The 53912-nt window shown below is 36.8% G+C and overlaps 5 protein-coding genes across 6 annotated transcripts; 4 read left to right on the top strand and 1 right to left on the bottom strand.

Moving 5' to 3' along the window:
* Positions 1–893: 893 nt before the first annotated feature.
* On the top strand, positions 894–24434 carry ghrb (growth hormone receptor b). Its single transcript, XM_022675925.2, has 9 exons — positions 894–1281; positions 6603–6694; positions 13491–13626; positions 15576–15757; positions 17905–18089; positions 19325–19466; positions 19549–19642; positions 19857–19926; positions 21966–24434. Exons 2-9 carry the CDS (start codon positions 6613–6615, stop codon positions 22851–22853), a joined length of 1779 nt encoding a protein of 592 aa, XP_022531646.2. The 5' UTR covers positions 894–1281; positions 6603–6612; the 3' UTR covers positions 22854–24434.
* A 250-nt stretch (positions 24435–24684) lies between these two features.
* LOC103028488 (coiled-coil domain-containing protein 152) lies at positions 24685–31419 on the top strand. 2 transcript variants are annotated; one of them, XM_015607721.3, is made up of 8 exons: positions 24685–24848; positions 26071–26176; positions 27038–27106; positions 27218–27282; positions 28181–28283; positions 28395–28522; positions 29234–29329; positions 30475–31419. In XM_015607721.3, exons 1-8 carry the CDS (start codon positions 24789–24791, stop codon positions 30598–30600), a joined length of 753 nt encoding a protein of 250 aa, XP_015463207.3. In that variant the 5' UTR covers positions 24685–24788; the 3' UTR covers positions 30601–31419. The 2 variants fall into 2 exon arrangements, with proteins under 2 accessions (XP_015463207.3, XP_022531648.2); XM_022675927.2 differs by lacking the exon at positions 24685–24848 and adding an exon at positions 25315–25928.
* Positions 31420–33653: 2234 nt separating this feature from the next.
* Positions 33654–39726, top strand: nim1kb (NIM1 serine/threonine protein kinase). Its single transcript, XM_007256763.4, has 4 exons — positions 33654–34023; positions 34610–34894; positions 36143–36411; positions 38047–39726. Exons 2-4 carry the CDS (start codon positions 34627–34629, stop codon positions 38800–38802), a joined length of 1293 nt encoding a protein of 430 aa, XP_007256825.3. The 5' UTR covers positions 33654–34023; positions 34610–34626; the 3' UTR covers positions 38803–39726.
* A 749-nt stretch (positions 39727–40475) lies between these two features.
* On the bottom strand, positions 40476–42414 carry LOC125782414 (growth arrest and DNA damage-inducible protein GADD45 gamma-like). The gene is made up of 3 exons (XM_049466384.1): positions 42156–42414; positions 41835–42042; positions 40476–41678 (listed from the first exon to the last, which is right to left on the bottom strand). Exons 1-3 carry the CDS (start codon positions 42302–42304, stop codon positions 41565–41567), a joined length of 471 nt encoding a protein of 156 aa, XP_049322341.1. The 5' UTR covers positions 42305–42414; the 3' UTR covers positions 40476–41564.
* A 6432-nt stretch (positions 42415–48846) lies between these two features.
* On the top strand, positions 48847–51420 carry LOC103039224 (growth arrest and DNA damage-inducible protein GADD45 gamma). Its single transcript, XM_022675924.2, has 3 exons — positions 48847–49061; positions 50261–50468; positions 50689–51420. Exons 1-3 carry the CDS (start codon positions 48961–48963, stop codon positions 50800–50802), a joined length of 423 nt encoding a protein of 140 aa, XP_022531645.2. The 5' UTR covers positions 48847–48960; the 3' UTR covers positions 50803–51420.
* Positions 51421–53912: the final 2492 nt, after the last annotated feature.

The raw sequence follows: 53912 nt of genomic DNA, 5'->3' as shown, positions 1-53912 counted from the left end.
TTTTCATTTGAAATTTGAGAGAAATGTTTACCGTAGTTTAAAGAATAAAACAACAATGTTAGTTTTATTCAAACATAAACCTATAAATGGCAAAAACCAGAGAAACTGATTCAGTTCTCCAAGTTTTTTTCAGAGCTGTATAGTACGGTGGCCGAGAAAGCCCAGCGCAGTGCAAATTGAAAAGCGCTGCAAAAGCACAAAACACATCCATCAAAATTACAACACAGGCGCAGCAAATAGAAAAACGCGCTGCAAATAGAACCACAACACAACGGAAGTGAGTCACAACACAACAGAATTTTCCCGGGGACCTTAAAAGATGCTGTACCAGTTGTATACAAAGGACAATAAGTGGCAAACAAGCTTCTGAAAACATGCTTCACAAAACGCCTTGTTTGCCACTTATTGTCCTTTGTACACATAGTGAAGTCCGAGACGTTACTGAAGACACAGATTAGCTGGTACAGCATCTTTTAAGGTCCCCCGGGAAAATTCCGTTGTGTTGTGACTCACTTCCGTTGTGTTGTGGTTGTATTTGCAGCGCGTTTTTCTATTTGCAGCGTGTTTTTCTATTTGCTGCGCGTTTTTCTATTTGCTGCGCCTGTGTTGTAATTTTGATGGATGTGTTTTGTGCTTTTGCAGCGCTTTTCAATTTGCACTGCGTTGGGCTTTCTCGGCCACCGTAGTATAGGAATAAATGGACATGAATCACGTGGAACAGCAGCAAACACGACTTTGCAATCCAAGTGGAGGCTTGGAAAAACAAGGAGCAGCAGCAGCAGTGCTGCAATAGGAGAGGTGGAGACTCCTCCCACACCTCCTCCTCCTTCTGGTTCTGTGTATTGTGTGTGTGTGTGTGTGTGTGTGTGTGTGTTGGGGGGGGGGGGGGGAAATGCCTGGCTCTGCCTTTTTGAAGCACGTTTGGACGTGTCGCCTCTGCTGGAGAGAGAGACCTGCTGTTTATCTGAGGAGCTTCTGAAGCTCTCAGGCTCTCAGTGCTGCTGCTGCTGTTTGTTACTGGTGTTGTTTGTTACAGTGTTGCTCCTCGTCGATCTGCTGCTTTGATCGTCGTATGGAGAGTCTGTCGAGGAATCAGAGCTTCCTGCAGAACCTACCGAGGAACATGCTGCTGCTGTGAATTCCTAGAAACACCCTTCCCTCAGGAACAGACGTCCAGAAGTTCAGAAGCTGAGAGGAGCTTAAACTAGACCACTAGAGTGTTTACATACATCAGTAGAGTCTTGCATCAGGTGTTTTGAAGAATACTCTTTCATCAGAGAGGTGAGTGCTCAAATGATACACATATACTTTTAGCATTGAAAGAACGTTGAGTAAACGTTTGAACAACATTTAAACAACCTAACTTAACCTAACATTGCCTCAGTGTGGCATCATTGTGGTTTGATGTGCTGAAATGATTCTTACACTGATTCTAGGTTAATTTATTTTTGTGTGTGTTTTTCCCACAAATAATAGTAATTGTTATTATTTATAGTAAATATTATTATTTAAATGTCCATTTCTGCTAAAGGTAGGACTGTCACGATAATCACATTATCAATTTATTGCTCGGACATGGACATGACCTTAATAATAATTGATATTGGTGATATTATTATTGATATGGCTGAACTGGTTGTATGTAATTTGTATGTTTGTCCACATATATAAAACCGTGAACATTATTTTAGCCAGTCATGCTAAATGACCAATCAGTGATTTAGTAACTGTAACAATATCATTTATCGCAATAATTTGTGACGATATATCTTCCACCTATCTAGATCTTTCAAATTATCAATATATTATCAATATTATATTGGAATATTCTGTTTTGCAACTAGGCCTGTCATAATATATATTTTTTTGTGGGCGATATATTGTCCCAGAAATAATTGCAATACAAGATATTTTGGTGGTGTACATTTCTACACATTTCTGGTGTATTGCTATCTTGGCAACAGAAAACACGGGTGCACCACTGACTGAAAACAACCTAGAAAGACAACAGTCAACAGTCAGATGTTCATTGCTATCTTAGCAGTGAATTGCATGCGCAACGTGCATACAGCCCCTTTTGTTAGGTACACATGCACAAGCAGCAGTGCACAAACCCATAGCACATGCCAGAATGATAAAAAAATAACATAAAATAAAAGAACATTATTTAGCATCGACAGAAAATATAGGTCATTGTTATATTACTTTTGTTAGTGTCAAATGAGCTGATGGCGCTCCTTCACAGCGTAAACAAGCAGGTCAGTTTTCTCTGCTGAGAAGTATTGGGCACGTCCAGGTAGCTGCGCCGATAAAATAGCAATCCGCCAAAGTCAGAGCACTTCTGGCTCTTAAAGGGAATGTCAAGTGATTGGTTTATTTCATGATACACCCAAAAAAAACCCATGATTAATTAAGAAAATTAGTACATGCCTTTTGTGTGTAAGGTGTACTTTTCCCGTCGTTACGATAGCAACAATACACTGAGACATCCTAAATCAAGCTGCACGGTGCACAGTTGACTGCTCGTCATAGAACAATAAAATTGGACTCTATGTATTTGTGTGTGTTCTCAATAAATAATAGTAATTATTATTATTTATAGTAAGTATTATTATTTAAATGTCCATTTCTTGTAAAGGTTGGCCTGTCACAATAAACATATTATCGATTTATCGCTCAATAAATGGACATGACCTCAAAAATATTTGATTTTGGTGATATTATTATCAATATGTCAAGTGACATGCTGATTGGTTTATTTCATGATACACCCAAAACACAACCATGATTAATTAAGATTAAGAGAATTAGTACATGCCTTTTGTGTGTATGGTGTACTTTTCCCGTGGTTACGATAGCAACAATACACTGAGACGCCCTAAATCAAGCTGCACGGTGCACAGTTGACTTATCGTCATAGAACGATAAAATAGGACCTTATATATGTCAGTATAGTCTCTCAACATCAGGAAAAAAAAATAGTTTTATAACTAGATCGGCTCAACACGACATTTTGTACTGTATATTTGTATGCTATGACTAAATAATATTGCAATACCAATGCTGTGGCCTGTGCAAATTCCCTACAAATACTCAATACAGATACAAATAGGTCTAAATTAGTAAATTTATGCAATATTTAAGAAGCTTATGTTTTATTTTTTGAGCTACTAACCTCAACACAGTGCATAAACTCTAAATACACCAAGTATTGAAGGACTCGGTGGCATTGAGGCCATTAAGGCCATTGAGTTAGCCTACAGATTAGTAGCTATTGCACAATCTTACTCTAAGATAACATGCCTGTTTGGGCAGAGCTTACTCAGAACTGGAGAGAACACTAAAAGGAAATATTTATTATGGCTGAAACAGACTAATCCAAGCCTTTATGGTGGGAACATTAGGACTGTGTGTTTCTGTAGGACTGTGTAATATTGGTTTACAGCTCTCAGCTAAACTGGTCATGCGTGAGCTCCCACTCTTATAATGGGTTGAATGTTCAAGTGCCTTGTTTGTGGAGCTGTAATATTCTGTGATTAACTGTGATTAATCGCACTTGTTCTTTTTAAGATGCAAGTTTTTTGTAGGGGATATTTAAATAAAAATAAAATAATTATTGTAGTTATATTTATATTAGTGGTGTTAATTAAAATACTAGTTTATAGTTGTATGTTTTGCTATAATGAACCCCGCCTACACGATGCGGGGAGGGGAACTGTGATGTTGTTACTTGGGGTACAGTTCAGAACAGCTTGAGACGGTTCTCAAGCTAGGTGCCCCCCCGCAGCTAGGTGAGTGATAAAGATGAGGGTGGTGATGGGGTGGAGGTGGGTGCGAGGACGAAAGTCACGAAGGTGAGGAGCACCTGGGAGGTATATATATAAGACCAGGGGGAGGAGCTTGGGAACTTGAGGCGTGGTTCATATCCCAAAAGTTAGTTAATCCTTAACAATACTTAAGGGGAGTTAAAGCCGTAACGTGAGGCGCTGGAGTAAAGAATGCATTATAAATTTAATAGAGGAAACTTATTTTTACTTTATTATAAATAAATTAGCTTGGTTGTAAGGATTTCTGAATTAGAACTTTTAGAATTTGCTGAGTATAAAAGAGGGTTTCACACCTGTAGTTTTTAGGTTTCTATTGTCCGAAACAGTTGATGAGTTTGTTTATTTGGTGCGTTTCTCCTTTTGTTTGGTTTGTTTTCACACAGGCATAAATAAACCTAAACGCCCCAAAATGCGCACCAATAAACCATGTGAGCACAAAGTCTCCTCTGATTGGTCAGAGCTGTCTGGGGCGGGAGCAAGAAAGTAAATATAGTGAGGAGATTCTGTTTTCCAGCGCGTATATCTGTATGTCTGTGCAGTGTGGATCTGCTTTAATACACAGCGCTGCCCATTTTTAAATACAGTGTTTTTAATGAGATGTGCAGCACAGATGTACATGTAGTAAATGAAGTCACGCGGCTGAGAGCAGTGAACGCTGCACATACTGCATGCTCAGTGTGTAAACAGCATGGAGCAGCAGAGACAGCATTTGCTCATAGCCATATATTATCTGACTAATATATCAGATTTAACTGCACCTTACAAGCAATTTAGCTCAATTAAAAAGAACTGTATTTGATATCTGGGTCAGATCAAGGCCAGATCACGTTCTCACCACAAGCAAACGGCTCAAAAATAATGCGTTACTGATTTTAAATTAATTGCGTGCATTAACGCTTTAACATTGACAGCCCTATTTGTGATACATTATGTTATATTTTTCTGAGCGTATGGTGAATATTGTCCGTGCTTAAAGATCACTGATCAGCTGATCACTAATCATTTCATTGCGAACAGTGTATTAAAAGTCCTGTAATAAATGCTACAGTAGTTCAGGTGAATGATGAAACGTTTTATTTTGATCCGTAAAAGGCTGGATATGAAGATAATTGAAATGTAAGTGTTGTAATCTGTGTTTCTGAGAACGGCTGGCGTGTGAGAGGCGGTTGTTCTTGCCTTATTAGTGCAGAGGGAATAGATGCAGCTCTGAGATGCTGTTTCTAAGAACGCAGTTTCCAGAAGCTGGGAACTGGAGTAAGGCCAGGAAACAGATGGGATATATTTCACTGCTCTGGGCAACACTCAGCTATTTTACTTAAAATGAAGCCAGTGGTTTACTGTTTTCATATTATCATGATTTCTTTCATGTTATAAATGCAAATGCAGAGGATTTGCACATAATTTAAAAGCAGCACAGCGTTGCTCTTGTTATTTGATGATTTTTACTTTACAAAAATATGATGGCAGCAACAACAGCAGCCAAGAAATCAATCTTGAAATGATGGTTTAAACCCAGTCTATCTTTATCATACCTGTGGTGCGGATATTTGTTGGACATTCTCATTTTGGATTGGGCCACAGCTAAATTTCATGGCGCTAGGTCGACAAAGATTCATTTTTGAACTGATGTCATGAATTTGGTTAGGACTTTGTAGTGTTGATGTATATGTGTTTTTATATGCTATCTGTTTTCTCAAACATTTATGTGTAATTGACCCCACCAACCTTTGTAATAAAACAAAAAATAATAATAAAAACATAATAACTTAAAGCAGAAAACATGGAAGATATGTTAGAACATATATCTCAGAGGTGTTTAAGTCCATTCTCGGCTTGTGGAATCAATATTCTTTTATATTTAATAGAAACATTCACAAGAAAGTGTAATTTAAGCCAAAAATGTGGCCCGACTGAGACCGACTGCTTATGTAGTTGCATGCTGGGGTTTATAAACTCAGGGTTTTGGTAAGATACTGTTTAATGAAACACGAAAATATTTATATTTTGTTAGTTTCTACTATATATGTTTTGTGGTACCTCCAAAAAGATCACTTTTGCAAAATTGAACTGAAACTGAAATATCATGATATTAACATATTACAGGCATTATCGTCTACCTGTAATTGTGATAATAGCGATTTTTAATTTATTTGGAACATTTTCCATTGATATATTTTGTTGTATCAACTCAATTGTTTGTTTTTGCACATGCAATAAATTATTATTAATTCAGTATTTATTATTTTAGTTATATTTTTTTTACCTTATTATCATTTTGTCATTTTTTTATAGACCAAGGTTTATTAGATTTTTTTTTTAAGATAAATTCAAGATTTTTTTTTTGTTGCAGTATTATATCCTTAAAAATATATATATATATTTTAAAATATATATATTTTTCTGAGTTTTGTCAAATCTCTAAGAATATTGTCAGTGCATTTTATTTTAGAGCCATATTATCCATCGCTAGTCTGCAGCATAAAAGGCAGCTTAAAGAAAAAAAAACTGTGGGGAAAATGCAATATATTGTATCTTTAACAAACAACTACAACAGAAAACCAGTTAATCCAGTTAAATTAGAATAAACCCTGACTCTTTACTCCTTTCTATGATGAATGCATGTATAATAAAGTTATGTTTGTATTGTTTCTTAGTAATAGAAGATGTTTATAGCCTGTAATTAGAGTGTATAACAGTGATAGCAGTGATATAAATGTGTTCAGAGTGAGATTTTCCTGGTAGCTGCATATTAACCTGTTAACCTTGTGTTCTCAGGGCCTGTGCCATGGGGACGTTCCAGTCCTTCTGCATCTGCCTCTTCCTTATTGTTGCTGTCGCAACTGAAGAACCGCAACCCACAGTGCAAGGTATTATTTATATTATTATTATAATTAGTTCCCTGTACGGGGAGACGGTCTGGTGCTTGAATCTGGCAGCACTACAGCTTTTCACACTTATATCTCAGTACGTGGGGAGTGTGTTGTTCTCTGAGCGTGAACATAAGAAACAGGATGTTTGTATTGGGAAACTCCTTCTGATGTTGGGGGAGCTGGTCATTACTGGCCGTGGGAGCATCTACAGGAGATTACATACTTATACAAGAACCACTCAGCATAGCCTGTTCTGAACATACCACAATATATACAGCTCTGGGAAAGAAAAAAAAAAACACTTCAGTTTCTCAATCAATTTCTCTGATTTTGCTATTTATAGGTTTATGTTTGAGTAAAAAAACACTGTGGTTTTATTCTTTAAACTAAGGACAACATTTCTCCCAAATCCCTAATAAAAATATTGTCATTTAGAGCAGAAAATTTTTATTTGCAGAAAATAAGAAATGGTAGAAATAACAAAAAAGACACAAAGCTTTCAGACCTCAAATAATGCAAAGAAAACATGTTCATATTCATAAAGTTTTAAGAGTTCAGAAATCAATATTTGGTGGAAAAAACCTTGGTGGTTTTTAATCACAGTTTTTTTTTTAAGCATCTTAGCATCACGTTCTCCTCCACCAGTCTTACACACTGCTTTTGAGTAACTTTATGCTGCTTCACTCCTGGTGCAAAAATTCAAGCAGTTCAGTTTGGTTTGATGGCTTGTGATCATCCATCTTCCTCTTGATCTTCCTCTTGATTATATTCCAGAGGTTTTCAATTTGGTAAAATCAAAGAAACTCGTCATTTTTAAGTGATTTCTTTTATTTTTTAATCCAGAGCAGTATGTAATGCGACATCTGGCTGCAATTGTTAGTGCATACAGACAAAGGACTTTAATTATTTAATATTAATTTACATTGTAGTACAAATAATGCAAATGAAGAACAAATATTAAAATGAGAATTAAAAAATTAACTTTTGACTAGTAATTTATTTATTTAACATATAAATATGTAGTAATTATGTATAAATATATACTGCTCTTGCACATTTAAGAATACATTACATTGTTTGTACCTCAATAATAGAAATCTATATGGTATGTACCTTATTCTCACAGTTACCGTGTTTGTTAAGATAATTCAGAACAGTGTTCCAGCAGAACAGGATAAGAAACGGGTCTATTGTCAGAAGACCTGATGCTTTTCACTGATTTAGTGGCTGTATAAAAGAGAGCCAATCAGAATGCAGCTGCCACAATGCTGATAGCTGGGATCAGCAGAATGCTCAGTAGATATGAACCCCTCGGTTTAGTGGTGGGTGGAGTGACTGAAACTGACACTAGTCAGAAACACAACGGTAACGGTGACTATGATGATGTTTAGCTCAGCTGGATTAAAGAATTAATCTCAGTCCTTAACTATACTGCATTCTATGTGGAGATTCTCCTCTTAAAAATAGAGAAGTCAATGTAAAAATAATTTATTTCAGGTCATTTTAGAGGATTTCTTTTGGTCCAGTCATCAAGAAATTTGGGAACACTACAATAAGGGTAAATTAATTAACAGTACATACAGTAGAATATCTCAGCTAACTATTAATGAACACTAGATAAGACCTTATTAATCATTTCATAGGTGTGAAAAGCATCTCCATTCATTACTCTGTAGGTAGAAGTATAGATACTAGGGTTTACAATACTTCTGTAGAAGCTGAAGTATCAACTCAAGCGTTTTACTCTTTAAGTAGTTTTGAAACCCACATTTTTACTTAAAGTATAAAAGTAAAAGTAATGTAAGGAGAAAAATAAAGCCATTAAGAACAAAAGCTTGGGCCACGCCCACAGAGTCCTACAGTGCACCAAACACATATTTCTAAAAGCCATAATGACGGAACGTGTGCGTGACGTCTGCAGGTATGATGGATCACAGTATAAACCAATAGGGAGTCAGAATGGTATATGTTTATACTTCTCTACATCCAATCACAATCAGATTCACTCTATCTGGATGGAGAGATTTATCTGGATAGGGGTTTTATTGAACGGTGAGAAGCCGGAATGAAAATGAGCTGAAATGAAACAGGAGTAACAAAACTATTTTTATTAAAATGTAAGGAGGAAATTTAAGGAGTAGAAGTAAAAAGTCATTTTATTTAGATTTTATACATATGATGTGTGTAGAGTATGTGTTTTTTTATACTATGACATAGAGCTGGGCAATATGATAATATTTTATTGTATTGTGATACATTTTCTTTTTTTAATCGACAATGTGTTTTAGTAAGAATATCAAGGATGTTATTAGTGCTTGAACATTTAGTTACAGAGAGTATCCAGTTAAATATATATGAAAAAGTAGCAGTTTAAATAGCAGTTTTTAAGATTTTGATACTGCTAATGTATTTTGTCTTTGTGTCTAAATACTACAATAAATAATGTGTATGTTCAAAATGTCTTTAGATTAGCTATACCATATTGCCCATTAAGAAACATATCCTGAAAAAATGTTTTGCCTGTATCATCCAGCATAAAAAAACAACAACAATTGAAATATATCGCCTTGCGGATTCAGTAAACTGAATATATTGGATGCTGTTGAACAGAAGCATTCAGAAGATGCAGTCGTTGAAATACAGCATCAGTTCTGCTGCCGTTGCTTAGATATCTCTGTAAGCTGCTTCATTCTGTAAACTGGATGTTATTTCTGGATTTAAAATAACATTTCTATAGCATCTCTATATGTGAATCACTGTGTCCAATAAAAAAACATATATCTCTAAAACAGCAGCCTTACAGGAAATAGAGCAATCCTCCTTTCTCCAAAATAACCTGAAACATTAAAAGTCAGTGTAAATTGTTTTATCTCTCTCCTGTAAAGTTGCTTTTTCGGAGATGCATGATTTCATTGGACGGCGACAATATAAAATGTATGTAATGCAAATTAATCATTCACAAAAAGGCGGCACAAGGACTTAGTGGTTAGCACATTTGCCTCCCAGCACTGGGGTCTTGGGTTCAAGTCCATATCTGGGTGGAGTTTCCATGTTCTCCCTGTGTCTGCGTGGGGACTCCGGTTTCCTCCCACAGTACAAAAAAAAAACATGGAGATTAGGTAAATTAGTTATTCTAAATTGCATAGAAACATTTAAGTTTGTGTGTAAATGACTGTGCCCAGATATGGATGGGTTCTGGGAAAATGCTGTAGTGCTTGATGCACTGTAGTCCTCCAGGTGGACGGTCTTTTCCGGTTGAGAGTATGCTGTACGCTATTGGCTGCCGCTTCTCACCAATGTGTGGATGAGTGCTCAATATTTGAATGACTTCATTCATTCAAAAAATAATTGTGGAAAATCCATTAAACAGTAAAAAAAAAAGGCATGTAAACAATTATGTAATTAAATTGAAAATAGATTATCTAATTTTTAAAGGTTTTTAGGAAACACAAAAACCAAAAACCAACCAGAAACAATCCTAATTCATAATTTTAGAAAAATATTGTTTGAAAAGTGTAAAAACAGTTAATATTTTAACAATATTTTAACACATTTTAACAGCCACTAATTATAGAGCATTTCTAGTTTAGCTTTATGGGCTTAGCTATTTTACTGACTAAAATGCAGACTAAAAAAAAGCAAACAAAAAACTCCTATTAACCTATCAACCTATTAATGTTAATAAAATGGTGCAACACATTGTTGTAATCCAGTGATCTTATAGTAGTCTTATTAATTAAAATTCAATTATTTTTTTAAGTAATGTGCATATGTGTTACTATGGTATTACGTTATCATTATATAAGACGGTTAAAATGGTCTTACAGTAAAATTACAGTCATTTTTTTATTTATTGACCAAAAAGGCTTTTTTGACGATCAGGGATTGATACAGTCTAACTGTGTATTATTTTTAGTTAAAGATAAAAAAACAGGCTGTCCTCACTGGTTCTCACATTTCTGGCACATTATTAACAAATCTTAGTTATGCAGTAGTACAGCATATCTCAATATCTCATCAGTATTTACTCAATCTGTCCCCTGCAGGCCTCACCGAGAAACTTCAGCTTCTGCAGTTGATAAACAGGATATTAATATTTTGACTCCCAGCCAGAATCAGGCCTGCGTGCTGCATGTGTACGCCCTGCGCTCGCCTCCTCAGTTTTACAGCCCTGAACTTTAATGTGGAACAGATTAAATAGTTTATTCTACAGCTGCTGTCATCTTTAATTCTGGGTTATTAACTCATAATAGCTTTGTAAATCAGTGCTGTTATATAAAAAGACTGTTTCAAATTAGTTAGTGAACTTGTGAACTTGGAGCCCTTAGTTTAGTTTGGTTTCACACAAGAAAAACTACAACTGTGGGGAAAAAATGTCAGCACATTCTCTTTTCTTATTGGTCAGAGCTCTATGGGGGCAGAGCAAGAAAGTAAAAAGTAGACTAGCACATATTTTACTTTAGTTTAGCATGAATCAGCAGTGGATATGGCATTAGTCAATTAATAGCTGCAGTGATTATTTGGGTAATAAATCAGATTAAACTGCACCTGAACAGCCATTTAGCTTACCATTGTGTTTTTAGTGTTTTGTGTATATACATAACTATAAACAGGAAGCTGAAGTTTATACAAGTTAATACAGATGTTAAGCAGTGTGTAATTGAAAAACCATATCAAATTTGCAGTAAATTGAGGGTTGACTCAAAACATGTACTGATCAATCTCAGGCAGCTTTAAATATATATATATATATTTTTACAAAGTTGTAGATTGTCACATTTTTCTCAGTCCTGTTTCCAAAACGTATGTAACATTTAAAAAACATGTTTAAGAGCAAGTCGACTAATTCCTTTGATTTTCTCTCAAGAAAGTGTTTATTTAAAATAAATAGTTGACTGCATGTTTAAATAATTGATATTTATGACAAAAAATCAGATGCAAAGCTCGTTTTATCTCATCATGAAGACTGAAACCTGAAATAGATCAAATTTATTATCATGCAATTTATTAAATCAAAGGATAAATTATATAAATATATATATATATATATATATATATATATATATAGTTTTAATTATTATATTTCATGGTTTATAGTTAGAGAGTGGGGAGGGGTAACAAATGCTATTTTTTCAGTGTAGTTCTAAGTAGTTTTTATTATTTTTTTAAATAACATATTTTAGTTATTTTGTGTTTATTTTTGCATTATTTACTTATTGTTAGTTATTTTGTGTGCACATTTATACATGTAATTTCTTGGGGATATAAATGGTACCAATTCGGCAGAATATGCCACATATAAAAAAGCTTTATTAAATATCTATATTAATATTAGCTCCGTATTTAAAAGGATTCCTTTAGGGCGTGTGTTTTGGGGGAGGGGTTTTCTGAGAATGCTTTGGCAGGAACTCCATGCTGCCACTCGAATGCTCCTCTTCCCTGTGAAACATACCAGCAAGCCCTTCTAGGAAAGCACAGCCGATGGCCTCACAGGCTGAGCAACAACTGGGCTTTATGTTACCTCCTGTTAATCCTACAGTGGAAAGAGGAGCAGGGGACGTCTTCTGCTTTCTGAAAACTCAGTTGTTATCGTGCCAGTCGTGCCTGCAAACAGAATAGTGTACAGTTTCTCCTCAGCATTTTAAAAAACAGTTAATCTGTCATATGTCAGCTTTCAGTAAAACAAAAAGAGAGCTATTACTTCATATATACATAGTACCAGTCAAAAGTTTGGGCAAGTTTGGAGGAGGACGAAACCTTGGGAGGACCAAGGCTCATAAATGTAAGAGGGGACCATCCTTCCACTGGTCAAACAGCTTTTAAATGAATGTAAAAAAGTCATTATACATCCACACAGGTCTAATATATACAGGTGTGTAGCAACACCACTAATGGAAGCAGTTAAATTCCATAGAAATTTTTAATGCTAATTTATATATTTTTATGATTTTCTGCATTGTAAATTTTATATTGTAGGCATTAAAGCTATACAAAAACACATATTTATACATTTCAGATTGTGAGTGACAGAAATGAATAACTTAAACATTGGGAAAATGATTGAAAAATTTGCAATATCAAATTAAATTAAATTTAATAATAAATGCTACCCCCATTTTTGTTATTTTCAACATACATTTATAAACATATTTATATTGTATATAAATCTTCAAGTTAATATTGAAGATGTTAAAGCTATACAATTCTATGCAGAATTATTTTACTCATTTTTTTTACTCCCCATTTTCTTTAGTAACTCATGTACATTAGATTATACCACTAGATTTATGTTTATCCATTTCAGATAGTGAGTGGCAGAAATTAGTAACTTAAAAATTTAAATAATATTTAAAAAATACTTTTTTTTCTTTACTATATCAAATGGAAACACTTAATTAATGTAAGCTCTATTTTATTATTTATAATATACATATTTATATACATTACACATATACAGTACCAGACAAAAGTTTGGACACATCTCGTTTAATGTTTTCTTTCTTTTAAATAAAGAAATGGGTAAAGAAAAACCTGAGAAGTTATGAAAAAATAAGAAGGTGTGTCCAAACGCTTTACTGGTAGGCCTACTGTATATATAATAAGTCTAATAAATAAATCATATTAATTAGGAGTGTAATGGTACAGAAAGACACATTAGAAAGCTCTGACCAATAAGCAGAGAGAATTTGATCACATTTTTGCCCACTTGTGTGAAACCAAACCAAACTAAGCGCTCCAAATTAACAGGTTTATTAACTAATTCGAAACACTCTTTGATTGTGTGTTTTTACAGGCCGGAGCTCATCAGGCCCTCGTCTTACTGGCTGCTTTTCCCGGGAGCTGATGACGTTTCGTTGCCACTGGGATGCCGGTTCTTTCCAAAACCTCACAGAGCCGGGGGATCTGAGACTTTTCTACATGCTGAAGATGTAAGTTTATTCCTGCAATGCTTATTCCTGCACTAATCACCACACAGCTGATATTAGCCATCAGATAACTGTTTACCCCATTCACTTTATGCACTGTTGTCATGTTTATTCAAATGTGTTTTTTGCTTTTAGGTTAATGCATGTTTCTTTACCATGCTTTGATTTAGGGTTTGGCAATATAGCCCTAAAATAATATCACAATATTTCATTGTATCATTATTTTTGCATATTTTTGCAATAACAATATTCCTGGCAATACTATTTGTAACTTATAGTATGCAAAAATGTTAATAATGTACATGTAATGTTATGTACATTATGCTGCAAACTCATGCCTACACTCCACTGATATCTCCAGACTACGATACCCAGAATGCATTTCAATCTGACATTACACACTCACACGATCACATGACCCTGCACACAGCACTTCCAGTAAGCAATTCACTGGAACGTTGATTTCACCTGTGCACCTCAGTATATATATATATATACTTTCACTACACACACACACACACACACACACACGCGTCACCGCTTTACAAAGCGATATTTTCCTTGCTCTTGATTTGCCTGTTTGTTACAACCTTTTTTGCTGTTTCCTCAACTCTGATTTTTTTTTTATTGTTTGCTTGAGTATGAACACTGGACTGTTACCCATTTATGCTATGGTATGGTGTTTTTTCTCTTTTGCTCCTGGTTACTGGGATTGACCCTGCTTGCTCTGACTACTCTTTGTATAATGTCACAAACATAAACATACATGTACAAAAATACACTTGGAGTCCAATTTTAGCAATCTTTAGAGGAGCCGTCAACCATGCAGCTTGATTTAGGTTGTGTCAGTGTGTTTGCTATTGTAATGACTGGAAAAGTATGCATTGTGCAGCTCGAAATGCGCAAAAGACTTTTACTAACTCTCTTAACTAATCATGGGGGTGTTTTTTTTTTTTTTTTTTTGCAACATGAAATAATAATGTGTTAACAATTCACTGCCAAGATAGCAATGAACATCTGACTTATGACTTCTATCTAGGTTGTATTCAGTCAGTTTTCCGGATCACCACGACCATCAGCGTAGATATATAATTCACAAGCGCCTTAGCTATTTAAACCACACAGACAGAAGGTGTGATAATAGACTGTTGGAGGGGTGTAAGATATCAATGAGCATTGTGACTCGCCTTGCAAAGGGTGTAAGATTGGGCATTAAAAGCTTCATAGTAAAAAATGTACGGCTTTCACTATAATGGAGTATTGCTATTATGACCCTATGGATTTTCAGAATCATGATATTATGTGTCATGTGTACATGTACACGATTTTTCTCATTTTCTCTTTCTCTTTTTGCACTATTGCCGTGTTTTATTAACCCTTGTGTGGTGTTCATATTTTTGTTACTCGTTTACTTTGTTACTTGTATTTAATTCAGCAAAATTAAGCAATTTTACATTAAAATGCTTTACACATGCTTGCTTCACCTAAATTGCAAGCAATATAAACAGCTTACATGGTTAATATTTGCCCTTTACCTTTCTTATGTTACATTTCTTTAAAAAAGTGCTACTGTTTTTTTATTAGTTTTTTAATAAAATGTAAAAGAAAATGAATTTAACTCAAGATATGAATAGAAAATTTGTTTAGTTTCAAATTTACAAATGAAGCCATGTTTATTAGCCCTTGGCCAAACATACTGTATGTAATATAAATGTGTGTGTAGGGGGGGGGGGGGGTGTACAGTGTGTGTTTATCGAAAATGTGTTTTGATTTATGTTTTTCACAAAAAATGAGCCAATGCCAATGAGTTTGAGTTAGAAAAAATATTTTTTTAGTATCACCACAGACCCGAACACCACACAAGGGTTAAATGTATGTATATATATATATTTTTTTGCTTTTTCTTTAATGGATGTTTATTTACCAATCTTTAACTCTTTCCCCTGATGCAGGGATTCAAAGACAGGTGACGACAATTGGAAAGAGTGCCCGAGTTACAATTCCACACTGAGGGACAATGAGTGCTTCTTTGACTCCCACCACACCTTTATCTGGTTCTCCTATGTCATTCAGCTACGCTCACGAGCCCAAGATGTGGTTTATGATCAAGTGCTCTTCAACGTGGAAGATATCGGTAAGACAGGGCAGGATCAAGTGCAGATATATTTATCTGTTTTGGCAAGATGTCCCAGCTGACAGCCAAGCATCTTAAAATTTACTCCACAGCAGTTGATGGATGACAGATGACCGGATTACTTTACCCCTGGATTCATGTCAGGAAGATCTGTCTCACTGAGAGTGTTTACGTCCACTTCATAATCCAATTACATCCAAGAACATCAGAGTTCACCAGAAATCAAATCAATGCTTTTATGTGAATTTGGGAAATCAAATAACTCAGAGTATACATGAGTCAGGGAAGTGTCTTATTTTGCTTTGCAACTAGGCCTGTCACGATAGCAAAAACATTTCAGGACGACATATTGTCCCAGAAATTATTGAGATAAATGATAATATTGTCATTTTAAAGTGCAACTATAGAAAATGCTTTTACTGCTTCTGGGCTTCCAAAGGAGCTTTAAGACAATGTGCCACCGTAATAAAATACTAGCATAATACTATTACACCATTTTACAGTTAAACAAAACTTACAACATATAGTTTAAAGTAACATTTACATTAATTCAACTTTTTTTTAATTCACAGACACAGATGGCTCAGCAGCCCATAGCTCTTACTATAAATGTACACCCAATAATAGCAGCCAGTAATCTAACAGGATAAGACATGACATAAGCATCTTGTACCCAAATCCCAAACTTTGAGCCCCAGCATGATCATTCATCAGCTAGAAGTCTCACTGTGATGGTGCAGCACTGGGTCCTGAAACTCTAATTCCCAGAATCCCTGGCGGTGATCAGTGCCAGCCAGCCACACCTGGCACATGTTATAAAAACACAGCCAAAAGCCTCAGATTTTTTTTGTACCTTTGTAGAGGGATGTAGAGGGTATAGACAAGACACGACTCAAAAATTCACTTTTAGCTGGTTAAGCTTTTATTCTGTGAAGGTTCTTTTTTTGACCTCCTTGATGAGTTGTCCATACCCTTTTGGAGTAATTCAGTTTCATTAGGCCGGTCACTCCTGGGAAGGTTCAGCAGTGTTCCATGTGTTCTCACTGTGTTTCTCAGGAGTCTTAAAGCTTAAGAAATGACTTTGTAACCTTTTCCAGACTGACAGATGATCATTGACTTTTGAATTTCTACAGATTGAGGCATAATGTGCTGCTTTTTGAGATCTTTTATCTGCTTCATGTTGTCAGACAGATTCTATTTAAGTGATTTCTTGATTCTGCAGTAGAGGTTAGATCGGGCCCAAAAAACCCGACCCGACCCAGCCCGAGCCCGTGCACGTTCTGCCCGAGCCCGACCTGAACCATGAACTGTCATTATGAGCCCGAGCCCCACCCGCCACATAAACTGTCTGTTTTCGGGCTGTTTAAATGAGCGAAATATGATCAGAATTATGCTAATTAACACTGTAATATAGACGCATAGAACTATTGTTTAAATACAATGATGTTTAAGAACAGCTACACACAGTGCTGCAAATCAAACGCGGAAGAGTTCACATGCGAGAGAGAGAGACAGAGAGAGAGAGACAGAGAGAAAGAGAGAGAGAGAGAGAGAGAGATTTGCGTGTTCTGGTGTATGAGCTACTCACAGGTAAATGTTCTCTCATACTGTATCTCCTGTTTCTCTTTTATCTCCTCGTGCTCATATTCTAGTCCCACACATAATTCTGCAGCTCCCTCAGTGTTTTCTGTCGTATTTTGCGGCGCGAGCGCTTACAACTAACACCACGGACTGTGAGGTGCCGCCGCGCTGTTATGCCGAATCCGACTTCCTGCTGAATCAGACTTCCGCTTCGCGGACAGAATTGGCACAACACCCCCCTCTGTAGAACTGCAAGAGTGAAAACAGCGCTTATAAATAAATTATTTTTTTCACTGTCAGTTTTCGTTATTTGATTCGTTTTCGTTAACAATTGGTTACTGAGCAACGTTGTGATTATCACACCAGAGCTTTATTTAAAAATAAAAATATAATTAAAAAACAGATGCCTACGTCTCAGACTATTAGCCTCGGCTCAGATCGGGTTCGGGCAGACAATCTAAACTCTATTCTGCAGGTCTGGTTGGGGTTAGTCATGAAATTGAACTCAACTTTCCATAAAACATAGTTAATCAGAAATACTGAAAAAATTATTCTTGTTTTTCCAGTATTTCCAGACCCTCCTGAAGCCCTGAACTGGACTTTACTGAGTGTCGCTCCAACTGGCCTGATTTATGATGCGGTGGTGAGCTGGGAACCTCCAACCTCAGCAGCAGACAACGTGAGGACAGGATGGATGTCACTTTGGTATGAGACGCAGTTCAGAGAGAAGGGTTCAGAGCAGTGGAAATCTGTGAGTATATAAACATAATATTAACAAAATATAATTTTATGTTTGTTTTATCAAAATGAATCAGCCGGCACTTTTTTATTGGAAGCTGTGTAATATTAGCATTGTTATACATGTTTAAAAACACTGTATTATGATCTGTAAGTTAGGGTGTTTTCACACCAGCACTTGGTTGTGTCTCCAAAAGTGCCCAAACACAACAGATTACATATATACCCACTAAATACCAGAACCACTGGGCATTTAAATGGCATTTAAAACCCAATTTTAGCTGTTTCTTTCGTGTTAAGGACATGGCATACATAAATAATTTGTTGTCTGATCTATTTACAGACTAATTGACAACTAATCGCACTATAAGGTGCACTTAAGATCCTTTATTTTCCCAAAAATCGTCAGTGTGCTTTATAATCCAGTGATTCTTATGTATGAATTCTAAGGAGCAGTAAAGCCACTCCACTGAAGTACAGAGTTTCACCAAGACTGAAGCAGTATTAGCATTATTCGCTAACTGCACTAAGTGCTAGCTTTTTCGCCTTGAGAGGTATGTATTATTGGCCTGTAGCCTGCTGCTAACCCCGGCTAGCACTGCTGGAGCAGCATTAGCATTAAGCACACTAATCGCTAGCTTCTTCGCTTTTTAGAGGTATGTATTGGAAATTGGAAATGTAAGCTTACTGTAAATAAATCGAAGTGCTTTGCTCACCCTAATAAACAGTTTTCAGGAGAGAAATCTGTGTATTATTATATCCAGCACTCGTTTGAAAAAAAAAAAAAAGAATTACTTCAAAATTTAGTTTACTTAGCTTAACTTTACAGGTCTCGCCTAGGGAAAACATGGCAACACCCCTATTCCTTACTAGTGTTGCATAATGTTCCTTATAATCTGGTGCACCGTATGTATGAAAATAGACCAAAAGTAGACGTTCATTGATAGTGCCTCTTAAAATCTGGTGCACCTTTTAGTATGAAAAATATGGTAATAAAAAAATTATCATCAGATTAGTTGACAACCAAAATAATCATTAGATACAGCCCTAGCAACTTCTCACAGGTGCAGACTGTATGGACTGAACTGCAGTAAAAAATTGACGTGAATGAATTTGTCAAAAAGTGCCTTCTTAAGCTCTGATGTATTTCGATATATGATGTAATAAAAGTCTGTAGCCATTCTTCTTCAGCAGATTGATTTACTCACCTCATATCTCACTATTCTGGCTTTGTTTCTCCTCTTTCAGCTGGACAATGGGAAGGACACCCAAGCTTACATCTATGGTCTTAACACCAGCACTGAATACGAGGTCAGGGTCCGGTCCAAAATGCGAGGCTACAACTTTGGGGAATTCAGTGATTCCATCTTTATACAGGTTTACAGAAAAGGTAAAGTCGAGGCTACGTTTTATTCTAAAATATTGTATTTACAAAAATGTACTGATCAAAACCTTTATTTGTTTTATATTAGAGTCACGGGTCCCCATACCCCATGCAGTGCTGATCTTTGCTGTTGTTGGAATCGGAATGATCTTGATGCTGATCGTGATTTCACGCCAACAGAAGTGAGTGTTGACTGTTCTTATATATTTGTTCAGCACTTTACAAGGTTTACAGGTGTTTAGAATTATCATATATATAATCATGAAAAATCACATCACATTCATGAATTCTAATACAATTTTAAAGAAAGTCACTGTATTCAGATTTTGATCAACCAGAAGAAAACCTGTAAACATCTATATTTGTAATTTATATTTTCTATGTTTATCGTTTTAGGCTTATGGTGATTTTCTTGCCTCCCGTTCCTGGACCGAAAATCAAAGGAATTGACCCAGTTCTCCTGCAGGTATTAATTCTAAAGCTGCAACCATCATTGCAACTATGTGCTGTAAAATAAATATTTGTAAATAAAGTATCTTCAATATCTTCTAAATCATATTTGCACTCAAAAAAAAAAGAACAAAAAAAGTATTCTCATAGTTATAGGCTGTTTCTACAAGAGTTTTTTACTATCCATTTATATATAACCTATTATGTGTAATGATTATAAAACAATTAAATGAAATAGTGTGATTGGTAGGGGTGTGCCATATTGTATCCTAAAAACAATAGTTAATCATAATTTTGGAAGCGATAAAAAAAATGCATATATTGCTTGTAGTCTAATTTGTTTTTATTTGTTATTCTTATTTTTTTATTTTATTGTATTGGCGAGTGGTACTGTTTGACAAAAATCTACAGATTTTTGTTTCTTCTTATAATAAAATAAATTGGCCTTTTGCTATATTGCCATGAATATACAGTAGGCAAAAATAATTGTGATATTTTTTGGGCCAAATTGTGGTGGGAATCATAGGGCGATACGATCTCAATACAATATTATCATGATGCATTGCTCACAATAACAAGAAATATCACAATATCGATATATATATACATATATATATATATATATATATATATATATTTTTTTTTTTATTTATAACACGCCTTTTGTGCATTCCGAGATGAGTACTTTTCCCACTGTTACGATAGCAAAGACACACTGACACACACTAAATCAAGCTGCACGGTTGACGGCTCACCTATAGAACGCTAAAACAAGACCACAAGAAATCAAACCTGGCAAAAAAAAACATGTTCATCGGCCACGTTGGTCAGAAGCACACAGTCCTAAATCTGTTTAACAAAGTAACAGAGCAGTTTTAGGAAACCCTAACACCCTAGGGAGCATTTAAAAAGCTCTGTTTTCAGTGTGAAGAAAGGCTATTTTTTGTGGGTTGGGAGAAAATTTGAGAGAAACAGTTTTCAGCAAATGTGGGTAAAAAACGGCCAAAAAAACAACATTCTGGATTAGTTTCTACGGGAGGACCCCCTGCCCTGCATATTTTAGCAGTTTCCTGCTTTTATCCACCACCTTCAACTCAGGAAGGGCCTGTTAATGACCTGATTAGCTGGGATCAGATGTACTGGGAAGAGGGTAAACACTCAAATGTGCAGTGCTAGTGGTTTTCCCAGGACCAGGGTCAGGAACAATTGCTCTAGATCAGGGCTTCCTATTTCAACCTCTCCCTTAACAAGTTTTGCAAGTTTACTCATGTAAAGTCTGGGCCTCTGCTGAGGCACAAATATGGAATAGTAGGGCTCAGGATCAGCAGCAAATCACCTTCTATTTGTGATTGTTCTTCAGATACGTAAGTGTAGAAGAGTCAGATTCACAGATAAAAGCTTTATCCTTAATAAATGTGTAAAATAACTAGTTTTAAAGTAATATAAAGATAAAAAATATATTTTATTAATATGGCAGAGCTGTTAAGTAACAGAGACTTTTTTTATTTTCTACTCCTTACATTTTAAAAATAGCCTCGTTACTCCTATTTCATTTCAGCTCGTTTTTATTCCGGCTTCTCATCGTTCAACAAAACCCCTATCCAGATAAATCTCTCCATCCAGATAGAGTGAATCTAATTGTGATTGGATGTAGAAAAGTATAAACCTATACCTTTCCAACTCCCTATTGGTTTATACTGTGATCCATCACACCTGCACATGTCATGCCTACACTTTAGTAAGAACGTAGTTTTATAATGGAATTATTTTTTCCCTTTACATTACTTTTACTTTTATACTTTTAAGTAGTTTTGAAACCACTACTTTTACACTTTTACCTAAAGAGTAAAAAGCTTGAGTTGATGGTTGATTCAATTTCTACAGAAGTATTTTATTAAACCCTAGTATCTATACTTCTACCTACTGAGTATATTTATTTCAATAGTTTTTTGCAGTGCTAATTGATTGCATGTAGTTTATTAAGCTTCTATTCACATGCAAAGATAATGATTTGTCTGACATTTTCCATTTTCTTTCTCGTTTTGTATTTTAAAGAAGGGTCAGCTGACCGAGTTCACCTCCATCCTCGGCACTCACCCAGCCCTGCGCCCGGATCTGTACAGCAACGACCCATGGGTGGAGTTTATAGAGGTGGACATTGATGAACCAATTGAAACGCTGGAATGCTTTGAGACGCCGCTTCTCATTGGCGACTCCCCCGTCTCTGACTCTCCGCCCATGTCCAGCAGTTTCCGTGACGACGACTCGGGCCGAGCCAGTTGCTGCGACCCGGACCTTTCCGATCACGATCATACAGAGGTTCATCAGCCTTCGACTAGCGGCCATGACGGTTTTCACACCTTGTCTCCTGCTAATTCAGGGCCTCCTCAAGAACCTGCTTGGCCGGCGAGCATGTACTCTCAAGTGAGCGACGTCACACCTCGTGGAGAACCAGTGCTATCGCCTGAGAAACACAGTCTGAGTGACAGCTGCAGTAACCCAGATAAAGATAAAGCTCATAAGAACGAAGAGAATGAAAAGGGGAAGAAGCCCCTGATGATGATGATCGTGTCCCCTGATGAAAGAGGATACACTTCAGAGTTAAACACGGGTAAAACAGGCGCACAGCTTTCTGATAGAGGACAGAGCAAGCCAGACGATGAAGATACGCGCCCTTCTGCAGAGCAAAGACTGCAGAATCCTTTACATGAGTATCAGAAATCCATCGCCGATTCAGAAACAACACCCTCTGCCTCGCCTTTCCCCATCCTTACCATACCATCACCTCCAGAATATACCATGGTTGACGGAGTCGACTGGAAAAACAGCCTTCTTTTGAAACCAAACAGCCCAGCATCCAATTCTCTCAATGTTGTGAAATCTCTCCCAAATCCTGGGGGATATCTAACACCAGACCTGCTGCACAGCATTTCGCCAAAATAAAAACACATTCTGTGCCAAGAATGTCCCAAGATAGGTTTTAAGAGCGGGAATGTGTTTTTTGTTAGGGTTGCAGGACACTATTAGCCAACACCAAACAAAAAAACAGAAAACAAGAAAAATAAATGACTGGGCCAATAAAGATTAAAAGCAGAGTTTTAATCAGGAATGGGCCGACTCAAACATCTTGGCGAGCTGTGGCTTAAAATGTGAAGCTGCTGTTTAGGGGGGATTCCTATACAATTACCCTATTTTTATTTTCTTTGGGTTGTATTAAATATGCATTGCTAGGGCAGGACAATAAATGAATATCGATTTTTATCATGATAAAAAAATGTTTCAGCAACAGTGAAACCATTTTTAAACACATTTTTTTGTGATATTTCAGTATCACTCAGAACCCATCCGAGAGCAGCATTAAGCCGATAACTACATGCCGGTATTCTGACCTTCATAACTGAAGACCAGAGTATCTTACAGACATCATATACACATAATATCAGACAGCAGTACAGTTTGGCTGGGCAATATTGTAAAAAGATAAAATCTCGATATTCTGTACATATATGAGCAATTCTCAATTGATTTTTTTGTTATAACAGGGCATTTGTTATAACCCACATTATAGTCATTAAATACAATAAATAAAATTAAACAGCTCTGCATTTTCCTTATCCCCTAATAAACCATTTTACAGCCCATTCAAAAAAAGCTGCTTTAATTGTATTAGCTTACATAAAAATGACCCATATGATGATGTATTACTCTGCTTTATGACAGCTGAAGTTTCATATTTTGCCAGCTGCAGGAATGACTAACCTTAGCGGCATCGCCAATTATCCATTAATTTGTCATAGTGCGAGCCTTGGGTTCTAAAATATATATTTACAGTATTTACAGCATCTGTTACTGACTGATGTTAATTACAAGGCGCTGCCTTCACTTAACTGCATTCAAGCTGAGCACAAAGGGCAGAAATATGAATATGAATATTGAGATTATAATGATAATATATCATAATATAAAATGTTGCCTTATTGTCCAGCCCTATGCATTGCTTTTTATTATTATTATTATTATTATTATTATTATTATTATTATTATTATTATTGGTTACCTGTTATTGTCCTCAACATAACAGTTGATGCCTTACTCGAACGAGAAATTTTGTGTCTTAAAGAAGAACCTTTAATTCTGTGTCCAATTCCTAATTCAATTTTTAATTGAATGTTATATTTTTTATGCAATATATTATATATTTTGCATCTGTGTTAATTTTTTTTCTTCATTTTGTTAACACAGCATTGTTTCCTTTAGTAAGCTTAACCAGTTTGCAGGGACGTATATAGATATTGAGTTAATCTTATGCATTGCATTGTTTATATAGCAAAACTTTGGGATATAAATATAAATGTCCCCTTTGACTTATTGTTTGGATAACTTTTCTGCTAGGTGCCTTTCAGCAGTGGCAAGCAGACTTGTACAAAACGAGGAAAGTGTTAACAGGTTTACTCTGTATGTGATTTGATGCTATGTATATAAATATATCTATATTTTTAATAATAAAACATCAGCAAATAATAATGCCTATATATTTTTATCTTATTCTTTTTGTCAACAGAACTGTGCTTCCTTCAGGTATTGAGCCACCTCAAACTTGTATTTACGAGAATTTGAGTGGGAATTTCCAAGATGGGATAGTTTTAATAAAAAAGCCAAAATGCATTTTAAATTATGCTGCATTTAAGTGCTAGACAGAAGGTTGTCCATGTCATAAAGCACTCCCAGACTGTAAGACTACCACCACTATGTTTGACAGTATGCTAATCTTTTTCTGAATTCTGAACTCATCACAGTCAGTGTCTCCAAACCTGGTGGAGAGCTAATCCAGTGATTTTAGCTAACCTAACTCAGACAAGCTGAGAAAACAGTCAAAAAATGAAGAAAACCTCTGTAAATCTGGATAAACTTGTTCAGGATTTTAGTCTTCTGGAGCAAGTATATCACCTATAAACTAAATTACAGTATTTATATTAACAGATACCAGCTAGCTAGTCAGTTAGCTAGTTAGTTAGCTATTCAGTTAGGTGGTAACTTAGCTAGCAAATTAGCTAGTCCGTGAGCAAGCGAATTAGCCAATTAATAGTTAGTTAGCTAGAATTATTACAGTAAAGCTAAAATTATTACAGTAGACTGTGTAGCCAGCTATCATAAACTCTAGCAAAATAATATGCCAGTCAGTTAGCTAGTCTTCTGGAGAAAGTATATCACCAATAAAGTAAATTAGTTATAGTATTTATTACAGTAAGATAGCTAGCCAGTAAGCTAGTCAGTTAGCTACATAGTTAGCTGCTTAGTTAACTAGCAAATTAGCAATGTATTTAGCTACTCAGTTAGCTAGCAAATTAGCCAGTTCGTTAGTTGGTTAGTCAGTTAGCTAGCTATTTAGCTATTTAGTTAGCTAGTCAGTTATCTTGTTTCTTAGCTAGTTAGTTAGCCAGTCAGGTAGTTAGCTGGTTAGCTAGTCGGTTAGCTATCTAGCTAATAAAGCTAAAATAAATACCACAGTCTGTGTAACCGGCTATCATTAACTAACCCTAGCAAAATCATACGCTAGTCAGCTAATCTTCTGGAGCAAATATATCACCTATAAAGTAAATTAGTTACAGTATTTATATTAACAGACACCAGCAGGTTAACAAGATAGCTAGCTAGCTTTTTAGATAGTTAGCGAGTCAATCAACTAGGAAGTTAGCAAGTCAGTTAGTTAGCAAATTAGCTAGTTAGTTAGCTAGCCAATTAGCTAGTTAGCTAGATAGCCAATTGACTTGTTAGTTAGCTAGTTTGTTAGCTGGTAAGCTAGTCAGTTAGCTAGCTAGCTAATAAAGCTAATAGCCTTGTCTATTATTCAAGAGATGAGCACACATTTAATACACCACAAAATACTTATTTAGCTAGCTAATTAGATTAATATTGAGCTTGAATTTTAGCTAAACTGGTTGTGTTTCATGTATTTAGGCATTGCCTCCCACACCCCAAAAACAGATAAGGTTAGCTAAGATGATCCAATTTCAAGTGGTCAGTAATAGGGCTCACCAGTTATAATTTCTATTTTAATGCTGATTATTATTTTATCGTTCAGCTCTACTATAAAGCTAATTAGGAGCTTTTGAGAGGGATTTGGTGTTAGCATTAAGAATTGTTTATTTGTGTTTACTAGAAAATAACGGAGTTAAAGGGGAAAAATAACATCTTTGAAATAAAATTGGATGAAATCAACAGGCTTTTAAAGTTTTCCCAAAACAAGGAAAAGCATTTAACTGAAGGTGAGAACAACAGTTTAGTAGCTCAAATATAGCAGTTACCAGTTACTAAGTATGCTTTCCTGATGCATAAAATTTCTCCTTATTTAATTTCAGCTTTTTCTAATAGATTCTTCTTAAATATATACAGTTTTTTATTGTTAATGTCATTTATTTGCTATGTGGGTTTGCTGGCTAGAATACAAACAATAGACAAATCAAATAAAACATCCTTTTCATTGTTGGACTTTTGATATTTCACAAAACTCTGTGTAACTCTGCTGTTAACTATAGCTTTACCAGTGTTTTCTCTGCCCACAAATCCAAAAGACAATAGAAAAAGTAGCTTTAATAATAAAATGTTTGATGTGCAACCAAAAAGTAAATGTTGTTCTTTATTAGGAATACCAAAATTCAACTTCATTTAATTAAAAACATGACCTTTGAGTTAATGCTTTAAAGTCTTTGTCAGATTACTGTCAGTATATATAATATGATTTTTATGTTATTTACTTTATATTTAATTAACAAAAATACAGAATCTTGTATTTGAGTTCATTACAGACAAAACAACAGTATTCTTATATTTAATTTAATCACCGAAAAATAATTCGGGTCTAAAAGGATTACAGAAAAGGTATAAATTGCTGCAGGAATAAATGTGGAATAAGCTGTGGAATAAATCTTACTAAAGCTCATGGTCTTTGTCCCCCTCTAGTGTTTAAGTGATGCCTATAATGCTGGAGTGCCAAGTCTTATCTACAGAGAGCTGCCTCTTTAATCCTGTACAGATAAGACTAGGCACCCTGCTATAGTGATATATATAATTTAACATTAATTATTCCCATACTTACTTAAAATAACATCAGTATTTTTTATGGGTAGAAAGAGACGGCCTGATGGGGTCCATTCAAAGCCTCCAGCAGAACCTACAGCAGCAGTGTGATCTTCGAGGTGAGATTTATTGCTATTCTTTTTCAGCAAAGTGCATGTATGTGTATGTATGTGTTTATCCAGTATGTGTTAGTAGCAAAGTTATGTGTGTGTTTTATTCTCTTTAACTAGTTGAAAATGACAATCTGAAAAGTGCTGTGGTTGATATGAAGAAACAAATTGAAGCCCAAGTGCAGGTAAGTTGAAATATTATAACCCACAAAGAAATTCAATATGACATATTGTGTTTAGTGTTTTTTCTTATATATTATATATGAAGTGATACAGCTCTGGAGAAATATAAGAGACCACTTCAGTTTCTCAATCAGTTTCTCTGATTTTGCTGTTTATAGGTTTATGTTTGAGTAAAATTAACATGGTTGTTTTTTTCTATAAACTACGGACAACATTTCACCCAAATTCCAAATAACAGTATTGTCATTAAGAGCATTTATATGCAGAAAAATGAGGAATAGCTGAAATAACAAAAAAAAAAATGCAGAGCTTTCAGAGCTCAAAAAATGCAAAGAAAACAAGTTCATATTCATAACGGTTTACGAGTTCAGAAATCAGTATTTGGTGGAATAAAAATAAGAGACCACTTATAAATGATGAGTTTCTTTGATTTTACCAAATTAAAAACCTCTGGAATATAATCAAGAGGAAGATGGATGATCACAAGCCATCAAACCAAACTGAACTGCTTGAATTTTTGCACCAGGAGTGGCATAAAGTTATCCAAAAGCAGTGTGTAAGACTGGTGGAGGTCAACATGCCAAGATGCATGAAAACTGTGATTAAAAACCAGCAAATATTGATTTCTGAACTGTTAATCCGTTATGAATATGAACTTTTTCTTTGCATTATTTGAGGTATGTTTTTGAGGTTCATTTTACTCAAACATATACATATAAATAGCAAAATCAGAGAAACTGATTTAGCTACTGAAGTGGCCTTTATTTTCTCCAGAGCTGTACATTGTATATTTCATATATGACAGTCTCATATATTTACATATTAAATTTGCATCAGGAAAAATGTTTTGAGTTAAAAGTTTATATGATTTTTAAAAGATTTGTCTCATTTCACGTGTAGGAAAGGAAAGCTTGTGTTCAGCGGCTGGAGGCAGAGATGAAAGCTCTGCAGGAGAAACACCAAAAGATGATGGATGACTGTGCTAATGAGACACAGAGGAGATGTGAGTGCAAACAGGAAATGAATTTCACATATTCTCAACAAAAATAGTATAATTACAATATACTTGTAGGTAGGTAGATGTTTTTTTTAAAATGTCACTTTTCTTTGAAAGTGGAGTCTAAAGATGTTGAACTGAAAGAAGCTCTGGAAAGAAAGGAAAGTGCCCTGGAAGAGATGAGAAGAAATATGAAGGACCAGGAAAAAGAAGGGAAAAGTGAGATCATTAAGCTGCAAATGGAGGTACGTTCTAAATAATTTACTAACCCTTAATTTAAAAACTAATTTTTAACGCTTGACTCTAACTCTAATTTGTCATTGAGAGCCCTATTTTCTCTATAATCTATAGGTAAGCCATGCACTGTGCAGCTTGGTTTAGGGCAGGTCATTGTGTCTTTGCTCTCATAATGACGTGAAAAGTATGCCTTGTGCATCTAAAATGCGCAAAAGGCATGTACTTTTTATCCTAATTAATCATGGGTGAAATTTGGCTGTAATGTGAAATAAACCAATCAGTGTGTCACTTGCCATTCTGTTTAAGAGCCAGGGGTGCTCTGACTTTGGCAGATTGCTATTTTAATAGTTAATAGCTCCCTGAACGTGTCCAATGTTTCTCAGAAGAGAAAACTGACCTGCTTGTTCACACATTTTGTACAATGTTGCATAGCTGCCAACTGGCACACGCTATAGGTTTGTGCACTGATATGTGTCCATTTGCCAAGATAGCAGTGAATGTCTGACTGTCCATGTCTGTCTAGGTTGTATTTAGTTAGTGGAGCACCTGTGTTTTCCATTGCCAAGATAGCAATATGCCAGAAATTTACCTGAACACACTTAATTTCCCAATCACCACACCCTAATTAAACTTAAGCAAGCAATAGAGACCTAAACTTGCTTTACAAACTGAAACAAATGTTGTAATTCCTTCTTAGTGCTGATTATTATTCTTTACAGTTCAGTGCTAAGCTTGCCAAGGCTCAACGTGCATTGGCCACCAACCAGCAGCAGCCACAAGGCTCTGGGATCCTCCCTCAGAACATCTTTAAAAGGGTGAGTTGCACTTTATCTAAGCTTTTGTCCTTAATGGGATTGTTTTTCTCTTACATTTATTTTACTTTTATACTTTAAGTAGTTTTAAAACCAGTACTTTTACACTTTTAAAGAGTAAAAAGCTTGAGTTGATATTTCAATTTCTACAGAAGTATTTTAAACACTAGTGTATATACTTCCATCTACAGAGTAATGAATAGAGATACTTGTCACAGCATCTGTGTTATTGAAGAGGATATAATATGCAATATCCTAAATATGCAAATATCAGGAACTATTGGTGTTTCACAAAATTTAACTACCAATATTTTTCACCGCAGGTTTATTAACCCTATTCATTTGATTATAGCACCACCATGTGGAGTAATGAAGCAGTAACTTTAGTAAGTCACATTGGATGGCACGTTTTAGAGGAGTTTAGAGCACCTATGTTTCAATAAAATTATCCATATTTGATGGCACATATCGCTTAACGTATTTTTCGCACTACAAGGTGCACTTAAAACCCTTTAATTTTCCCAAAAACAATCAGTGCACCTTATAATCCAGTGCACTTTATGTATGAATATTACCAGTCAGGTGTTAAGGATCAGTAAAGCCACTCCGATGAAGTACAGAGTTATACAGGAGTTTCAGTTTAGTTCTTCAGCACTGACACTCAAGACTGGAGCAGTGTTAGCATTAGCTGCTAAGCGCGCTAAGCACTAGCTCTTTTGCCGTTCAGAGGTGACTATTATTGGCATGTAGCCTCTGCTACACTCAGGGTTCCTCAGTGTAGCGCTGTTTGGCTAGCCCCAGTGACAATCTGAAAATCAAAGCTTACTGTAGATAAATGAAAGGGTTTTACTCACCCAAATTTTCAGGAGACCTTACAAAATAATGCATTACAAAATGTGACCTTATAATCCGGCGTATGTAACGCAAGCAAAATCAATACAATATATCGCAATATCAATATTTTGTCCCATCTCTAATCCTCGTTACTTTTTTCTCTTTTCCACAAGTCAACATATCTAGTAAGCTAGTCAATTAATCTATGCATCATCTTCTATATAATTATTTGAATGAATATGTGAATGAGTTGCTGTTTCGCTTATTTTTATATAAGTGATTGTGCGACTGTCTGTCTTTCTGTTGGTCTTCAGAAGCTGCAGTTTCTGCAGGAGGAGAAGAACAAGGAAATCGAGGCTCTGCGTCAGAGAGTGAAAGAGCTGGAGCAGCAGAATCTGCACAGTCTGTCTGAGTCACGTCTAAAGAGGAGGAAGATTTAATTGGTTTTCCTGTTTCCTTGCTTGTTCCATTGATATATTGATATGTTGTACGTATACACTACAGGTCAAAAGTTTTAGAACACCCCTGTTGTTTAGTAGTCCAGTAGCAGTACTTTATCTTAGCATGTTAGCAACAATTTGTATTACTGCACTTCACCTGTGTAAAGCTAAGCTAAAGGCTAAAGCTGTTTCCATGTGGGTCAGCCAAATGTCTTCCTGTTGCAGTTTCTCCACTTTGTAAAAGTCTTTTGAAGGTGTAGGAAACAGTACTCACCGCTTAGACTTCTGTGCTTCTGTGTCTTTTTCTGGTTATTACGATGAAAATGTGAATGTGCTGTGAGTAAAAATGAGTAATTGCTGCAGTATAGAGTGCAGTAACGCTTTCAAAATCTATTTCCAAATCTCAGTTTATTCCCATTGTTTCTAAAAATCAGCACCGTTTTTTTTTTATAACAGTATGATTTTTTCATATCTTTTTTTTTTATATATATTTCTTTACAATATACAATTTTTTTGTATAATGGATTTTTTTTTTTTTTTTTTTTTTACCATTTTTGGTTATTGACTAGACCTGAAGAGCTTAAATGGCAAAAATAAAGGAAAACAAATAGGGGTATTCTAAAACATTTGACCGGTAGTGTATGATACAATATATTTTATTGAATTAATATATAAACTTATATACAGTTTATCTTGTAGTAAAACATTTCTGTTTTCTGGTTTCTCTTACACATTACAAAATGTGATTTGCTGTGTATGCACAGAGGTCAGTGGAGAGCACTGAAGGACTGTGGAGCTTGAGTTCATCGCAAATAAACAGCCACTGAAAGCCTGTAATCTCATCATTAGAAACACCTTGGCATTTATCAACGCCTCCACACACACGGACACACACAACAACAACTATGTGGTGAATGGTATTAGGTATTAGTTTCAGGGATTCCAGCTACAAATCAAGGGGTTTCCTTGTCTTGCCTTGACTTTCTGTTAAAAAAAAAAAATAATTTTACAATTTTAATGTAATACACATTTCTGAACAAAAACCTTAAAAACATTAAAAAACCTTAACACATGTTCACACTCAAGTTAAGTTTGAAGAATTATGCTCATATCATTTGGATATCATGCCCACGTGCCCTAAACGTGCTGGAATGTGCATCCCACATGCCTCTCTCCAGAGATTATGAAGCTACCTGTAAGTATAATCACATTATCTGCTGATTTATTTTCTGTGTCAAAGAGGGACTGCCATAATCTTGTTTAGCTGTTGCATAATGTCTGATCTTTCCCCGCACCTGGAGTACACACGTTCAGAGATCAATCCCATTAAGGACACAAGTGTCTTCAGAGTCCACAGGACTGACTGGCTAATTCAAAAGGCATTGTGTTGTTAACAGGCAATATGACAATATATAGCCTTTAAAATGTAAAGTGCCAATTCAAAATAACTGACTTTTTCATAAATGCATTTAATGCTTTATAAATAGTTTATCAAGGGTAAGAGAAACTGTGGTTCCACATTCATTTACACTGTTAAACTTCAGATTTTTCTGGATGTGTATCTTTGTTTGCATTTTCCATCAGTCAGCATTAACATATGTAATAGAATAATATAAAAAGTCAGTTTAGCAATTTAACATGTTACCATACACCACATTTAGATTACTGGATAAATAAATAATCTGGGCAATTAAATAAATAAAGTTATTAACAGAAACACTATATTGGCAAAAGTATTTACTTTTGCCCAACCATGCAAATCATTCAGAATTCAGGTGTTCCAATCTCTTCCATATCTACAGGTGTATAAAAGCAGCAGCTAGGCAGGCTGGCACTGCTTCTACAAACTTCTGCTTCTGAAAGAATGCATCTCAGGCTCTCAGGAGCTCAGTGAACTCCAGCAGTGTGGTACAGTGATCGGATGCAGCACCTGTACAGCAACAAGTCCAGTCGTGAAATTTCTCTATTCACTTTTAAATATTCCACAGCCAACTGTCAGTGATATTATAACACAGTGGAAGCGACTGGAAGAGACAGCAATGCTGAGGAGCAGAGTGCACAGAGGAACCAACCTTCTGCAGAGTCATACCTCACTACAAACCTCCAAACTTCATGTAGCTTCAGATTAGCTCAAGAACAGTAGAGTATAGAGCTTTGTGGAATGGGTTTCCATGGACAAGCAGCTCCAACCAAAAACAATACAAAGTGTCGGACATAGTGGTGTAAAGCATGCCGCCACTGGAGTCCAGAGCAGTAGAAACATGTGCTTTGCAGTAAGAAATCAAGCTTCTCCATCTGACAATCCGCTGGACAAGTATGGTTGTGGCATTTGCCAGGAGAACAGTACTTATCTGACTACTTTGTGACAACTGTAAAGTTTGGTGGAGGGGGATCATTATGATTATGGTGTCTTGTTATTCAGAAGTTGAGATCGACCCCTGGTTCCAGTGAAAGGAACTCTTAATGCTTTAGCAAAACCAAGAGATTTTGAACAATTTCATGCTTCCAACTTTGGACAGTTTGGGACCATGACTGTGGACCAGTGTACAAAGCAAGATCCATAAAGATGTGAATAAGCAAGTTTCATGGAAGAACTTGACAGATTCCTGACAGATTCCTGACAGATTCCTGCACAGATTCCTGACCTCAACCTGATATGACAGAACAGCTTTGGGATGAATTAGAGTGGAGAATGTGGACCAGGCCAACATTCTCATCCAACATCATTGTTTGAACTCACAAATGCTCTTTTGGAAGAATAGAGTTCAATATTTCCCATAAACACGCTCCTAAACCTTGTGGAAAGCCTTCCCAGAAGCCTCAAAGCTGTTAGAGCTGTAAAGGATGGGCCGACATCATATGAAACAATATTAAAATGGGATGTCACTAATTCTCATGTGTGTGAAGGCATAGTATATGATAATGCTGACTGATGGAAGCACTATTTGACCTATGGCAGGCCACTGTTGCCTGTTTATTTAGTGGTTTTTATTTGGCTAGTAGTTAGAAGCTAATTAATGACCATTAAGAAACTCCTTTATAGACTATTTATTAGCTCTTTATTAAGGAGCCTTATTAAAAATGGTACAAAATGTAATCAGTGACGCATATCATGGGTTTTTCCTCTTATTTCACCTAATTTCTTGTCTTTTCTGATTCAGACACCTCACTCTGGTTGGGGATTGGTTGGGGAGGATTAAGGTACGCCTAAATAAAGCTGTGAGATTAAGATACATGACACCAGCATAATCCCTCCTTCGATACAGAGGGAGGGAACTGTGTGGGATGGACGCATGTGTAGGATCTACTCAGTAATTCAGTGAGGGACGCCTTACATGCCAACAGAATGAAAGAAAGGACAACATGGAAGACGTTGTTTGGCAGAGCCTGCTAGGACTGGACCTTACCGCCGATGCGTAACAGGTGAGAACACTGAAGATGCATCAACTTCAAATTCATAAATTCATTTTTTGTGTGATGATTCTGTTACAAAGTAGCAAATACTGATGTTTTGCAAACTTATCTTAGTGATCTTTGCTACTGTAATGGATAAAATACTCCTAAATAATAAGCAAATACCAGGAATTATTGATTTATTGGTGTTACTGGTGTTATGTTTTCATTAAAGGGGTCATTACATCGTTTTTTATTCATTTTAAAATGTCTACTTGTGGTCTCTAGTAGGAATGAATGCTATGTGAGCTGTTTTTTGTGAAAAAAGTGCTCCAGTGATCTAGTATAACCCTGCTTTAGTCCAGTGGAGAAGCGAAAGGGAAGGAACGATAGGATGCAAGGATAGCATGCAAACATATCACCTCTAATTGGCTAACAGCACTGCAACATACAGTGCAGCATACAGAAAATACATAAAAAATAATGTATATTATAGAAAAGATGGTTTGTTGCCATGCTATAAGGGGTTAAAGCCATTTCTTCAGTTGTATTTTCTAATTTATATTAGTCTAATCTTTCCTGGTCCTCAATAACAATCCCCAATCTTCAATTTTAGCCCTAAAAGCCAACACAATGCCTGCAGGCGCCTCTCCACGGATGCCACGGCACAGCTTGTACAGCTTGACGGAGAGCTCTGACTGTGGGCCAGAGAAAGAGGAGGAAGAGGATCCACCTAAACGCCTCACACCCCTGGAGAAACTGACACGGGATATGTGCCACGATGAGAAAACCATCAAAGACCTCATTGTGGGAAGAAGGGTGGGTTTCTACAAAGTCCGGGGGGAGATCGGATGTGGGAACTTCTCAAAAGTCAAGTTGGCCTTCCATGCCCTCACTAAAGGTAGGATACAGAGGTATCAAGTAACAAAGTACAAATACTTAAGTAGAAATGTTGGTTATCTATACTTTACTGGAGTAATTGTTAATTTTATCAGACGAATTTTACTTCTACTTTTTACATTTTCACTCAATTATCTGAACTTTCTACTCCTTACAGTTTAAAAATAGCCTCGTTTCTCCTGTTTCATTTCAGCTCGTTTTCATTCCGGCTTCTCATTGTTCAATAAAACCCCTAGCCAGATAAATCTCTTCATCCAGATAGAGTGAATCTGATTGTGATTGGATGTAGAGAAGTATTCTGACTCCCTCACACCTGCACACATCCCGCCAACTCCAGTCCAACTAAGCTTCTTTAATATATTCATATTTTACTAAAATACATTAATTTACAATGGGGTATATATGCAGCTAAAACAGGGAACAGCCTAGTGCATCCCAAATTATATTATCAACATTGACATTTTAATATAACATTATAGTCCTTAGAGATCTTTCTTTACAGCACGCAACATTTTCTGTCATCAACTGCTGTGGTTTTTCTAGGTCTACCTGTTCAACATCTGTTACTTAGTACACCAGTGATGACTTTCTTCTTCAGGACATTCCAAATGGTTGTACTGGCTATGGCCAATATTTGTGCTCTAACGGCTTTGATTGATTTATCAATGCTAAGTGGCTCTTTTGCCATTGAGAAGTGAGTGTCAGCCTGTAGCCTGCTCCTAACCCAGACTAGCACTGCTGGAGCAGCATTAGCATTACCTGCTAAACACACTGAGTGCTAGTTAGCTCTTTCGCCGTTCAGAGGTGAGTAAATCTGAGTGGAGCCTACGCATTTACCGTGTTAAAACAAGCTATGTGGGATAAACCGCTAGCTAATGTTTCTCTAGCTTAACGGAAAACTCAGAGTTCCTCAGTGTAGGGTTGTCTAGCTAACCTTAGCGGAAATCTGGAAATCTAAGCTTACTGTAGATAAACGGAAGCGCTTTACTCACCCAAAACAACAGTTTTCAGGAGATCTGTGTAAATTAACATCCAGTGCTCGTTTGACTTTAAAAGTAAGTAGAGCCTTAAAATCTGATGTGCCTTATAGTGCAAAAAATATGGTACAAAATTAATTTAACAGACAACACGTGTTTCTTGCAAGGATTCTGTGAAGAACTTCACTGCTGGAGGTCAGGATAAGAGGATAACAGGATTAATGTCTACTGACCTCATTGTTTCTCCACTTTGCATTGCACATTCTCTGTAGACAAGGTTGCCATCAAAGTCATGGAAAAGATGAGGCTGGACCTGCAGACGCAGAGGATGCTGTCCAGAGAGATTTCCAACATGGAGAGCCTGTATCATCCAAACGTGCTGCGTCTGTACGAGGTGGTGGAGACACCCTGTCGACTGTACCTGGTTCTGGAGTATGCTGGAGGAGGAGACCTCCACAGCAGGCTCACATCTGAGGGAAAACTTACTGATCCAGAGAGCAAGATTGTGTTCGCACAGATACTGTCTGCTGTGAAGTACATGGTCAGTTCATTTATTATTCTATTGCACTGAAATATCACAAGTAGCATAAATAGCATAAATAGTTTGAACACACCTTCTTATTCAATGTTGTTCTCTGTTTTCTCTACATAGTAAATGAATAGGAAAGTGATCCAGACTATGAAGGAACACATAATGAATCATGTAGTAACTTAAAAGTGTTAAACAAACCAAAATACTCTGTGAAGAAGCTTTTAGATGCTCTTATCTGGGGAACTATTAACTTGCGATTTCTGAGGCTGGTAACTCTGATGAACTCTTGCCCTTCCTTTCCTGGGTCGGTCCTAATGAGAGCCAGTTTCATCATTATAATGTTTTTGATGGTCTTTGCAATTGAACTTGAGGATACTTTTAAAGTTCTTAAAATTTTTCGGATTGACCGACCTTCATTTAAAGTATTTTTAAATTCTTTATTTAGTTGAGTTGTTGTTGCTTCTCCTAATCTGGATTCGAACATTACTCAAATATTCACTATTCACTGTATACCTGTAACTCTACCTCTTCACTACTTTACTTTAACTGATGCTCTCAAACACATTAAGCCTGAATTTCAGGTGACTCTACCTCATAAAGCTGACTGAGAAAACTCAGTTGTAGAACTCTCCATTACATCTTTATTTATTTGTGTTAATTATTGTTTTATTTAGCTTAATTTTACATTCCTGATACCATGGAACTGTTGAATTACATTATTTTAAACTGTATCCCCTTACTTTTGTCCTTTTAGTGGTTCTGAAGCAAATGACCCTATAATAAGGTGTCAAAATTAAGCCATACAAATAGACAGTGCTGCCTTTGATGTTCAGTGTTAAGATGCTACAAGCACAAGCAATTGGTTAGAGTATAATTACTTATAATTACATGCTAATAAATCACTAGTTTCTTTGATGATAAGAGGAGACTGGCAATTGAAGTGTTTTTCTATACATTTGTTTCTTCATTCATTATAAATTAAACATTTCATGGGTTAGACCATTTGATCATTCTAAATCAGTTTCTCTGATTTTGCTATTTATAGGTTTATGTTTGAGTAAAATGAACATTGTTGTTTTATTCTATAAACTGCAGGCAATATTTCTCCCAAACTCCAAATAAAACATTGTCAGAAAATGAGAAATGGCTGAAATAACAAAAAAGATGCAGAACTTTCAGACCTCAAATAATGCAAAGAAAACAAGTTCATATTCAAAAAGTTTTAAGAGTTCAGAAATCAATATTTGGTGGAATAACCCTGTTTTTTAATCACAGTTTTCATGCATCTTGGCATAATGTTCTCCTCCACCAGTCTTACACACTGCTTTTGGATAATTTTATGCTGCTTTACTCCTTGTGCAAAATTTTAAGCAGTTCAGTTTGGTGGTTTGATGGCTTGTGATCATCCATCTTTCTCTTGATTATATTCTAGAGGTTTTCAATTTGGTAAAATTAAGAAAAAATATCATCATTAAGTGGTTTCTTACTTTTTTCCAGAGCTGTATATAGAGCCAATTAAATGCGAAATTGACAATGTTTCCTGTATATGAAGAGGATAGAAATTATTTATTGATATGTGACCTGTTGCTTGTGGAACATATCTCATAGTCAATCAATTAATCATTAATTTTTTGTGTATTTCAGCATGACAACAGCATCATCCATCGAGATATGAAGGCAGAGAACGTCCTCTACTCCTGCAGCGGGTGTGTGAAGGTGGCTGACTTCGGCTTCAGTACGAGGATCAACAATCGCAACCAGATGTTGGACACCTTCTGTGGCTCGCCTCCGTACGCAGCTCCAGAACTCTTCAAAGACGAGTCCTACCTGGGGCCACCTGTGGACGTGTGGGCGATGGGGGTCCTCCTGTTCTTTATGGTGACTGGCACCATGCCCTTCCGCGCCGACACTGTTCCTAAGCTGCGGCGCAGCGTCATAGAAGGTGTCTACGCCCTGCCCATGTGGGTGTCTGCCCCGTGCCAACGCCTGATCCGGGGCATCCTGAAGCCCGATCCTTCTGAACGCTATGCCCTGGACCAGATGCTGGGCTGTGAGTGGCTCTTACCCGTGGAGCTCTTCCGTACGGCCAGGCCCCTGCAGCAGCTCAACCCTGTGTACCTGCTGGAGGCTGGAACGGGGAGGATGATGCAGGAAGAGGAAGATGTTCGAGCCGCCCTGCAGGAGCTGGGGGTCACCGAGGAACACATCCTCAACAACCAGTGCAAGAACAGTCGCAGCCCGTTTACAGGTATGTATCGCATTGTGTTGCACAGGATCCAGAGGAACAGTGGAACTGAGCATCCTCCTATCATCACAGGGGTGGTGAAAGACCCTAAACGAGACAGTCTTAGAGCCTACAGGAACTTACGCCACACCTCAAAACTATGTGTCCTTTCTTAAGCTTTCTTAAGCTTTTTTTGAACGTCCCTGTTCTATAGTGTTGGTGTGTCTTTGGTAAGGTGAGGCGTGACAGTTGTCATTCCCTTTAAGAGCCAGGTGTGCTGTGACTGTGGTGTGTTCGTATCTTAACAGTGAGGTGTTTTTGCGCATCTCAGCCGAGGAAACTGACTGAGAAGGTACACCAGCAGCTCATTCACGTGAACAGCAATGGTATTTTATTCTTTATTCTGTTTATTGTTGATGTAAGAGCTATATTTGTGCTGCAGCACCTTTATTTGTGTGTGCAATAAGTTGTGCACAAGCTGATTGCTGCATGGCTAAGACAGGATTGACCGGCTGACTATTTTTTAATGTTGTCAGGGTTTTAATCAATCAGTGGCGCACCTGTGTTTTCCTCACTTCTAGACCACTACACCCATCAGTGTACATTTGTTCCTAAACTCTGATGCTATTTTAACAGTGTGGGTGAAAGGCATAAAAAAATCAACTGTTGACAGGGTGTAAGATAGCAATGAGCATTGGGATGCACCTTACACAGGGTGTACGATAGGGCCCCAGGGCTCTAAGTTTATTCACTAAGGTTATGGGATTCATGAGTTCGCAACAAGTTGGGTTGCAAACTTAGTACATCTTTCTTATCATATTTTGTGTGCTTTTTTATTTATTTTTCTTACACCTTGCCCTTAATGATCTATTACAGTACAGGTCCTAGCTAAGTGGGTTCTTAATGCCCTGTCTACACGTACAGTACCAGTCAAAAGTTTGGACACATCTTCTTATTCAATGTTTTTATTCATTTATTTTTTTCCTACATTGTAAAAATTAATACTGAAGTCATCCAGACTATGAAGGAACACATAAGAAATCATGTAGTAAATTAAAAAATGTAAAATGAACCAAAATGTTTTCTATTTTTGTTAATAAAAGTGCATTCCAACATTTGCTTCATCCTTTTCTGTTTGTGTGTGTGTGGTAGGGGGATGGGTTCTTTCCAAATGATGCAACACAATGCTGTTGTGTGATCAGATCTAATGTCTAGAATCCAATCCAACCATTTAAAAAATATACTAAATATAATATTATTAATAAAAAGAACTTAAAGCAATTGTATACCCCTCCAAAAACTAATTTAACAACCTCAGCTGGCCACCTAAACATTTTTACACTGATTCAAAACAATCTGCCCACTAAATCTGGCTTTGAAAAATGAGAGCAGATGTTTCTATTCTCATCAAATCCAATGCCCATAGTCCACTTCACTATTACTTATGCATAATTTCTTTCATTGGCCTCCATCCATCATGGGGTGAGAGGTGCAGCAGGCTTTGCTGAAGCCACAGGCAGTTTTTTTTGTGTGACAGTGAGGCCTACTAGCAGAACCCCCCACTCTATCCCTCCCGCCCCCTTTTCTCCGCCCCCATTGGCCTCTTCTTTCTTCACCTCCCATCTGCTCACCATGGCAGATGGAAGTGCATGGCAGCTCAGACATCTGCCTCTCCAACAATGGGCCTCTTGTTCAGGCCCCCTGTTTGACGGGCCAGCGTGCCGCTATTGTGTTTGGTTGGGTCGTGCACATGCAGATCAGGGGCCACTGCAGCCGGCAGCTGGCACTGTCTGCAGCCCAGAATACAGCCATACCGACTCACTCAAGAATAAACACATTACACAAAGACTTCATTTCAGTGTTTTTATTAAAAGTAGTTTTTTTCATTGTTGACAGAAAAATAAGATATATAAAAAACATAGAGATAGATATTTCCAAAATTTTTCTTTTTCACATCAAGATTTCCACAGTGAAACAATTACATGTTTTTTGACATCTTAAATATCTGACAAACATTTCCAAAGTACAAGTTTTGGATTTTTTCTATTTTTCATTTGACAAAAAAAAATTTTTTTAGTTTTTTTTTTTGTTTGTTCTCAAATATTTCCAAAGTGAATTTTGGATTTTTGTAGTTTTTTTTTTTTCAATTGTCCAAATATTTCTAAAGTGAAACCTTTAGAATTAAGTTTTTTTCAATCATTAAATATTTCCAAAGTTTTTTTTTTTTGTATTTTTTATTTCAACAAATATTTCCAAAGTGAAACCTTTAGAATTTTTTGGTTGAAAGTTTGTTTCTGTTTTTTTTTTTTTTTTTTTTTGAATATTTCCAAAGTAAAACTTTTGGATTTCTTATAGTTTTTTCTCTTTTCTTTTCTGACATCTGAAATATTTCCACAATGAAACCTTTACAGATGTTTCTCCTCCTTTCTTTCTGATATGCAGTAGAATCTAAAGTGAACCCTTTAGAGAATAAGACCCTTCTGGAGAGAGGAAAGCCTGAATAGCCCACAGTGAGTTCAGCGCCGTCATTCAGCGGCTTCACTGGGGTAAAGTGGGCGTGGTCGGAGTGCAGTCCGGCTCTGGGCTCCGCCCCGTTTGGCTGGAAGCCCCGCCTCCTCTGCGCCTCCTCCGCAGCGCCCGTTCTCCGCCCAACTCGCTTCTCCGTCTCTCCAAACCTCATCCGCACAAAGAATGAGGGCCGTCGGCTCGCTCTCGGCCCGGGCTGCCCCTCACTCACACAAACGAGGAGGGGGCTCTGCTCGACGTGCGCGGGGCACGAGGAGCGACACAAGAGCCGCCCGGGCCTGTCCACGCGCGGCCTGCGTGCATGAGCGCGTTCGCTCATTAGCCTCCACAGGAGCTTGAGAAATAATCCTCGATCCTCAGAATGAGGAGAGCATTTCCTTCAAAACTTGCAGCAGCAGCAGCAGAGCTCAGCTCAGCGCGCGGGCAGGGTCACCTCAGGAACCCACTCGTGACAGCTGCGGCTCTCCGAGCAGAACACGTGCAGCTTCTCTAGAGCGGGGTCTTCCCACGAGCCATCAGTGGGGTTCTGTTGGTGGAGGAGAAAAGAAGAAATAATAAATACATGAGCAAAAAAACATCATGCATATGCATATATTTGTGTATATAATGTGTGTGCATATATATCCTATTGCGTTACCATAAGCATTAGATACTTATAGGCCTAAAATATTTAGCATCGTACCGTGATGAGCACGCAGTGTGCATCCTCCAGCTGCCCGGCTTTGTCTCCCAGAAGCTCTGCAAGACGCTGGGCGTCGCTCACTCTCACGATGCTGATGTCGTTGTCGAAGCAGAAGGCCTGGATGAGAGTAAAGTGGATCTGCAGAGCGATATCGCACTCGAACTCCTCGTCCATGGCCAGAACACAGAATGCAACACTGTCTGGATCACTGCAGAGCAAAGATAAAAAGAGAGAAAACGTCAAAAAACAAGCAAGATTTAGAGCTAAAACTCATGCATTTCAAATTAATTTCAATGCACAACAACATCAAACTTTACTTACACATTCATGACTTTAGCAGACTCGTACACGCCAATGGTGAGGCAGTCGTTAGCCTGGGCAGACTCCAGGGCTTCCTGCAGAGCCTCTCCGGTACGGCGAGCCTTCTCGATGCTGTTGTTCTGCTGCACGGGGACCTCCTCAAGAGTCATGATTAGTCAGAGGTATTGATTTCCACCGAAGGAATTAGTTGAAAAGATGAGAAAAGTAAAGTAGATGCGAGCACGTTTTTGCAAGTAGTCCCGAAAGGATGTGTGGTGCATCCAGTACAGCGCGCGCAGCTTTTATACCCTGCTGGCTCGTGGCAGCTGGTGAAAGGCGCAGCCTCTGATTGGATGGGCTGTGAAGCGAGTGCCTCCTGATTGGATGAGCCCAAGGGTGTATTGGTATGCTAATGCGTCTATTGTCACAGTGCGGCTGGCGGCTCGTGGCAGCAGATTGATGGAGGTCATGATGTGTGTGTGTGTGTGGGGTTGTACTAGTTTTAATGTTTACCAATTCTTCTATCATCTCTACTATATTTCTCTCTCTTATAATTAATTTCTGCACTTGTTTATATACTTTTTTCATCATTTATCTTTTTTCAGCCTTTTTGTTAGATTGTTGTTAAATATTGTTGTATTTAATTACCTAAAAGTTGCGAAGCACTTAGAACTGCATGCTATGGACTTACTTTTTTTTAAGATTTGCAAACTAGTTAGATAATACAACTAGTAGTCAACCAAAGCCACATATAAAAATTAGTTATCCTGTATTGCTATGTAATATTATAATGTTTTGATTACACAGTATGTGCGATATAGGAGTGTTACTATGTTTTATGTTAAAGCTCTCAGATTACTAAAGTATTTGGAGTAATGTTTTTGCTTTTAGTTTTAGTTGTTTGCTTGTTGGTCTAATATGGAGGTTTTCTTTTAGTTTTTGGTCAAACAAGTTAAAAATAGTTTTTAAAAGTATACTTTTAACATGGGCTAAAAATAGAAGGCAGAAAGTGTGTGTGTGTGTGTGTAGTGGTGTATTGTGTTGGTGAAAGGGAGCGAGCACACTGCCATACCCCCACCTCCCACCCACCCCTATACACACACACACACACTGCCCCCACACACCCCACCCTACTAGGCAGAGGGGCAGGTGGAGTGTGGCCATCTGTGGATGGGCTGAAACGGCCTATTGTGAGTGGAGAAACTTTTATTATTAGAGTTGTATAGAAATGCAAATGAGTCGCGCGTGCCGTGACGCCCCGCTGGACAATCCGGCTCGCGCCGGCCACGACGTGATCCCCAGGCAGCAGCTTTAGCTTTTGCTCTGGGCAGTTTTTGCAAATGCATTGAATTAACTCGCTTATGCAAAACGGGTTCGTTGCTTTATTACATGACTTTGCGTGCACGCGCCTGCGTGCGTGCATGTGTGTGTTTGCGTTTGTGCATGTGCATAGCGTGTCTTTATATACACACTGTCCATGAGGTGCTGTAAAAGTTATATATTTCCTTTATAGCATTGCACAAAGGTGTTTGGTATAGCCAATGCACTTTCCAAATTATAGATGCAATTATGCAAATCATAATAAAATGAGTAAAAGAGGAATATAAGGAAAAATAAAAAGAGTGCTGTATGTTATGTCTCCCTATATGTTCAGGGCCTTGCACTATAGGGCTGCAACTATTTATTATGTTTTAGTAGTTGACTAATCTGTTGATTATTTGCTAATTCAACCCATGCAACCACAATAAAACAATGAAATAAACATTTGCAATTATGCTAATTAAAGTGAAGAACTCGTTGAAGAACATGTTCAAATAAAGAGCATGTGCAAATACTGTATATACTCAAAATAGTTATATTTACAACACTCTGCCACAACATTAAGTTGCAGAATATTAAGCATTCAAATGCATTGAACTTCCATGTGCAACTAAGGGGTTGTTTTAGTAGTCAACTAATCTGTTTGTTTTTTTTTTTTCGATTAGTTGATTAGTCAATATGTGCTATAGACACACAAATGAAACATTAGCATGAAATGTAAACACTGTGTTAGCAAAGATAAATATACAGGCTGGACTATTTTGTGTAGGGCACTGAAGTGAGTCGACACGTTTTTATATATTCTTATGTGTAGGACTAACTGTTGCAGCCTAAATAAGCATCATGCACAGCAACCATGCACTGCAACTAACAGAAACTAAAGCTAACAATAGCTAAATGCAAACTGGTACGTTTTGCTGTTTAGAGACAGAAGCGTAAGTGTAGAGTATAATATATATATAGGGGCTAGAGTGAACAACCACAACAGACTGGCAGATTCAGGCCTATTGTTTGCATGCAGGAGCAGGAGCAGATGGAGGGGCCTCCCCCCACTCGGCCCCCCATTCAACCCATTCAAGACCCTTCCATCACCCTGCAGCAGCACCTACCACAGCATTGTTCACCAAACCCACCACCCTGAAACAATCCAGTTTAATAGTTTAATTAATTGTCATAGATGTAGGTTTGATTGCAATGTAGACTTATTATCTTGTTGCTAAAAAAATATTAATTTTCTTTTGTTGAATTTACTCATACTTTTATTTTATCTACTGCATTGTTCTGCCACCACTGTTCTAAGTTGTACGTATAAGCTGTGTGTATAAGCTGTGTGTATAAGCTGTGTTTTCTCTAAGAATGTTTATTGTATTGTGTTGTTTTAAGCTATATATTTAAGCTATATGTCTACTCATACATCAAGACAATAATGAATATTCTCTCTCTTGCAGAAGGAAGTATTTCAGCACAATGCATTTTGTAGGTCTGTGGTTAGGTAAGTTTTTAAGTTTCGTAGTCGAGCTTTTCCAAACTGTGCTTTCATGCATTTCAGCAGCAGCCCAAACTTAATGCACAGGCTGCAGCTGCTGCTGAGGCGCGTGCAAGCAGCAGCACATCTGCAGGGCGCAGTGACAGGTGTCAGGCAGAGCCACAGCGACGCGTGCAGTCACTACTACCCCCCCCCCCCCCCCCCCTCAGCACACACACACACACCACACACACACAGAGTAAGCTCCTGTCCCATTCAGTGCTGCTGTGAGTCATTATCCCCAGAGCTACATGAGCTGCGTGCTGCCAGCTGCCACTGAGCCTCAAAGAAAAGACCAGCAGAAACTTTCATCCTCTGACTCACTTTAATGAATCCAACCTCCAGCAGCACAGTCACCACCAGTGTGTAACAGATCTGTAGAAATACACAGGAGTTCCTGTAAGAGCACTTTACACATTCACTTTACACACTCAGACTCAGGCTCTGTAGTTATATACACAACTTATTGTATATACATCACTGTATAAGTGAGTTAAGAATTAATATAGGAAAATATTTTTAATACAGGTTATTTTTAAAGGGTTATACAGCATAATATATGACTATAAAGTTTTTTTTTCTGCTGCTATAGCTCTTTAAATCAAGATATAAATCATATACGTTAGTTCATATAGGAAATTAAGTAAGTCATATAGGAATACTGTAGGACAAAACACAACAGTTACTGTATATACATCCCTATAAAATAGAAATAAGGAATAACATAGGAGCATATTTTATTATAAGTTATTATTAAAGGATTACACAGCATGCTAGATGAGTATATAGTTTTTTTCTGCTGCTATAGCTCTTTTAAGTCAAGACAATAAGTTATAAATCATATACCTTAGTTCATATAGGAAATTGAGTAATGCATATAGGAACACTATAGGACAAAACACAAAAGTTACTGTATATACATCCCTATAAAGTAGAAATAATAAATAACATATGAGCATATTTTTATTATAAGTTATTATTAAAGGATTACACAGCATGCTAGATGAGTATATAGATTGTTTTTTCTGCTGCTATAGCTCTTATAAGTCAATACGTTAGTTCATATAAGAAGTTAAGTAAGTCATATAAGTCAATTAGTAACTTTCAGACTAGGCTATAAAGTTTACTATAGGAAAATACACAACACTTACTGTGTATACACCCATGTAAACAAAACAGAATTAAGGATTAATATAGGAGAATATCATAGGTTAATATTTAAGGGTTATACCGCATAATCAATGACTATAGAGATTGTTTCTGCTGCTATAGCTCTTATTAGCCAAGTTAGTAAGTTATACATCATATAAGTTATTAAGTCATATAAGCCAGTTAATAACTTTCAGACAGGCTCTAAAGTTTATTATAAGACAATACACAACAGTTACTGAATATACATCACTATAAACAAAGCAGAATTAAAGATAAAAATAGGGGAATATCATTAATATAGATTATTCTTAAAGTTTTACACAGCCTAATAGATGACTATAGAGATTGTTTTTGCAGCTGTAGCTCCTAAAGTCAAGTTAGTAAGTTATAAATCATATAAGTTAGTTAATATAAGGAGTTATGTAAGTAATTTAAGTTTTTAAGTAACTTAATATTTAGCAGTTATTAACTTATAACTTATATAATTATTAACTTATATAAGTCAGTTAGTAACTTTCAGACAGGCTATAAAGTTTATTATAGTAAACACAACAGTTACTGTATATATAGGAGGATACAGGAGGATATCTGTAATGTATGTGATTATTAAAGAATTACACAGCATAATAAATGAAGATTTAAAGATTGATACTGTTTCCTTTCACTCCTAAAAGTCATACTGTTCATATAGAAGGTTATATGCCATATACATTAGGTTTATGTAGTAAGTTGAGTTAAATGAGTTAGTATAAATAGTATAAAAGTTTGTACTCTATATAGCAAGTTTTAAGTCATATACAGTAGGTCTATTTATATAGTGCCTTTGTATAGTATACATTATATTTTTATAATATTTATATAGTACAGCTGGTATTACTTTCACTTTTTAGTTGCAAGTTGCAAAATTGTTTGCATATATGGATACAGTTCATGAAAGTGTTAAAATGTATATCTAAGGTGACTTAAGACTATATGAAAAGTTGAAACAGTGGTTTATGACTAGTGAAGTTCTACACATATGTTTATGACTCATGATGTTTTATTTATGTAGTATATAAATACGATATATCTGGTATAAACTGAGTTCTACAACTTTTACATTTCAATGAACTACAGTATGTAGTTGCTATACAAACTCACATATACAACATTTGTATATATAGTAAATTTATACAGTGTAGACGCTACTGTATATAAAGTCACTATACTACTTACTATTTAAACCACTTACAAGACTGAATATTGATGGTTTGATATAATAAATTCTGGATGTGTGAATAGGCACACATCTAGTGACTACTGTGTGTGTATGTGTGTGTGTGTGTGTGTGTGTGTGTGTGTGGATGAAGAGCAGGCTGCAGGAACTGATAGTGATCAGAGAGCTTCTGCCTGCTGTATTGACCCTTACCCCCCCCCCCCCCCTCCCTTCCGTTGCCTCAGTGATAGAGAGGCATCCCCAGATGGCACGCGCCCCGAGTGAAGCCCATCCACCACCTCAGCGCGAGCACACGAGCAGCTCGTGCGTGATGTTATTGTCAACCGGAATTAAAGCAGAACCGGGATGTGGCACGAGCTCTGATTCGGCGTGCATAAGTGTGTGTGCATAAGAGTGAATGTCACCAACACCTAGATTAAAATATTACAATGGATTATTTTATTGCATATATACAACAAATAATAACATCGCTAGTTCTCTGAAAAGGTCCAGTTGTTTGCAAAAGTTTTGGCACCCATAGGTATTTTATAATTTTTCCTTTTTTAATGCGAAAGTGTTTGTGCTGTTAATTTTGGAGCATTTTAATATTGCAAATAAACCATGATCAAACTCTTAATTTAGTAGAAAGCCCTTTTAACATGCCTTTTGAACACCTGTGGTGTCTTTACTTCAGTTTGCATGGAGAGAACTGTTATGGCTAAATAATGAATTGATTAATTTTGTTTCGGTGTGGATTAACGTTTATGCAGTATAGGCATTGCTTTATAGGTTGCATTAAAATATTGAATTCATTGATATTCTTGGTGGGTCTAGTGAAAGTTACTTATGTACTTATAATGATTACATTATATAAAAACATTGAAAACAGTGTTAATTATAACCTCTAAAACCTAAAATCTCCGAAACTCTCCTCATGGGAGTGAAGAATAAAATGCTAAGTAAAACAGGCAGTTATGAAAAATATAAACTACTACATATAATTAAAGCCAAATATTTAAGCTATAGGACATATAAGTGACACATGTAATATATATGTAGCTTAATAAACCTGTTATCATTACTCTGGGCCAGAAGTTTTAGAACATATCTATTGTTTAGTAGATCTGTAGCAGTGCTGTATGACCCAGACAAGCTTCTTTTTATTTTCCCATCTTATCAATCTTTTTACTGCTAAAACTAAGACAAATTGCTAATTTAAAATGTGGCACACACTTTAAATTAGCAAATAAACTCTCAGTCCAGATCACCCAGATCACAGTGTCCTGTACTGGACATATTACACATGCTGTCGTGAAAAGCTCGTGTCAGAATCCTGCTTTATATAAAAGCGTAAAAAGTTGCGCGTGCCTGATCTCTGACCCTTCCATAAAGAAACTTTCAGATGTCCTGAACCTCTAAAGGCACGCGCCCATTGCCTCTCTTGTCCACCGCTCAGCCAATCAGGTGCCTCGCTGCCCCCAGCGCGTGCCACGTCCCTCGTATAAGTAGTGGGCGCGTGCCGGACACCTCACACACATTCTGTGTTCCTCTCTCTCGCGCTCACACACACAGTCTGAATCAATCCCCTTTCCTAAACCGTCAGTGTCCAGCTATATCCTATCCTACAGCTGAAGATGGTCTCTGAGGGCGCGTGCCTGGTGGAAGCTATGGTGGTTGCTCGGGATGAGGGTCGCCTCACTGCTGGAGTTTACGAGTGCGCCAAGATCATGAACGAGTAAGTGGGCTACACCATCCTACTGACCTTCTAACTTCAGCGTTAGCAGGTTATATAGGCTAACTGGGTGCTGTGGGGATGCTCGGTTGCCATTTAGAGCATGTATTTGCAGAAAATGAGAAATAGCTGAAATAACAAAAAAGATGCAGAGCTTTCAGACCATAAATAATGCAGAAAACAAGTTCATATTCATGTTTTAGGAGTTCAGAAATCAATTTTTATGCATCTTGGCATGTTCTCCTCCACCAGTCTTACACACTGCTTTTGGATAACTTGATGCCACTTCTAGTGCAAAAATTCAAGCAGTTCAGCTTAGTTTGATGACTTGTAATCTTTTTTTCCAAAGCTGTATATGGGAACACATTGGGCCTTCTTGCTGGAACTGCTACCTAATATTATAAGCTATATATCTACATGCATAGAGTATAAGTTATTATATAGCTAATCCTAGTGTTTCTGCTAGTAGTGCAAGAGCATGCTCATGGCATGCTCATTTACTTTGTTATGTAGTATCAAACAGAGTTTATGTAATTGTGAGGGCACCTTTAGGGCAAATTATTGTGTTTTCTCGCTTGTAAGAGAACATTATACAGCCCTGCATTTTCTATATGACACTAGTAAGTTAAAGGGCTCTTTAGTTACACTTTTTTAACCATGGAAGCAGTTGCCCCCAGTGCCACCTCCACAAGTCCGCCAGTGGGCTAAAACATAGGCTAGGTGTATTTTGTCTCATGTCGGTTCCATGTAGGCCCTGTATAAGCTGTGTACCTGCAACCCAGATGTTTCAGGTGTTTAACCCCTTCCAGATCCAATAACTGACCCTGGTGGGCATCTATTTGTGTATTTGTGAGGCCATTATGGCGCCCATTGACCAAAAAAAACATTCTGGTTTCAAATTAGGCTAACAATACAGGCCTCAAATGGGCATGTTATCTAGGTGGGTGAATCATATCCTAGCTTAGGCCCGGCCCTGATGATGAAACCCTTAATGACTGATTTAGTACTCAAAGATGGATGGACCATTTGTTTTGGAGAGGCGTTGAGTTTTCACCACTAAGAGCCTATAGTCTCTTCCACTACAAGTCAGTGTAGGATAACTACCAACATCTGCAAGGGTTAGCATGTATGCTAGGCTAGCTATCATTGCTATAAGCTCATGTGCTAATGAACTCTCTCTCTCTTTTATCTTTGCTCTGCAGTGATCCAGACAGTGTTGCATTCTGTGTTCTGGCCATGGACGAGGAATTTGAATGCGATATCGCCCTGCAGATCCACTTCACTCTCATCCAGGCCTTCTGTTTCGACAACGACATCAGCATCGTGAGAGTGAGCGACGCCCAGCATCTTGCAGAGCTTCTGGGAGACAAAGCTGGGCAGCTGGAGGATTCACACTGCGTGCTCATCACGGTACGATGCTAAATATACTGGGGGGAAGTGCATGGTTTGGAGTTGGGATGGAGCTTGAGCTTATAGGTTTTGGTGGTAGTCAAGTCAATGTAAAGTAGGCCAAAACAACAGGCTTTAATGCACACACATATATACATATATAAACATATGCATGATGTTTTTTGTGTGTTTTTTTTCTCATTTGTTAATTATTTTTTCTTCTTTTCTCCTCCACCAACAGAACCCCACTGATGGCTCGTGGGAAGACCCCGCTCTAGAGAAGCTGCACGTGTTCTGCTCGGAGAGCCGCAGCTGCCACGAGTGGGTTCCTGAGGTGACCCTGCCCGCGCGCTGAGCTGAGCTCTGCTGCTGCTGCTGCAAGTTGTGAAGGAAATGCTCTCCTCATTCTGAGGATCGAGGATTATTTCTCAAGCTCCTGTGGAGGCTAATGAGCGAACGCGCTCATGCACGCAGGCCGCGCGTGGACAGGCCCGGGCGGCTCTTGTGTCGCTCCTCGTGCCCCGCGCACGTCGAGCCGAGCCCCCTCCTCGTTTGTGTGAGTGAGGGGCAGCCCGGGCCGAGAGCGAGCCGACGGCCCTCATTCTTTGTGCGGATGAGGTTTGGAGAGACGGAGAAGCGAGTTGGGCGGAGAACGGGCGCTGCGGAGGAGGCGCAGAGGAGGCGGGGCATCCAGCTGAACGGGGCGGGGCTCAGAGCCGGACTGCACTCCGACCACGCCCACTTTACCCCAGTGAAGCCGCTGAATGACGGCGCTGAACTCACTGTGGGCTATTCAGGCTTTCCTCTCTCCAGAAGGGTCTTATTCTCTAAAGGGTTCACTTTAGATTCTACTGCATATCAGAAAGAAAGGAGGAGAAACATCTGCAAAGGTTTCATTGTGGAAATATTTCAGATGTCAGAAAAGAAAAGAGAAAAAACGAAAAGAAATCCAAAAGTTTTACTTTGGAAATATTCGAGAAAAAAAATTAACTAACAAAAAAGAAAATCTGAAAATTTCATTCTGGAAATGTTTAAGATTACAAAAAAAAATATATAGAAAAAAAAAAAAACTCACATTTTGAAAATATTTAAGAAAAAAAAACATTATTTAAGAAAAACAAAAAAGAAAATCTGAAAATTTAATTCTGGAAATATTTAAGATGACAAAACAATTATTAAAAAAAAAGAAAAAACAAACAAAAGTCCCATTTGGAAATATTTAAGAAAATGTATAAGTTTTCTTTAAAAAATATTTAAAGAAAAAAAATCCAAAATGTTTACTTTGGAAAATATTTAAGATAAAAATAAAACATAAAAAACTCTTTCTGGAAATATTTGAGAAGGAAAAAACAACAACAAAATAAATGAAAAAATCTTAAAAGGTTTCATTCTGGAAATATTTAAGATGACAAAAAAGAAAAAAATTAATGAAAAATGTCAAGTTTCTCATGTTGGAAATATAAAAAAGAAACAAACAAAAAAAGAAAAAAAACAATGAAACTGACTAAATATTTAATTCTGGAAGTCTTTATTTAAGCTGTCAAAAAACTATAATAAAAAAAAAAACTAAAAAAGACTATAAACTATAAAATATATAAAAAAAGAAAACAATCAGAAAACCCCAAATGTTTTATTTTGGAAATATAAAAAAAAAGAAAATGGAAACTGTCTGGAAATATTTATTTGAGATAAAAAAAACTTGAAGATTTCAATTTAAAAATATAGTGTCTAAATAAAATGTAAACATTTTATATGTTTGATAAAAATGAAGGCAAAATTACAAATATTTTACTTTGAGCATATATTGATAACAACGTATTTTAGATATACTTGAGATGGAAAAGAAGAAATGAAGTATTTTAGATAATAGAATTTAAAAAGATCTTATATGAAAAATTGTAACAACAATGTTTTTAAATGATGACCTTTCTGTAGTTTGATTAATATGAATAAATGGTATTTAAAATTATTTCATGTTTATTCTCTGTATTTTTTTGCTCTGGTTTGAATGTATTTCTGTTTTAGGCTGTTCAGACAGAAACACACATTACACTACAGCACACACACACCTTACAGATTAACATCCTGCATTAATACACTTTATCCATTCACTTACTGCAGATTTACTGTAGCAGGTTAGCAACTAAAGCTAATATTGTGACTTATATATGGTTTTCTGGTAGTTTTAACAGAACTCTTTAAACTGTTTAAACAATTATATATGTAACACTGTAGAATGCTATTAGGAAAGTCTTAAATGTCTTAAATTCATTTTGGATTAAATGTCTTACTATGTCTCCCAATGATCATTGTATATGGCTATCAGGGTTCATCATTATTTTCTTTTAGCTAGCAGAAATTATATTGGAAGCCATAGGAAAGTGTAAATTTAATGAAAATAGCTGAATATCCTGAACATCTTAAAATATTTTTTTTTTAGAAATAATTGGAATCACAAGCTTATGCTTATGTGTCTTAACGTTAAGCAATTTTGTTATTATGAAAGTTGTCTTAATTTTGTCTCTAAGTGATATTAGAAGGTTTAAAAAGTCTTAATATTTAATATTTAATTTTGCCATCCCTTTTATATATACTCTGTCATAGTCACCTAGTTATACAGTCTATGGTTATGACAGGTCCAGCAGAGCAGAGGGTTTGTTTTTATAGCAGGATAATTTACAAAGGTGTAGATACTTTAGTTTTGTATCTTCTACTATCTTCACACTATACTATTATTGTCTCATAGATTCATGATCTCACAAATCATGACAAAAAAGTGTATTTGTAGTATAAGTATCTTCAGAGCTGTTTTATTTAGCAATGTCTTTTAAAACTAATACAGTTTAATACAGATGAACTGATATTACTGTAGTTTCCAGTTAAAAAATGTTACTTTCTTCAGTAGAAAGGATGCTTTAGAATCACATTCTTCACACGATTTGTGAGAAGCGACTGCCAATGAAGCATAGCATACTCTTAACCGGAAATGACTGTTCACCTGGAGGACGTGGACCCAAGACTCCAGTGCTGAGCGGCCCATGTTTTAGATTTTAGATTTTTCAAAGTAGCACATCTTGCTTAGATGGCAACTTTGCACATCTCTGCTGGATTTTCTCAGTCAGTTTTATGAGGTAGAGTCACGTGGAATTCAGGCTTTCAGTTAACAGCTGTGCTGAACTCATCAAGAGTTTATTACTTGAATTTATTGTCTCTTAATAAAGTGTTTGAGAGCATCAGTTAAAGTAAAGTAGTGAAGAGGTAGAGTTACAGGTATACAGTGAATAGTGAATATTTGAGTAATGTTCGAATCCAGATTATGAGAAGCAAGAACTACTTAACTAAGTAAATATAAATGAAGAACTTTGAAAGTATCCTCAAGTGCAGTCACTGCAAAGAATATTAAAATGTTATAATGATGAAACTGGCACTCATCAGGACCATCCCCTGTCTAAGTTAATCAGAGTT

This window comes from Astyanax mexicanus, chromosome 17 (genome assembly GCF_023375975.1).
Source record: "Astyanax mexicanus isolate ESR-SI-001 chromosome 17, AstMex3_surface, whole genome shotgun sequence".
Classification (NCBI taxonomy): domain Eukaryota; kingdom Metazoa; phylum Chordata; class Actinopteri; order Characiformes; family Acestrorhamphidae; genus Astyanax; species Astyanax mexicanus.
This window is presented reverse-complemented; position numbering and strand designations above follow the sequence as displayed.

What these genes read in the sequence shown, in the direction of transcription:
- ghrb (XM_022675925.2), top strand. Translation starts at nt 6,613, where the DNA reads ATGGGGACGTTCCAGTCCTTCTGCATCTGCCTCTTCCTTATTGTTGCT. An exon ending in ACCGCAACCCACAGTGCAAG is followed by an intron (nt 6,695 to 13,490) that starts GTATTATTTATA and finishes GTGTTTTTACAG; the next exon opens with GCCGGAGCTCATCAGGCCCT. An exon ending in TATACAGGTTTACAGAAAAG is followed by an intron (nt 19,467 to 19,548) that starts GTAAAGTCGAGG and finishes GTTTTATATTAG; the next exon opens with AGTCACGGGTCCCCATACCC.
- LOC103028488 (XM_015607721.3), top strand. Translation starts at nt 24,789, where the DNA reads ATGAAGAAAACCTCTGTAAATCTGGATAAACTTGTTCAGGATTTTAGT. An exon ending in GGAAAAGCATTTAACTGAAG is followed by an intron (nt 26,177 to 27,037) that starts GTGAGAACAACA and finishes TTTTATGGGTAG; the next exon opens with AAAGAGACGGCCTGATGGGG. An exon ending in TAATGAGACACAGAGGAGAT is followed by an intron (nt 28,284 to 28,394) that starts GTGAGTGCAAAC and finishes TTTCTTTGAAAG; the next exon opens with TGGAGTCTAAAGATGTTGAA.
- nim1kb (XM_007256763.4), top strand. Translation starts at nt 34,627, where the DNA reads ATGCCTGCAGGCGCCTCTCCACGGATGCCACGGCACAGCTTGTACAGC. An exon ending in CTTCCATGCCCTCACTAAAG is followed by an intron (nt 34,895 to 36,142) that starts GTAGGATACAGA and finishes CATTCTCTGTAG; the next exon opens with ACAAGGTTGCCATCAAAGTC. An exon ending in TGTCTGCTGTGAAGTACATG is followed by an intron (nt 36,412 to 38,046) that starts GTCAGTTCATTT and finishes TGTGTATTTCAG; the next exon opens with CATGACAACAGCATCATCCA.
- LOC125782414 (XM_049466384.1), bottom strand. Translation starts at nt 42,304, where the DNA reads ATGACTCTTGAGGAGGTCCCCGTGCAGCAGAACAACAGCATCGAGAAG. An exon ending in TCTGCTAAAGTCATGAATGT is followed by an intron (nt 42,043 to 42,155) that starts GTAAGTAAAGTT and finishes TTTGCTCTGCAG; the next exon opens with TGATCCAGACAGTGTTGCAT. An exon ending in CACACTGCGTGCTCATCACG is followed by an intron (nt 41,679 to 41,834) that starts GTACGATGCTAA and finishes CTCCACCAACAG; the next exon opens with AACCCCACTGATGGCTCGTG.
- LOC103039224 (XM_022675924.2), top strand. Translation starts at nt 48,961, where the DNA reads ATGGTCTCTGAGGGCGCGTGCCTGGTGGAAGCTATGGTGGTTGCTCGG. An exon ending in TGCGCCAAGATCATGAACGA is followed by an intron (nt 49,062 to 50,260) that starts GTAAGTGGGCTA and finishes TTTGCTCTGCAG; the next exon opens with TGATCCAGACAGTGTTGCAT. An exon ending in CACACTGCGTGCTCATCACG is followed by an intron (nt 50,469 to 50,688) that starts GTACGATGCTAA and finishes CTCCACCAACAG; the next exon opens with AACCCCACTGATGGCTCGTG.